The 72,089-nt window shown below is 34.6% G+C and overlaps 2 protein-coding genes across 2 annotated transcripts in view; both read left to right on the plus strand.

Annotated features, from left to right (window-relative positions):
- Window positions 1–201: 201 nt before the first annotated feature.
- LOC120626450 (doublesex- and mab-3-related transcription factor A2) lies at window positions 202–32,391 on the plus strand. Its single transcript, XM_039893979.1, has 4 exons — window positions 202–342; window positions 1,968–2,108; window positions 8,237–8,354; window positions 31,658–32,391. Exons 1-4 carry the CDS (start codon window positions 202–204, stop codon window positions 32,389–32,391), a joined length of 1,134 nt encoding a protein of 377 aa, XP_039749913.1.
- Window positions 32,392–67,378: 34,987 nt separating this feature from the next.
- Window positions 67,379–72,089, plus strand: part of LOC120623668 (hydroxylysine kinase) — an 8,451-nt gene continuing 3,740 nt past the window's right edge. Inside the window, exons 1-3 of the mRNA XM_039889838.1 lie at window positions 67,379–67,428; window positions 69,372–69,691; window positions 70,128–70,327. Of these exons, the coding sequence (XP_039745772.1) occupies window positions 69,400–69,691; window positions 70,128–70,327 (492 nt within the window). The 5' untranslated portion in view covers window positions 67,379–67,428; window positions 69,372–69,399. The remainder of the gene's footprint in view (window positions 67,429–69,371; window positions 69,692–70,127; window positions 70,328–72,089) is intronic.

Below are 72,089 nucleotides of genomic sequence, written 5' to 3' on the forward strand. Positions count from 1 at the left end.
GCACCGATCTCAGCAACTGTCAGCATTCTGCCAAAATTGAAGCAACAGTGTTGAAAGCAAACGCGTAACGGAACGTCGCCTTATCCGATACGTTTCGATTCAACGAACGACTTCTGAAAATTGTTTTCAAAGACTGTCGAATATTTTGTTTTTTGTGACTTTAGTGTTTTAAATTAAAAATGAAGTTTTTATAGCTTGTGTATGAATTCCTTGGAGTTTGGACAGTATTTTGAGAATTTGAAAATGTCTCTGCCGAACGGTGTTGATGTATCCCAACTAGTGCAGCACCCAGTTTTGGCGGCTTTGCCGCCGTTTTTTCTCAGAGCTTCCGAAAGATATCAGGTATGTTAATAAAATGTTAACACTTTTCAAAAATTACGAAAATAATTAATGATACCTATAGGATAAGTTTGAATAAATTGCACCTATAAGAAATGAATTAAAATATAAATAAGAAATAAATTTTATTATATTCTTATTTAGATATTTAATAATATATCAATAATATATACCTATGTTATACTTTCTATGAACTCTACATAATGATACGATGACTATTACATTTTATTTTACCATTGACTATTACATGTTATATTGGTCATTTGACTAAATTAAGTTTTTTAATACGTAACTTACTTAAATATGGTTAAAATTAATGAAAAAACATCACACTTGCCCCCGCAAGATTAGGCATTAGGTGACCGACGGCGTCGGCTGAAAAAAATATGCGTTAACTGAACATAAAGCTCCTTTGCTTGATTTTTTGCTTGCTCCTTTGAGATTTAAAAAGGAAAAACAATTGAATAAAAAATGAAAGTGTTCAACCCTACAGGTAAATTCATTAAGACGGTTACCTAATTATTAATTTTAATAAGCCCAGGAAATCACTACTTTGTTTCATTGTGTAGAAAGTTGTATTGCTTAAATAATATTGTATTCTTTAAAATGAATACATTAAATTAATAGTTGTTTAATTAAAATTAAATTATTTTTTATTAAATAATTAATTGACCAATCAGAATTAAATCTGTAGTTTGGATACTTTCAACTTAATAATATTTCCAAAATAACAAGGTGGAACACAAACGGCCTGATGTTATTAAAATCCATCTCTCACGAATAAGGACAAGAAACACGTTTCAAATATCACATCCTGGCAAAATAATATTCTAACAGTATTACAAAAATTGCCACTGTAATTATATACAATGTGTGAAATTTATACATTTATTACGGTGTCGTTTGTAACACGCACGACTTAATAAATGTACGTGAAGAGGTATAATGTTACACTCTTGTTGTTACTTTTGTGTGTTTATTGAATTATAGCAATTGTGTTGAATCGAATTATGATAATGGGGTGTTATGGAATATTATAATTATAGTATTACACTTACACAAAGTGATTACAAATATTTCTGAATGTAGCATGTGAAGCTTTTGAAAAGTAATATCTAATGTGAATTAACTACCTTTTTTGAGTAATGAAAATATACTGTAAGTAAGTCTATTTTTCACTATTGCAAGTCTATATCATTACTAGTCTATAAATAGAATCGGTTAATGAACTGAAAAAAAATATCAAGTACCTACCTAACTATTTATATTTTAAATATTGATAGGAGGATTAAATCTTTATTTTGTTTTGAGACATTGAGATAGATATTAAATTATTTACAGGTAGGTACACAAAAAAGTATTTTCTCGTACAACAGATAAACAATAGGCGAAAAATGGCCGTGTAGATGATATTATATTTATGGAGAAACTGAATTCCAAAACTTTGTATCCCTTATGCAGTTAAACGGAAAAGTACCCGAAAGTTGTTCCGTGCAACTGCTCCAAATAGCCTTAATGGTTGCTAATCTCTGATATGAGTCGGCACTGCAAGAAGAAAAGAAGAAGATGCAGTTAAAAGATATTTCATATGTATTATTATAACTAATTGAAGCTTTTCGCTTGCACAGAGAACACCAAAATGCGCACGGTGTCGCAACCACGGCGTGGTGTCCGCCCTCAAGGGTCACAAGAGGTATTGCCGCTGGCGTGACTGTGTCTGTGCGAAGTGTACACTCATAGCCGAGAGACAACGTGTTATGGCTGCACAGGTTAGTATTTCATTTCAATTTACTTTGCAAATAATAGTCATCGTAGCCGAAATAGGCGCAAGAACTGAAGAAGTCAAACGAGCTGCATGTATTGCAAGTTCAGAAGGTAAAATAAGTTTGCTTTAACAGTTCTTATGACTGCTACGGTTCTTGCGGCTTTTCCGACAGTGTAACATAAACTTTAGGAAATATCCTAAAGTTATTATAATATAAATCTTTAATGTGGCAAGGCTCTTATTATTAGAGGCCTATTATTTCATTATAAAAGCGTTTATATAAGCTAGCTATATTACGATAAACAACAATTACAAAATAACAATAACTGGTACATACAATTTAAAAAAAAGGTTTTTCGTTGATTAGTTTGTGTGTTCAAGAGGTTCGATTCCCAGGTTGGGCCCAAATTTCTAAGTGTTGGGTTTTTCTGATAGTCAATTCTCAGCACCAGTCTTAAGTTAGAAAATGGGCGCTGACCACTACAGTTGCTTAGAGTACGTTAAGCCGTTACATAATGATAAGAAAGTACATGTAATAATAATCACACGGGACCACCGTCCCGCATCGGCACCGTGTGGTGGGTATAAGTTCTAAATCCTTCTCTCCTTTGCGCAATAAAGCTTGTGGTCACCTTTGGAACTAAAGTAGCCCAAGTGTAATGACAATGCGGTAATACCTATTACAAATTGGAATAAATGTACCTAGAGCTTATTGGGTTGGCGTGTATTAAAGAACGTATTTTTTCTTTGTTTATTTTGCAAAGCTAATATTTCCTTAAGGTACTTTAACCAATTATTTTTAAAACTAACAATAAAGAAACTGTACCTTTATTTAAATATCGCGTGATTTATTATCATGATTATAATAAAGAATTGCTGAATTTTAAACTTGAGTAGCTTTTGCCAATAAAACTATGTAACAGTGATTTTTCTTGTTTAGAGGATTATTGAAAAGTAATTACATGACCGTACATATGAAACATACTTATAACACTTCACCTGACGCCATGCCATGACGATATGAAACCAAACACGTTAATAATATGAAATTAAAACGTTAATTTCACGTCCCCTGTGTATTTACTAGTCAGTAGATAGTACTTTTTTACTATTTATTTATTCAGAATATTGGTAAGGGTACAGAATTGACACAATAAACATAGTGCCACGATAACTGTTGCAGTAGTATAAACTGTGTCACAAAAATTAACGCCCACCTCCGACAATAAATGTATAGTACCAATAAAACAAAAGTAGAACATGTAAATGCCTATAAAAAATAGACCCTTTGTAATAGAAGGCACAGATACAGCTTATGATAAGTCCAGACTGTTTATTAAATCCCAACCGTATTAATAAGACCCTCTTTTATCAATAAATTGAACTGACCGCGCCTAGATAAATGAATGTTTAAAATTTTTCTCGATCTAAATTTTCTCTGGTCTGGTTTGATTGGAGGCTCGACCGTGGTTATTTACCGTCCTACCGACAAAGCAGTGCCACTTAGGAATTTAGCGTTGAAACTGATTGGGGGTTGGGTCTAATATAACTGCCATACCCCTACTAGGTTAGCCCACTACTTAAGAAGATAGAAGAATCATACGAGAGTCTTGAAGACTGATTTTATAGCGTTTCTAGTGATGCTAATTTGTGATTCTTGGGAAGTCGTATAGCCGCGTCATATTTTCAAAGCCAAAATAGCGTCAATCAATTCAGACAATTTCAACAAATTGAAAGCAGTCCAGTGTTTATAGTACAGGCCAGTAGGTCATAAATTGAGGTGAATTTGTTATCATAAAAGTCTAAATTATTAACTTAATAGAGCTTACATCGTAATAACCCAAATAGAGTTCTCGAGTCATGAAGGCTGTTTTCTTTATAATATGGAATATCAAATCAATATTTTGAAACATCAGAAAAAACATATTTCTGCATAAATCTGTCATTTTATTTAGCGTCAAAGTTTGTGAAGTTTATACAAACTTGAGAGATTTACTTTGCTCCAAAGGTAATTTTATTGACTTGATAAGTTACACTAGGTGTAGACAATGTTACGCAGGTATTACTTTAACTAGGAGAAAAATAAAACCGATCCCAATGTCTTAGTACTAATGTTAAATATATACAGGTTCTACTTTGCGGAAGTCCATGGCATTGAAATAAGAAACTAACTGTCTTAATTTGACAAATCTGTACGCCGCTGATTTTTTGTTTATTTCTCCTAAAAAGGCTCTGGTAGCGAATTTTAAATGATATGCGCGGTGTTTCCTATATCAAATTTAAAAAAGCTATAGATGACACCTAACAGTCTTGCCATGTTAGGTTAGGGCAAGGTTATGGTGGATTACAGCCAGTGGCGTGCATAGAGGGTATGCACAGGGTATGCAGATGATATAAAATGAAGAGAGTCTCCAGTACGAGTTTAAAAATACTTAAGGTTAGGCTTTTTATAACTCTTACAATGCCTATCCTTAAGTTTTTTATAACTCGTACTGGAGATTTTCTCCATTTTATATCTGCATATGCAATCTATGCACGCCACTGATTACAGCGAATGAAGCTGAATTTCATTGCGTGCTAATGTTTAAAAGTGAACTGCTAAGTCCTTCGGCTTTCTGTTCTTTATCACCGGAAATAGTCATCGTATCCTAATAAAATTTAACTAGACACGGGTAAATTACTGCCCCTTTTTTTAAATAGGTTAAAAATATTACAATTTCATATTATTGGCTTATAACACACGTCGCGTGGCGTGTGGTCGGGTGGGGTGTTATAAGTGTGCGGAGTTTTGAATCGTTAAATGGATTTCCGCAAGGTAACGCCTGCTCCTCCCAGCTATACGACTGCTATCAAGCAGTATTGGCGCTGGCGCGACTCAGTACCCTATATGCCATCACACTTTCACTCGCGAGATGGGCCATGGCTGCAGGTTAGTTAAAGTTGCCTATCTATCTGACATATTCCAAGATTACAGACAAATTTGAACTTAAACAAACGGACAGTAGCGACGAAAATTCCAAAGCTTCTAAAATTTTACTTTAAGTAAAACTTTGACATCACTTTGTTTCTAGCGTTGCAAAGCTTATTCTCCATCTTCGTGCCAATAAACATTTTGAGCTAGTCTATTTAATTCCTTAAGAACTATAATGACTTCAATTTTGCATTGTCTATTTTACCAATTGCTTTACAAGTTAGTTAAATTAGTCATTCGTTAAGCTAACTAAAAGCGGGTTAAGAGAGAGGAAGAAAGCAAGTCTAAGCGAGAAAATACAAATGAATGTTGTTAAAGAAAGGGAACAAGAGCGTGTATTACCTAATAGATATGAGTAATGGTCATGAGTAAACTTTGAAAGCTTTTGTTTGTGAGGTGGTTTACAATCGATGAAATAAAATATTCTAAAACTTACGACTTATATCTTCCTAACCCGTGTGAATTTTATTATTGGAATTAGATAGATACACATTTCAGTCTTTTTTTGAAATAAGCTATTGCATACTTTGGTATTTAGGCTGTGACTTAATCAGAACTGTTAATATTGGAAAAAAGCAACTACTGAGTTTCTTCTTCTCGATAAAATCTCCCTCCTGAACCAGTGGTAGAGAAATTATATACAGACAGACTTGAAATTTCATTTCGTTTAAAAGTATATATCAAGTCTACTTGAAATAAATGGATTTTGAATGATATTATTTTAGTGCTGGAAATAGCAACAGCACCCAGTCACACTCAAAGTTACTAAGAAATTAAAATATAACTTGCTTCAACGTTGACGGAAAAAATTGCGTCGTAACCTTTATGCATGAGAGTTCTACGTAATGTTCTCAAAGGCGTGTGGAGTCCACCAATCCGCACTGGGCCATCGTGGTGGTAAACCCCCCTCTTTGTTGAAGGAGACTCGAGCCCTGTAGTTGGCCGGTAGTGGGTTGATGTGATGATGATGATGAAGACAACATTGTGATTATATTAACATTATATTGTATTTGCACTGGGTGCCTTAATAGTCTATTTTTGGGTGCATAGAATTAGTCTTTTTACATATCGTTAAATCCCCTTTTTATAGTGGAATAAGTCTAAGTACGTTATCTTATTGTGTGCAGAGTGGCTATATTTGAACATAAATATGTTATGTGATTTTCATGTTTTCTGAATCGTTGGCACGACCGTTCGATATAATTTTTAGTGTAAAATAATCTCTGTTTATTTACATTCCTTACTAAGAAGCAACTTTTTACCCTTCTTCAGATTATGTGATATCTTTTAGTAACTTTTTCAGTCTGTAGGCAAACATTTTTATTGGCTTGGAAACCCGTGTAATTAATTAATAATAATAAATAAACATTAAATATACTACGACAATACACGCATCGTCATCTAAGCCCCAAATTAAGTACAGCAAGTTTATGTTATTGGTACTATGATAGCTGGAGAATATTTACTAATACACATAAACATCCTGGCACTGAAAAACATACATGTTCATAGCACAAACATTTTCCAGTTGTGGGAATCGAACCCACTGCCTTGGAGTCAGAAAGCAGGGTCGCTGCCCACTGCGCCAACCGGCTGTCCTTTGTTTAGTTTTTGAAAGTATTAAAATACCTACTCTGTTATTTACGACGAATGCGCAGTACCTAGACGCGTGGTGCGAAGAATTTATAAACTAAGGCATATTATTTTGAATCATTAAAAAGATAAATGAAATAAATACGTTGCCGTTTTGTGAGACGATACCTGTTTGTATGTACATTGTGTCAATATAAGAAATAAAACAAAAAAACTCACACAATTAAAAAGTAACTGAAATTATGAGAATACTTTCAAGTAAAAAATATCATCTCAGAAAACTACGGTATAACTTTGATTCTGTAGTAAAAAATAGTTTTTATTAAAAAATGCTCTAATATATTAAAAAAAACTTTTTCATATCGGCGGCCAAAGAAAACTAATAGGTAACGTAAAGTTGTTTTAATAGAAATAAACATATTCAAAGTGATCAGCTCCAATAATGACAGCATCAAAGTTTAAATGACATATATGAGCAGCTCCAGTTAAAAAAATTTTTAGAACTTCTTACGGGCTTACTTGTATCGTTTTAAGTATTATTATTTTAATATAGTTGACGATGAGTCCTTGTTCCAGTATCAATGTCCGTATTTTAGAGACATCAAGATATGTTATATAAAGCTGTCTTTTTAAATGGTTTTAAGCCCACACAGACAATAATTCGTTCCATCTATAACATATAACAGTCCACAAATGGAATAAAGGCCTGTGCACCAGACCAGGCAGGAGGGTCAGCTCATAATCACCACGTTGGATAAACGGAATGGTGATCGCAGTATATGGTAGGAGTAGAAGCTGCTGCCCGTTCTCCGTTATGTTCCCCTTGTAGCCTTGTTAATCACCCGCGGGACGAGGAGGGATTGGTGTTAGGAATATATACCATTTGAATTAATGTATAAATGAATGAATATACTTTTATTGCACACCACAAACAGTACATAAAATAAAAGAAAAGTGTAACAAAATAACGTACACAATTTGGCGGCCTTATTTGCGCTTCATTGCGATTCTTCCATGCAACCATTGGTGAAGATAAAAAATACAGAAAAATAACATATACCCATATAATAAATATTTAATCACTTAAATAAATATATATAAATCATTATTTATAACTAAAGACAAATAAATAAATTAGTAAGCATTTTAAATACTAGCGGACCCGCGCGTCTTGGTCCGCGAATGAGCCGACTTAAAAAAATATTCGTATTTTGTCGCGGACTGTTTTATAGAACTTTAAAGAAACAACGATTCCGACAATACTGATATACTTACAGCATACTTCCGTCGTTTGGCGTAACGTTTACCATTCACGCATCGCACGCATCCGAATCTCTCAAAAAGGATATTTTTTGCAATTTTTTATTTTTTGCCCGAGATTCCGATATAAATGAGCTAGCTAGATCAATATATCGCCCCCTATATTCCGTGATTTCTATTATATATATATATATATGCAATAATTGCTCGTTTATGGATATAAGATAATCATAATTAACCATTTCCAATGTAAGAGGAATTAGGACGTAGGGAACCAAATTAATAGCCTCGCTTTTGTGTTGTTCCAGGTTGCATTGCGCCGCCAACAAGCTCAAGAAGAGAACGAAGCTCGGGAACTGAACATGCTGTATGCGGGACAGCCATCCGCTGCACCGCACTTTCCTGAAATGCCCGATGATCAACCGAGTAAGTACTTAACTAGTGAACAGTTAAACGACTTTTATACATTTATTTATTTATTCACGTAGGTATTTTGTAGTCTTACGCCTGAAAGTAATAAATATAATCAATCCAATCCAGATTTTGGATGGTAGATTGATTGATTGAATTCGTAGTGTTATCTTTTCCACTATAGATGAGGAGTGCTCGAAAATTAAATTACCAAGTAAAGTAACCCAAACCCTAATTAGCATAAAAGGTCTTTAGGGGAGAGTACGACAATGTCCACTTCACCGAAGCATTTAAAAAAAAGCTGTTTGTAAAATCTATAATAAATTATACATTTTATTTTTTCAAATTAGTTTCCTAGAAATAAACAATAAAATTATAGCTCTAACATAGATAGAACCTTCTAAGATACCATTTCCAGAGATTAGTGTAGTTAAACAAAAAATAAAAGCTTCAGTTTCAATATAAAATTAGTAGTACGAGTATATGACTAAAATTCCTCGCTGGGAAAACATCCCATAACCCATAAACAGCTGAACATGATATGTTCTATATATATAGCTAAGAACAATAGCGAGTAAATACTCTTTGTAGTAAAAAACATATTCAAAATGATCCGTCCGTCTGAGCAGACATACCTACGGACAAAGCGTTCAAATTCATAAGAATTAACTACTTTCTTTTAGCTTAAGGAGCTTAACAATATCAACTGACAGAATCACGGTTATCATTTGTATATACGTCCCTCTAGTCTGTGTAACGGATCAAGTTATAACTTTAAAGTTAAGTTCAAATGGGTTGCCAATTTTGTCGTTTGGTCCTCCATATAAATCGAGAGATTTAGGCTAACGTGCAAGTAACATTCTTTATTTTAGGCTTCTAATATAACATTTAGATGAAATGTTAGTCGCGGACAAAAGGTTACGTATCCTTATTGTGTTTTAAAATTTATGAAATAGTTTACACTAACTAACTAACTAACGTTAACTTTAACTTTTTAAAACAATAAAATAAAATAGAATAGACTAGAAAAACTTCATTGCAACACAACACAATAGGAAAAATACAAGGAAAACTAGCACTTAGTGCTAGGGTGCAAAGGCGGCCTTATTACTAAAAGTGATCTTCTAAACGCAACCTGAGCGTACGAAGCCGATAAAAAAAAAACAATACGCTTAAAGCGATATGATTTTTATATAGTTGTCCTTCCGATTTCGAATTAGTTATAGGAGATTTTTTACATTTTATTATAGATACATATTATTATTAGGACATGAGGACTCAAATAAACAACTTTTAATATATAACAGTTCTTTAAGCGATGGGCAACATTAATGCAAGTCAGCAATTAGTTTTATTTTTTATATTCCACTACAAGTTAGCCCTTGACTGCAATCTCACCTGGTGGTAAGTGATGATGTAGTTTCATAAGGTAGCGGGCGAACCTGTTAAGAAGTACTACAGTTATATCAAACCCATAGCCCTACGCGGCATCCTGCCGGAACACTTAATAGTTTAGCGGCACATCTTTGGTTGTAGTGCGGTAACTGGCAACGACGGAAGCCTCCTATGAAGCCAAACCAGAATATGCCTCCACCAGGAATCGGGACCGATAACGGGACCTCTCACTCAAACCAGCTAGGTGCACCAGATAGGTCGTTATTAACTAGTTAGACACTTTGGCCGTACTTTGGAGTAGCTAATTTGGTCGTAACCTTTTTACCATGAGAGCACGTTAAGTCACGGTCATTATCACTTTAATATTATACATTATGTTCACAAGAATATATCAAAATTTAAGAAAAAATGTGATGGCAGTAATTTGAACGTTAGAAGCAGAAATAAACTTGCAGTGCAATACAGTAGACTACATAAAATAAGCGATCGTTTTCAGGATATTGTATACAATTTTACAATAAATGACCGGTTGATATCTTGGGGATGTTTCTAAAAAAGTTCAAAGTTTGTATTAAGCGAAAGCTTATAGGAAAGTCCTATTATAGTATAATTCAATACGTAAGCGCTAAAAAAGCTTGGTTGTGAACAATTGCTCTAACCTGGTTGCTTCTTAAATATTTTCAAATGACAATGTGAGATGGTGATAACCAAACCACACCCGGCTAAGTTTGTTGTGGGCTTCATCTTAGGTCAGGGCGCGTTTGGAACCCTCGCCAGTTATCGCCATCACTACTCACTGCTATGTACTCATTTTGTACTTTATCAACGCATCAAAAGTGACATCTTTGTGCCTATTTGAATAAAGAAATATTTGACTTTGACTTTATAAATATGTAACTGACTTTGTAATATGAGTCGTCCGTAATTATTTTCGTTCGTTATCATCGTTTATTTAAAGGGGCTTCATTAATAGACGTGGCATAACGTTGTAATAATTATGCAGTTATTTTATGCTAGTTGATGTGTTCCAAAACACAGAACTTTGAATTATAATTCTTCTCGGTTAAATCTCAGTAAATCTACGATAGAAGCGGTGATAGCGCATTGGGTAGCAGCTCGACTTCACTTTCCGAGCCTAGTTCGAATCCCAGCACGCACCTTATGTTATGTGCGTTATGTGCGTTTTAAGTTATTAAAATATCACTTGCTTTAACGGTGAAGGAATACATCGTGAGGAAACCTGCATGCCTGAGAGTTTTACATAATGTGCTCAAAGGTGTGTGGAGTCCGCCAATCCGCACTGGGGCAGAGAGGTGGACTACGACCTTAACCCCTCATTTCATTGTAGGGGGAACCCGTGCTCTTTAGTGGGCCGGCAATGGGTCGATGTGATGAAATCCAGACTAACCATAGCGAAGATCCTGTTATCATCTTCAGAATCTCTCATCAGATTACATATATCTTAGTCTTTTTGAAAATGAATTATTTATATCTTCCCAACTTACTACTCTCTAACTGCCACCTTGTGATTCTTTTTCAAACATTCTAACCACTGGTCAAGTACCTAGTAAGAATGTTTGATTACAAAAAGTTGCTGGAATTGAATTAAGATCATACACAATCTTCATTCAGCCATTATTGTATGCAGTTCATTGTGTCCTAAAACAGTGAAAACGCCCTGCGCACGTCTCACTTCACACCTGCGGAATGTTGCTAGCTCACAAACTTTCTTCCCATTTTCCCTTTCTATGGTGACCGTTTAGACTTTAGAACATTAGAGGTAAAATAATTACTGTGAACTGCTAAATGGTACGAAGTGACTAATCGTTTGTTCGAGAAACCTCGAGAAAGTGGAGTCGTTTTCTGTGGTTTAGTGGGATTCTGTGGTTCCTGGTTACGAATCCTGGGTCGAGCTTAAATAATAAATGTTCCTTATTGTCCCCAACAAAACTGCTAACTCGCGCTGGAGCAACATGCAAATGCTCTAACGAATGCTGCTCTCCTATGAGATAGAAAGCCTGTGCCCAACAGTGGGTCATTCAAAACCTGAGGTTGAAAATTATAATTTTGCTCCATGGCAACTTACTATTCATCTTAGTGCTGACTTATATTGGCGTCCGATTGGCGCAGTTGGCAGCGATACTGCTTTCTGAGTCCAATGCCGTGGTTTCGATTCCCACAACTCGAAAATGTTTGTGTGATGATCATGAATGTTTTTCAGTGTCATCCAGACACTGAAAAATATTCATGTTTATCTGTATTTATGTACATTATTCATAAAAATATTCATCAGTCATCTTAGTAACCATAGAACAAGCTACGCTTAATTTAGGGCTAGATGGTGATTTGTGTATTGTCATAGTATAATATTTAATAATTATTTGTTTATAGTGGTTGAAAAATGCATGCTTGGAAATACAGTCTTATAAACTTGCTTTTTATATACGGACGAAGCAAGTTAATAAAAGCTTGTAATAATGAGAAATGTTATTTTCAGGAATATCGAAAGTTCTTAAATTGGAATGCAAACGCCTAAGCCTTTTGAATCGAAACTTCTGGACCTTGTTAGTGTCGCTAGGCTCGGTTCGATTTCAATACGCAACTTTTAACAAGGTCTTATTTTCCATAAGAGTCCTAGCCAGGAAATTAACTGTTTTCAATATCACAGCGAGCACCTTCAATAGAATACGTACTGAATGTATTAAAATGTAATATTGTAAATGTAAATGTTATATTCTATATTTATAATATGCATATAAAAATTTACGGAATCGGCAGGAGTTGAAACACCAGGAACTCAGTCACACCAGCGACGCTGAAATGAGTATTTGCCTTTTTACAGCGACTGTAATGCATAAAATTATATTTTGACATAAGTATGGAAAGTAGCTAAGCTCCTAAGGTATCAAGCTTCGTTTTTTAATACATTTACGAAAATATACCAACGGCCCGTAAAGTTTTATGAATTACAGTTGGCTATAATAAATTGAGTCAGATCAGGCGGCCCCTGTTAATGCTCTTATAGCTTGCTGTTAACCGGTCATTAGTAATACTTATTCAACCAACTATTTTGGAGAATTTTAAATGTCTGATTGATTTAATAAAACCTTGACTAACATACATTGCATAGCTACTTGATGAAATTTATAATTTTAAATGATGCCATATTAAACAATATTTTTATGAATAATATACATAAATACTTATAATATACAGATAAACACCCAGGCACTGAAAAACATTCATGTTCATCACACAAACATGTTCCAGTTGTGGGAACACATGGCTATGGACTCAGAAAGTAGGGTCTCTACCCACTGCTCCAGTCGGCCGTCATAAAAGTATTAATAAGAAAAGTTGTGAATATATATCAAAGCTAAAGTATGGGAGTACACTTAAAAGAAAAACTATGCATAATTTTAAAATATTGTTATAACGCATGCAACGAGTAATCCTTCTTCCGTGCCTCTAGGAGAGCATAGCCCCGGTTATTAAAGTATCTCTAACTGCTTACGTCATAATAATGAAACCGAGTCAAAGCTCCACATCCTTTCCTTATTTGAAGAAGGAAGGCCTTTGCCGAGCAGTGTGTTATTAAAATTGACGATAAAGATGGCAATAGGATATGTTTAATCAGAATATGTAACAACTACACTATAATAAATATTGTCCTTACTCCAAGTTTAAATTTCATGCAGTAACCTTAGAACAATTAGACAATTTACTTTTAACCATATCTTGAATAATATACTTTACGTACATGCGTGGAAGTAGGTAAAGATTATTAATAATTTACGCACGGACTATTTACTGGTATACATTGAATCGTAGTAGTTTGTTACAAGTAGTGTAGATTAATCTTACTAACAATATTGGGATTGCGTATATATAAATTCCATCACCGATGTATTGATACAAAATGTAAATGAGCAATATGTGCTAACAAATATTTCCTTAAAAGCTATGCACTTTTAACATACATACATTTTACGTCGGGCTTGCTTGACAAAATATACTTACAGAATCTTTGTCCTAGTTCTCTACGGCATTGTAGTCATAATATGCAAAATTGACATCTATAAATAAAAAAAATATTTTTTAATATATGACAATTTAAAATGTTATTTATAAATATAACCTAAAATAAACTATTTCAAACTAAATCAAATCTAAAACGTCCTCGAAACCACCGTAGCGAGGCACAGTTCCTAAGATGCTGGCAGCATTGCCCCTTTGGATGGCCAAACTAATTCGTTGGCCAAGGTAACTGCCCGCTCTAGGATCACCGGTAGACTCGATAACCCTTTTCGATAATTCTTTGAAAAGGGCTCTTGCCCAAAGGAGCAAAAGCCCAAAGGCAAGAGCAAGTCTCTACTCGAAAAGGCACAAAAATGAAGCTGCTATCCAGGTTTTCATATTTACGCCTCTTGGCCTGCTCGGCACTGGTAGCAGCCGCACCTACCATTGACGAGGTGGCCTGGATGCAGCTAGGGTATCAACACAAGTTGCATCCCACAGAAGTGACCTTCCAAGCCACTGCGACCAAGGTATGAGCGTCATACCATCATACCATCATACCGTCATACCATCTCTAAATTAAAACCAATTTTACGAGATTACAGAGATTTAGTTCCTGCAAGTAAATACGAAGATTGTATCCAAAACTATGAGAAAGAACAGCGATTACTTATAGTAAAAATGAAATGCAAGTTTCAAGTCTGTGTGATATGAAATAGGTTTTTGTTATCCCGCAACTGTAGAGCTACGGGCATAACGCTTATTTGTTACGCGTGAACATTTTTACAAGTTAAATTAGCCAGCCCCGTTCAATTAATTCGTTCGTACCAAAAAAACAAAAGTTTTTCCTTTAATAAAAAATATCGTCAATTCTTAAGTTAAAAATTATGATAATTTATGACTTGAGAATTATTATGACAATAACATTTTAAAGAGTGCAACTCTCTTAATTGCATTACTTAAAATGTTATTGTCGTTCATCAGACTAGGAACTATTTCAAATACAATATACAATTTCCGACGCGAATAACAATTTTTCATAAAAGAGTCTAAGCCGGAGACTGTTTTAAAATGATACAAAGAATTGAAAATTGCTGGTTGGGACAGCTCTTCGTATAGTTTAGTTAGGAACTTTGAAGATAAATAACCAGTGCAAAACATTATCATAAATATATCCTATTGTATAAAAAAGTATGCGAATAAAACTATTTGAAGCTAGATGTTACCCACGTTCTAAGACGTCCACGCCGCGTTTACTACTAAATACGTTGTTTTCCTGGAATAAAAATTAGCCTAGCCGTCCTTTCAACTAGCCCTGTGCCAAGATTAAATGGATTGGTTGCTTAGTTAGGGCGTGAAGGAGGAAAAAAACAAACACACTTTCGCATTTGTAATATAAGTATGCATACCAACAGGTCAACAGAATTTTCAACGATGTTGAAGAACTAGCAGTCTGATTTGCCATTATTGTAATAGTTCGGGAACCAAGAAAGATTTGTAAAGCGACCCCTTCAAGTTTCCTACGTCCTCTAAGTCCAACAGTGAGCCTGTCAATTTCAATGCATCCGGTAGTTTTTATTTTTGTACGGTTTGCATATTTTTTTCCATTCACAAATACCGCTGAAACATGAAAAAGATCCCGTTGTCCCAAAACAAATACAAAACGCAGCAATGCAATTTTGTATCGCCATTTCGCTCCAGTGTTACACTGTTCATTTTTACTTTTGTTTTCCCCGTTTATTTCATTTCGTCCTGTGAAATGAACACATGAAAGCTCCTTTTAAAATTCTTTTCAATTCCAAAGGTTTATCCGCGCTTGGTACGCAACTTTATTGTCTGGCATCACTCATTGGTTTTACTGCTCTGTTCCCCTAACATTTTCCGTATTCGTTTATGTACTGTTTTAACATTTTAGAGGCACTACTTATAATGACCAACATTATCAACCTATTACCGGCCCACTAAAGGGCACGGACCTTCCTTCAGAATGAGGAGAATTTAGTCCCTATTCCAATTGGGAAACTTCACATGCCTTTGATAGCATTAGTCATGTGAAGGTAACTAACTCCGAAGCATGCAGGTTTCCTCACGATGTTTTCGTTCACTGTTAAAGCAAGTGATATTAAATTGCTGCACATGACTAAGTGCGCGTCAGTGATAAAAGTCGCTCTCCTGTAAGTAAGGCCGAAGTCTTAACCGTTAAAACTAACTAGCCAAACGTCTAGTTAGCTAGGCTATCACTGCGTCACAGGCTGGTAGAGCTAGATGGAAAGCTATTTGGAGTGACTTTTTATGAGTTAAGACTTGCATAAAATCTGTTCAAAGCCATTTAGATTTTGAGATTTCATAATTTTTTATGTTTACTCTATTTGCAATTAACTAGGAATATTTCAAATTTATAATCAAAGAATACTATTTATTTTAGTATTAAAGTAAAAGGTATTAAAGTAATCATATGATTAAAGCTATGAAGTTAAATTTTGTACTTATATAGTACAAGTTTTAACTTCAAGGCCTTGGCACAAATCACAATAACGGACGGGTGGAAAGGCTTCCGTTTGTCCATTAGAAGGAACTTATCAAAAAATTATGTTTATGACGACTTATTTGAAGCGTAATCTCGTATAAGTAACAGCTGTCACAAGTGAGCTATTAAAATCGCTATACTGCATAGGTAAACTTAAATGATGCTATATCAAACCAGTCTTTGTTAGTACGCGGGTGAAAAGTTTCACCAAGCAAACATTTTTGCGTTTTCTCACAAAAACTAGTATACCGTACTTTCGCTATGAAACATGAATAAAGCAATTCACCCTCTTTAAGCAGTCACTTAGCAGGCGTTAATCAAATATGTATATAGGTAGAAGTGCCCCCGTCCTTCCGCGCGTGTTTCGCCTCAAAAGCAAGAAGTCTGGGTTTAAAACAGTTTCTAAAACGTCGTACCATTTAGTTAATTGCGCCGTCGCCATTTATACAAATGTTTTTAACTTTTTAATTCATTTCTGAAACATCAAAAGAGTTTTTACTCTACTTACAAGCAATTTTGAGCGCAGTTTTCTTGGTGGTAGGTTCTGAATTGAATGTGTAAAGTCTTGAGTGTGTTTGGGGTTATTCGTGTTTAAAGAAATTAATTCGCTAGACTAATTTCATGGGTTCGCCTGTGGGTGTTGTGAATGACGCCTTTATATGTGTGAAAAAATAGGTTTGCTTTAAATGAATTGAATACCAAAACTCGGTCTTTGGCTTTTGTAACTTCATGTAAATTTACAAATACCCTCGCATATGACCTAAATTCTATCCGGCACAAAATTAAAACAAATTCCAATTAATGAAGTATCTAATATTAACTTTTAACGAAGTGTCTTTTTTAATTAAAGTATATTAATTAATGTCACGGATGTTAGACATCAAACACAGTGTCTTCACAAAGATCTAAGCAGCTTTCCTGACCTTTCACGACTTGAAGGAAGTTTCATTTTCATTTTCAGCTAGTTCGTTTTTAAATCGATTCTTATAGCGGAATGAGTGGTTAAAACTGTTTAAACGTGTACTTATGTTTCCCCAATCTTATAGCTGAATCCATTTTGCAGCTACAATGATGGTGGCAAGTTAATAGTGAGTATTAAAAGATATTATACGTTGAGCAAATTCCTTACATCGCATACCTCGATACACCCCGTATATTTAGAGTTTGGTGCAATGCAAAGGCGGTTACAAGAATATTATTTCTTAACAGCGTGATTTTGGTCCCATGACTAAAGCCGTCTCGATGCAAGGAATACCTGAATGAATTTTTGGACTATTGCACCTGAATTAATCGAATATAATCCAATCAACGTAGGATTGGATTACGTATATTTGATTATTTTAGAGATAAACAGTGGACTTTAAGCGTAATTTGCTATATTTCACGATGAGCAGGAAAATTTGTATGGTGTACTTAATAATTTCTTGAATCTTTACACTCCATCTACAGATCTTCCCTAAAACCCACTACGCGCGTTTCGGTCCGACACCGGAACATTCTCAGGAGATGTTTACTGTACAATGAACAATGAATTACTTTTCAACTCATTGTTTAACAAAGCTCCTATTTTTATCTAATACTTTAAAGCTATAGAAATGGTACATATTTCTACATCATTATGTTTTGAATGAGCTTAGCATCTACTCGTAGCAATGGAAACAATAAGATTGAGAGTCGCATTCACACTAATTTTATTAGTGATCGCTTAAGTTCTTATCTTATACTTGCAAGCGAGTTCCTTCACGCGTTGCTTTTATTGCGGCTACAGTATTGCTCACTGTACACTCCCCTATGGCATTCCTCAGTGTTCAGTCTTTATGAAACTTAATGTCTTTTGTTATGAGGGATACAGATATTTAATACTTGCTGATGACTTAACTAAATGTGAGGTTTTCAAATAGCCTTCGAAATAGTTTTCTTTTTGTATACAAGGAACATTTTATAGGTACCTATGGAGTAATTCAATATCCACATATCTGTAATCTTAAATTCAGCGTATATCTGTTTAAGTTCATACAGTCTATTCTTGTTAAATGAGGAACTTAACTGCTAATTGGGGTAATTCAAAGTTCATTGTGTTTCGATTGATTAATAACTGTGGAATCGCATCGTAAGGAGTAGTAAGGAGTATTTAATATATTTGATTTATAATTTGTTTAAAATATGCCATATTAAGGAAATAAAGGTTTCATCACGTAAAAAGAAAATGGAGAAATAAAATCCTTAACAAAGCGTTAATAGTACATTGCTCGAGGTTATTGAGTTTTATGAGTTACGTATAATGCGAGTTAAATTCGTTACGACTTAAATATTATTCGGAAGCTTGGGTGCTATGAAAACGTAGACACTTCTCGTTGCCTACACGCGAAACCGTGCGTTTCTGGTTGAGGCAACTTGAGACAATTTCCGATGGCAAAAATTGGGCAGTGAGGTTTTGAAATACGGTTAACCAGGTTAGGTATTCGATTCTCGGTTTAGGTCAAAACTTCCGTATTTTGGCGCACGTTAAGCATTAGATTCAGTTATTATCACAAACATAACCAGTTATTATGACAACAATAGTCGTTGAGGCATTCAAGCTTCTAAGAATAAGTCCTGTACGCATCAGATGAATGAATCTATGCTGAAAATGATAATGATGTGGATGTGTGATGATGGGTGTTGATGAATGATGATCATTAACAGCCAATTAACAAATCAATGAGGTAAACACGCGAAATTTTCCTGATATTGCACTTGAATCAATAGAAAGGCCTTTTTTTCTCTTTTATTCGCGTTGTTGGTTGTTATTTATAAAGTTAAATAAAAAACTTATCTGATACCGTATCAGCGAAATAAAAAAAATGCAAAAATAATAAGTTAGCTCTCTGATAGCTAGGTACTTGCGAATTCATTTTCTGTTAATAATACATTTCTCAAGTTCCGTGCTTCTTGACCGACCCCTGAGCGGCTCAGCCTGCACCAAAATTGAGCCTATTCATTATTGCATATGATACCCAAGAGGCCTGGCGATTGACGAAGAGTAATTAATCGCTGCAATACTCAGCATAATTATTTTCAACAGTGTGGTTATTTACTTTTGCAAGATCAGATTTTGAGATTTGCAAGAGAGATAGTTTTTGATCTTTTTAACAGGATAAAACGCTCAAGCCTCGACTCGTATCTTTGAAATATCGTTCTGTCCAACTAAACTACCACTTTGCCATTACCCATCTCTTTTACACATACCCTGCTCGTATTTGCTTCTCACTCCAGATGATTTCGATACCATTTATATTTCAAGTACCACTTCTAGTATATATCCATCCCGCTCACATCTACGCTCTACTCTATCTTCCATCTCGCGTCCACTTCAGGTCAGTCGTGGGATGCAACCTGAATTTTCATTGTATAAAATGCTATAATAAACCGCTTTCAATTCGAACGGGTTTGCGAAGGGTTGGTTTGCTTTTGATAAACTTTTGCAAGCGTTTTTTTCCCATTTTTAGAATGTGAAATAATATTTTTATTTCTATTTATGTTGCTTTGTATACGTAGCAGTTGATTGCGTTTTAAAACGCTTTAGGGTTCTCCAGTACATTAAAAAGAGCTTATATTTTTTATCTTATTTCACTTATGTCGTGGTTTTATTTTCCGTGCTTAGTGACTATCGAGTTTTTTAAATTTTTTATGTAACTAAATTATATTCATTTTATGATTCGTACCACTTTAACTAGCCTAGGTAGGTAGAAAGAAATACAGAGCTACGAGACAAAAAAAAATAGTTTAAATCACTAGTTTGATACCATTTATCATACAATATACCTGGAATACAACCATACCTACGAAATAGACAGTGCTACACATTGTCTATTTTCAGTCATGAATGTAATGGGTGAAGTAATACCTAGGTAGATATTTTTTCACGCTATATTCAATTAAATCACCCTTATAACTTCTATTGAAACCTGAATGGATAAATCAACCTGCGTATTCAAGATTTGATACAAGCAAAAAATATAAAAGTGAAGCCCACTCGATATCCAACAACGAATGTATTGAATTGCGTTCAAGAACTCCAAATAATGAGCTCTCCGTTGTATAACAACTTGTACTTTTCTAAAGGAGAACCATTATACCGCTGACCAACGATTATTGAAACCTTTTTGCTAAAAAACTCAATTGGTGTCCCTGTTAAGGAATTATCCTGCAAACATCTTTAAGCATTTAGCATCCAAAAATAAACTTTAGAAGTTACTAAACAAGATTCAAATTTACTCTTAATATTATGAATGATCTTTTAACAGAGAAACTGACAATTGATAATGAACTTAATGTATAAGACATTAGGGTGAATTCTTGTACATCAGATGATGCTTGTCTATTTGGATTGAGGGCTCTTTGGTTGCACTCCAATTTCGGGGTAAGGTTAATGGTTGAGTAATCGACAGAGGGCCGAAGGGCCCGCAGGATGTGTTTGATATGTTTGACATTGAATTGCAGTCTCTAGAACTGCTATTGACTATTGATTGCGATAGTTTGTATTGTATTTGGGACCGACAAAGAAATTGTGATTTAATTAAAATGTAGTATCTCTTTTATCACTCCGATATTTGACTCTATAGAAAGAATTTCCAATATTTGGGTATGATGTGCTCGACACTAGTATTAGTTTATTTGAAAAAGAATATGGACAGCTTTTTCAAAAGTCATCGTAGTAAAAACTACGAAGCCAAATTTATGGAGTCCGTAATAACCCGAAAGCAATGATAAAAAATGGCATGCTTAGTCTTGAATCTTTGTTTATGAAAAACCGATAGGTACGTTAAGCAAAAAATACAATATTAAAATGCAGAATATATAATATAATATTAGCAATTTTTTTCGCCTACAACTAACTGCTACTACGCTTTTGGTATACTTACCATTTCCACGAACTTTATTTCTGCATTTTTTTCCCTTTTTATTCGCGAGTGAAAGTGATACACGAAATTGATTTATACGGTGTGTCGGGTAACAGGATGCCGTGCTTTCGCGGGCTTCTTAAGTTTTTATTAAATTTTCCGGGCCTTTACTTTTTGTCTGATTTGATTAAACCTCTGTCGATATCGAGTTACGGCACTGTTACATGGCAATTGTTGTATGTTATCATCAAGCCCCATGGAAACGCCATTATGCTGGGTATTATTTTTATGCCTTTTGAATTTATAGATTAGCGCTTGATGAAATCTGATTGTATAAAGCGCGTTTGCCTAAAATATGCCTATTACCTTTGAAAGTCTCCACATTATGGGGGTTGGGGAAAACGTAAGCGGAAGGGCATTACAAAGCTTTTAAGTAAGTAAGTTAGTTAAGCTTTTCCTACTATTCCATGCAATATTCTTACAATGTGTTTGTGTGACTTATAACAATATTTTTACGTTATGTATGTAACAAATAAGTTGTAATGTTGATGTTCAAATAAACTTTTCATTTTCATTTTCAATGTCGCGGTTCGATGGTTAACAGGTACCAGTGCACACTCGTATCTATTCTACTGACGCTCCACACTCTTTTTTAGGTTGTAGTACGCGTTACAGAAGCGGTGACAGTCGTGGAAAGGATCGATTTAGCGCCCAACAACGCACCTCTAACCCAGAGTTTTGTGCGTTTAAAGTAATTTTATAAAACTTGCAATAACGGTAAAGCTAAATATTCTGAGGAATCTGCCCGCCAGAGAGTCTACAAATTCGCACTTGGCCTGCTCATTCTGACAGGAGACTGGAGCCCCGCAGTAGGCCGGTAATTGGATGATAAAATTATTCTGATTATGACGCGTTGAAGCTGTTATAAGGCTCGAAGAAATTTCTGTTGCGCTGGTCTTGTAGGATTCACTTCAATTAGGTAAAGATCACGAGGCTTCGATTTTTGAATCGGGTCAAAAATGTTACGTATGTTGTACCTACTGTTCAGAAATATGAAGTATCGCCTAGAGGGAAAAACTTGGAATCCGGCGGCCCCGGGGTTTGTTCGTAGGCTGGTAACAAACCACGACCAAAGCCTACCAGACTAGACCAGAGAAAATTCAGAAATTATAAAATTATTAAATTTACCGGGAATCAAACCCAGCACCTCCAACTAACAACTACAGTGCTTACCAATGCGTCAATATTTTTTTAGGTTTAAAACCTTCCAATATAAATACATTTTAAAATAGGTGCTCTACAAACTATAACCCTTCATACTGATCCTAATATACAAATTAATATCATTGTGCATTGAGAACATGGGGTTGTTCTGTTGGTATAGCGGGGATGTTTGATATTGTTTATCAACTGCAGACATTATATTTGTTTGTAGATTTACCCTTTTTTATTGTGAATAAATAATTATTAGTGTTTGGTTATAGGGGCTATAAGTGCAGACAGCCGACAGCATTTGATAAAAATTATCAGTAAAGCTATCTCATCATGCACCTGGGGTCCTTTTTTTAGTGCTGGAAACAGCCCGGAAACAGGGAAGAAATTATCTTAAAAGTTTCCGGAACGCTGTGTGAGACTCCCTTACAGGAGGCCGTTTAACCTACATCTGCGGCACCACGGTTAAAATGAGCCCTTCCTCCACTTTTATTATGGGCTACGTCACCTATTCCAACATATTCGTTTTAGGGCAGCCCAATCTTATAAATGGTACAAAAACACTCGAATACTATACCTACAATTTAGCAAGTGTATGTATGTTTTTTAGGATTTTGACAACGCATTTAAATACATACATACAAACTTGAAAGAGCATTCTTTTATACGTATTTGTTTTTATTATTTTCTTTATTGACGGCTGATTGGCGCAGTTTGCAGCGACCTTGCTTTCTGAGTCCAAGTTACGTTAGTGATAATAACCGGGATCGCCGGCCGCGACCGCGAACTTCCCACCTCTGGTAAAACTGGTACTTAGTAGTTGTTCTTTATTAGGAAAAACCCAATATTTCTGGACCCGAAATTTGAAACTAGAATCTCATTATCCGTTGTTGAATATTGCCACTAGAACAACAAGCCATACACGCCAAGCGGACGTAGCACTGCGTAGAAAGAAAAAGCTTTTAGATGTGCACTTTCGTAGCCCTCTATGATATTTGGCATTTAATCCTCCAACGCCATGTTTATTGCCATAGAAAAATTCAATAAACCGTACGAATTACGAATTCGACCTAACCCTTAATCGTGCCCCCGTCCATTCTCAAGTGATTAGCGATACTGACAATACCACCCTGCTTCTGCCGTGCAATTGTTCGCGACACCTATTATTTACTACTTGTACAAACGAACGACTATAAACCTTAAAGTCCAAAAGTCTGGGTTCAGATTAGAACGGCAAATTCTTGCTTAAACGAATTGTTTACTGTACCAGCAATAAAACAATTTAATGCTTTAAAACGTTCAGTTTAAAGTTTAAATTGGAATAACGGTTTAAAGGTAGTTCGAAACTTTGAATCAGCGGGTGGTAACAATAAAAGCAATTGTTGGGAGCTTCTATTATTCAAATAGATTTGCGAATTTCGATCTTATTGAGTGGGTGTAAAGCATAATTTGGTGCATAAAGGTAATTGCATTCGATTTTGGAATTAGTATTCTATTGCAATGCAATCATACGGTGGCTGGGTGTAGGGCTGTCACTAAAACATTTATATTTTTTACGTAGATAATTGCAATTATTTTTCATTTTGATTTTGATTTTACCATTTAATTATGAAAATTCATAATTGTTACTGTTTATTGAATTTTACGATCGCAATCATATCACATCACGAGTACAAGGAATTAGGTATTTTGTAAGGATATAAGTCTTGACTTTATAGACTCAATAAATTTTCAAAGGAGACTAATAACCATATTTATTTTCTAACCATTTTGAGGAAATTGTTTTAGATTAGTTTTTAAAATTCTAAAATAGTAATTAAGGTTTATACTATATCAGTGATACAACCGTGTGCAGTTAATTATCTGCCTTCCGAAGCGGTGGTAGAGTCACAACAAACAGACTGACTTGATGTTTAAAAAGTGCTCAAAACAAGGCCTTGAATTTTTAAACTTTTTAATTATATCTATTAATTTTAATTATAAAATCCCTTCTAATATTATAAATGTGAATGTAAGTTTGTTTGTTACGCTTTCAAGCAAAAACTACTAAACCGATCATCACGAAACTTTGTACACATATTCCTGAAGGTATTAGAAGTAATATAGAATTATTTCTATCCTGAAATTAAGCTCAGTTCTCTTGGGAGAGGGGACGAAAGTGTTTGACGATTTTACACTAGGCTTAGATATCCTAAATACATAAAGTGCTGCCACATTTATGAGGCACATGTCTTTCGAAAAACAAAAACAAAAGCGGACGAAGTTGCGGGCAACAGCTAGTATAATATATACTGAAAATGAATAAGTATGTGGACTGAACTCTAGTATTTTAGTTATGTTAGTCATACTTAAAAAGCCATTTTTTAAAAGTTCTATTATTGTTTGAAAATTAAACAGTAAAAAATTGGCAACCCTTGTATACCCTATAACTCGACGGCAGTAAATTAAATTAGGCGACTGTATTTAATATAGGAGGATCCATCGCGCCATGCCAGGCGGCAACAATGGACCTGAGCAAGAGTTATTTTAATATAGCCTATTGAAACTTATTAATTAATTGTCTTACAGGATTACAAGTACAACCAAAGGATTAAGGAATTGAATAATTGTATTTGATCTTTCTAAAATTAACTATGCAACAATTTATAGCGAATCTTAACGTAGCTTTCGGAAATACCCAGACCAAGCTGCCTGTCAGTCAGCTTTAGGGTATGATGAATATACTTCATGCTCTTATATTTTGTTACCACTAGTTGACTGCTGCTTTATGTCAACGTTTTTTAACGGGTTGACGGTACAAATAAGGAGTATCCGCTTGTTCTACAGAAATAAAAAGTAACCTATGTTACTCTCCATTCTTTCAAATAACTCTATGCCAAAAATCAAGTTGATTTGTTGCTTAGATAGAGCCTTAAGAAAGGACAAAAAACCGACACTTTCGAATGTATAATATTAGTAAGCGTAATTAAGATAACATATTATTCCTTGACTGCAACTTAAAGTAGTATGCTTTTACGCAGTCTAAGATGGTAGCGACCTAGCCTTTTAGAGGTATTGCAGTTATATTATAATATAAAAAATAAAATAAATATACTACGACATTACACACATCGCCACCTAGCCCCAAAGTAAGCATAGCTTGTGTTATGTGTACTAAGATGACTGATGAATATTTTAATTAATAATATACATAAATACTTAGAATATACATATAAACACCCAGACACTGAAAAACATTCATGCTCATCACACAAAAAATTTTCCAGTTGTGGGAATCGAACCCACGGCCTTGGACTCAGAATGCAAGGTCGCTGCAAACTGCTCCAATCGGCAGTCAATATTAAATACTCGTAATCATTTTCCACACAGCATCATACCGGAAATCCATCATGCAATCGTTAGGTTTTTCGCAGTAATTCTTAAGGCAACCTCTTTGTAGGTACGGCCAAATCCTCTCTACACCATGAAAAAATCCTACTATATTATAAATGTGAAAGTGTGGAAGTTTGTTACTCAGTTTGTTACTCAACACGCAAAACAGGTGAACGAATTTGGCTTACAATTTGGCATGCATGTAGCCTTTGACATGGAAAAGAAAATAGGTTACTTTTTATCCCGATTCCTTAAGTAGTTCCCGAGGAAAAATTGAAAATTGTTTACGAGCTAAGCCGCGGGCAGACAGCTTTGAAATTTGGTATGGATATCACCTATTCTGCTATGCTATGGAATAGGACATCTACTTTCTATACCGATCTCTCAAATAGTTCTCGTGGTAGGATTAAAAATTGTTAACGAGCGAAGCCGTAGACAAAATTCAGAAGTCCACGGAGACGAAGTCGCGGGCAGAAGCTAGCCAGAAAAAAAAACTCAAATTGTGCACTCAAAATATCGCAAACGCTTCACCACTGCGCTATACCAGGGAGGTTGTCAAAAAGTCACGTTATTTGAAGTGATCGAGTAGATTTCCGAAATTTCGGTGCTGACTCCCAACCTTTCCTAAAAATCTACAAAAAAGACGTTTCTACCGTCCAGTGGAACAATAAACAAAAAATGCTTTCACTCAAAGTTGACTAGCCCGGGCGCTCAAATTTTTGTCCTTTTTATTTCTTTTTGCTCCTTTTAGTTTCTGGCCGGCCCCTTTGCGCTACGCCGTGTGTGTTTGCTTTTCAAATGCTTTATTAGTTGACCTCTTAGATACGAACTATTTCGTTTTAGATGTTTTTTTAAATGTTAATTTTGGGCGCTTACCTAATTTGTTTTTATATCGGGATTTAATGTTCAACAGTCATGTCTGTCTGTTTTAAATAGAAAATATTGTAATTCAATGGTGAAGCAGATTAGTACGAAAGTCTAATTTTTGCGAAAAAGTAAACGATTGCTAAGTATAAGATTAATTGGAAACTAATACAACTTTCTGGATTCGCAATTACTGAATTAGGAATAGGTATTAGTTATCCAGTGAAACCTTAGTGCCCGGCTGGCATAAATTAGATAATAATCTAATGTAATGTAACCTACCTACTTTAAAGAAAGTAATTAAAAACACTATGCTATTAAGTCGAAGTCAAAGTCAACAACAAATATTCCTTACTCTCAAAATTTAATGCTCTAAGTTAAATAAAGTCTTTGTTGACCTGATATGGTGTGCGAAGGGTACAAAAGGTTAATTTAAATCAGTCTTGCATTGCGGATGTCATTATTTTCAGCCGCATTAAATCTAAGATGATACGAGGTAGATTTTATAAAGATAATGGCGTTACTTTGTGGAATTGTATAAGGATTGAAGATATTATAAATTACACCGAACAGATTCTCGTAAGTACATTGTACGTTGTACATTGTACGTTGTACATTGTATAAGATATGAGGTAGCCTCGTGCTTCAGTAAGACTGTCTCAAGATGCTACGGAATACGACAATCCTTGATAATATGAAAGTCGCAAGCTAACCATCTTCAGTCGTCATTACTTATTGAGTTGTTAAGGCTTCAAAACAAAACAAAAATACATACAAGCTCCCCCTTTCAACAAAACGTCGTTTGTAACTACTAACTGCCCACTAATTAGTCGGAGCCAAGTCCATTCAGCAATTATAACTTAATTAAGAGCCAGTTTTCAGTTTCCCCTGTTTTCACAAATACTTTTTGTTTTTCTTTACTTTTTGCTCGTATCCAATTTTCGAGTGCCGTCGCGTGCAATGTGGATATTCGAGAACTTTTTAAATATACTCTATATTTGATGGAAGAAGGCTTTTTTTTTAATTTAGCAGTACAATTTAATATATATACAAATGAATTAATAATAAGATCCTAAGTGACCAATGGAATTGTTTTATAAAAGCGTATTTAAGCGTTTTTGCTGCAAATAGGCATTTTATTTGGAGTTCCAAGTTCACGGTTTTGGGACACTTGTTTGTAACGGCTCTCAGCAACTCGATTGATATAGTCTTTCTACCTCCTCAAAGGCCGACCAACGGTTCCTTTACCGGTGCGAGGTCACCCCATTCTAGCGCCTTGGACCCCAACATCCATCGGCTCTCCGAACTATTTTGCCACCTTAGCATCGCGACTCTTTAGGCTATGTCGGTAACTTTAGTTATTAAACGGATTCCACATTTTTGATTTGGTTAGGTACAGATATTCCAAGCACAGCTTATTCCACCGCCCCTTATATGACACTTCAAGCCCTTCTGATGAGGTCCATAAAAAGCGATTTCCTTTCAGGGCTGTAAGTCATTACCTCCTGTCATCACGCACGCAGTTTATGTTCTTGAGGCACTAAGGGATTTTGTACTTCATCCAAAATCTGTTGTGTTAAATATGCCACGAAGTAACCTGAACTATCAAGTAACTTCGTGGCATATTTTCAAATTCGAAGTTTCCTGAATGCTGCCCATCCGAGTCTGATTCAATAATCACCTCTTACTCGAAATAAGATCCACCTAAGTTGTGTCGTGTGTCTTAGGTATGTATCATCATCAATAGCCTGTAACAGTCGCCTGCTGGAGTAAAGGCATCTCCCAACGGGAGGGTTTACCCATAATCACCACGTTGCGCAGACGGGTTGGTGCTGGCAAATCATAATACTGATAGTAGTAGATCACAGAGGACTCTGGTGTCGTCTGGCGCCCGTCCTTCATTATATTCCATAAGAAGAAGAGTGGTGACAAATTTGTATTCTGAGCTGCGGTCATATGGCAAAGGTTGGTATACTCAAGTGCAAGACTCCCAACGATTACTGGGTGGAGCGACTTAATTCCGTAAATTTACTCTTCAAATCGCATAATATGCAAAGTAAGGCCGAATACACACGCGTGAATGCGTGTCCGCCCCAGCCGTGGCGGACAATGCCGCGGTGGCGTTTCGCCAACGTTATTGTCTCATGTCGCTTTGTTCCGTTATTTATTGCCCACCATTGCTGTGTCTCGACATATCTGTACTGCGTCGCGAGTTTACATTGCGTTTGGCTTTACGCCGAGCAATAATGTTATGCGGGAGCTGACTTATATCTTAATAATTGTTGTTTCGTGGTAAAGTTGTCAACTAAATAATGGTTCAAATCGTTTATGAATAGTTGAGCCGCATACAAGAGTATAAATGTGTTAGCACCTGACACTGCTTTACAATTAAAATCCCGTGGTCTCAAGTCTAAGGTCAACAATTGTGCGACTTATAGTTCGGATTCTCAAATATAGCTACATTGTTTAATGTAGCTATATTTGAGAATCAATATTTTTATAAATATTTTTTTTTTGCTAGGTATAGGTCATTGTGCGAGAACGCACAATCATCACATAAATTTGCGTCTGCGTATGATTTTAGATTCGGCAGTCGTTATTATGTTAAATTAAAACATTATCATTGTTTTTTTGCTACTACAAGAGTTGCCTTGTGCTGAAAAATACCTTAGTCACATTATTATTACATCAGTTGGAAGTTTTGGGAACACACGAGATTTTGTAATCAAGAACATTAAAGCAATTATAGATATTCGCTCTTTACAAAATCATCGTTGCTATTACTGGCAATTCATACCGCCTATTGTACCGCACACCTCGCACGACGTTTTATTAAAGAAAAATCAAAAGTGCACGTCAAATTTTTAACAATCATGAAATAACGTTGATGTGTACATGCTGAAAACGTCAACGAGCGAATAAATTGCTATGTATTGACACTTTAGTGGTTTAAAGCCCATTGAAATGGCTATTAACGTACTCGTATACTGACATTGCGCGAAAATGATAAGCGAACGTTTTAATATTAAATAGTTGGTGACAATTTTTATTATGATGATAAAACATTTTTATTACGTCGACGGTATATATTGATGTCACCTATATAGTCATTTTCAAACATGTATTTGAATCAGATTTGTGCAAACAGTCACAGGTTTTTAAAGTTAACATCTAGGTAACTAACCAATAACGGTCATATAATGTAACCAAAAATGAAATATAACTATCCACAACAATACAACTGAGTACCCACTTATTATATATAAAAGTGCAAATTCATGTGTTGTAATTGAGGCCATACTGCGGGCATAATAGTAGGTAAGCAAAATAAAACAAATTAAATACACAATACAAAATTACATAAAACCCCATACGTATTCAACGAAATACAAAATCGAATAAAGCATCAATGAAACATAAAACCCAATGAAAAAGCAGTTTGAATAAAACACGAATCTCGGACAAAAAACGCCCTCGCACTAAAGTATTTCATTAAATGTATACGCGATTATTCTTCTATAGAAACACATTCATACTACATACTGGCCATTTTGAATCTTATTATATTCAAGAGTGGGATAGAAATAATTTATTATACAGATTATTAAGAGAAACGATTACGTTCTACAAAAGTATTTTCATTTTAAAGTATAATCACACATACTGAGGATTAAGTTTGCAATCATTAAACAATTAATTAAACAAAATCCACACGTTCAAAATATAATAAAACAATGAAAAGGCTCTGCGATTCCACACAAATTAATATTCCGCACTTATGTAAAACTTGCTTGGCACGATCAAATTGTAATCGAATGAAACCTCCTCCTCCCCATACTCTCTCGCGTTTAAAAAAACAATAACATAGACCATTAAATTCGCACACATCACTGAAAACGCCTCCTACTCTAATTGCACGTTCACAATGACTTGTTCGAGCGACTGTACTTAGTTTACACTTAAAAATAACTCACAGAAATATATCCTGTAATTATTGATACATAAGAACGTTTCTTCTTTGCATGCATTTTCATAGTGAACTCATTGTACACCCTCGACGTGCCCATAGCAGTGGTGCGTAGGTCGTTTTGTGACAACATTGTTTTAGTGTTTTTTCAAACGCTTTGTTAATGTTGAACTTCCCTAACAACAAAGGCTTAATTTCGAACGCTTTCAGCTTTTTGTGGGAACATTAATTTAGATATTTCGGTTAATAGTTTTTTTATTTTATTTATTTACAATTTATAATAACTCGCCATACTTTAAAGTAAATAATTGTTTTCAAGGAAATAAACGTCACAAATGCGTTAGCGTAAACCAATAATTTTATATCAATGAGCAACGTTTATATATCCAATTTGAACGTGTATAAATATTTAGCAGAAAGTACTTTTGTAAAATACTAGTGTACCTTTGTAAATACTAATATAATATTTGTGCGCTATTAAACATAATTTTACAAAAGCTTAACATTTTTGGATACTGCTGCATCATTAACTTTATATTTAAAGGAAAAGTTATAAGTAATATCTCCGTTAAAAATTAAAAATATGATCTTAACAAATTATAGCAAAACTTAATATGAAAATATAGTAAACATAAAAGCTCGCTTTACTTTGAAAGCAACGATTCATATTTTTCTTGTTGACACACTCAAGTTGTGTGACTGTATAACTCCAGCGTACATTATTCCATAGTTCTTTTGCGTTTTTGCACGTGACTGTATTTTATTTGTTTCCATTACCGTGTATGCTTAAAGAATGAACTTTTGATGTATTTTCGAGTTTTTGAGAAATAATTCAAGGAAATATGACTTTGCTTTCAAAGCAAACGACTTCAACAGAGCAAGAATTCATACTGCAAGCATAAGATTTATGTTATTTATATTATTGAAAACCATTTATCACGGTAAAGTAAAATTTAAGAAATATTAGCGATAATAATTATCAATGCAATTTTTTCAATGAGTCAATGTCATAAAAACCCTTTGTGCATTTCGTCTTTTAAAATTTGGATGTTTTAATAATATTAATTTTGTTTGTTAACAGTTCACAAACGTGCTCGTATCACGGAAGTCTGCTCGAGTCCATCGCCACCAGAGGTACCTTCAGAATCAAAAACACCCGTACAAACACCACCGCTCTCCACCCCACCACCACGCTCACCTTCCGACCACGAACTAAATGTTGAAGAGGAACTAGACCATTCTGAACCCTCACTTACACCAGAAAACCTTTCTATGAAAGAGCGACAAGACGATGTCAAAAAAGAAGACGAGGAGAAATGGGAAAATCAAAATTTCAAATATCGACGCGGAAAACCAGAAGGACATATGCCAGAACCCATAGATGATCCAGCTCCCTTCCAGAAATCTCCAGTCGATGTTCTCATTAAAGTTTTTCCTAGACGCAGCCGTCAAGAAATCGAGGCCATACTCACGAGATGCAAAGGAGATGTTGTAGCAGCCATGGAAATGATGATAAATGGACCCGAGCAATCCTACAATTTAACTCCCGATTCTCCGTATCTGCAGAATTATCAATCGAAATCCGCCTTTTCTCCATTATCCAATCAAAGTTTTAAATTTTCACCATCCAGGAGATTTCTTACGCCTCCCTACAGTGGGACAGGTTACTTACCAACTGTGATACGCCCTCCTCCAGAATATTTATCGAACTTTCTGCCTCCTTCTGAACTCATGTACGGTCGGCAACTGCAGGTCCCTTCACCTGGAACCTCTCCTACATCTGACAATACAAATAATGAAGGGTTTTCTGATTAGGGGTATCTGAAATATTGGACAGTGCTTTAAGATTTCCTGCTGTCCAAATAATTACAAAATAAGTACCTACAGCATCACATTTTGCTGAATTAATTGAAAACATTCAAGATGCATTAAGGTGAAATACCCCAGTGAGTAGACTAACGAAAATGTCATAAAAATGTAAATAAGTACAAGTTCTAAAATAAATGTGTGAGGAGAAAGCATTATGATAATAATAAAGTTAATATTTGAATATTTTCATTCCAATAGCATCGGTTTATAAATTTAAAATAACTATTAGTCTTAATTATAACTAGTAAAATGTATTGTAATGAAGATAACTGAACAAACCAATTCCTTGACATGATTTACAAAAAATAATGGGAAAAATCTGAATATTTGGCTTTTATGGGTCGGGCGCTTGCCAACTCCTTCTTCGTTCTCTTAATCATTATATTTATTCTTTACTTTACTAAGATTATCGAGTAATTTTACAAATATTATTTTATAGTGAGAGAGATATTTGACAAGTACCTAACTACTCTTAACATGTCGAGGATTGTGTCATTCAATGTCTAGACAGTATTTTTAGAAAGCTACAGAGCTAAAAGATTCGCTTTTTAATGTAAATAATAATCATATAATGTATTTCACTTCACAAATACTTTAGCAATAATCAAGTACATTATTATTAAAATTATTGGATCATCATTATATCTCTGTATTAGCGTTAAAATATGGCCACAGATCTTTAATTCGACATCACACCATGGCACGGCTGTTAGTCAAATAAAACCTTGGTATTTTATACAATGAAATTTAAGCGTAATTTGCTATACTCCGCGAAAAGCAGGAATCCAGAAAAAATATATTTACATCCGATATGATGTTTTAGGGTATTTAAAAAATTATATGGTTTTATTTGATTAACATGCATTGTTGCCGTTGTTTAAGGTTTTTAAAATGTGCTTGTGTCATCGTTGTTTAATTTAAAAATGAAGATTACACGTATTATAATGTAATAGTGAATTTTATCAATGTAAAAATTGTTCTTTACTTTAAAGACCCTTTTTCATTGTAATTTATATATTATATTGTAGGTATTCGAGGACAAAACATAAAATAATATGTAGACGTTTGACGTCCTATTGTAAATATAAAAATCAAGTACCTATTGCATTCGTAAAAAACTTACCTAACTAATAAAAATAAAAATTTACATTCCTTATTTAAGTCACTGTTTATACTCACATCAGTAATAAACTAAGTATAGATGGTAATTCTTAGTTCAAAATAAATACAGCTAGTAATCGAGTAAAAAAATCATAATATTATAATCGATGTTATTACTATTACAATCTTTGCTGTCAAACATTAATTTTGTATTTTTTTGGATACAAAAGTGACGTTTGACAGTAAATATTGCGATATTAACGCTTGTCGCAAGCCAGTCGTGCGATGAGTCTCACCTTCCTTAAACTAAGGTAGATTCTCGTGTAGCTGTATATGATTAAATTTTAACCGTCGATGACTACCCATCGTACCATTTCTAAAACAGATCTAACAACATGATTTACAAACTGCGTTGGTAAGTTGACATCCGATAATTATTGCCATTGCTCCAGTACGGGTTATCTGTGGAAAACTCCAAATGAACACGTCCTTATATCAATAGCATTATGGATAACCTTATAATTTTTTTACAGATTAACGTAGATAATATAAACATAAGGTTTGTTAACTTGGTTAACTTATACTAGCCCAGATATTTTTTTTTAATTATTACGAATTCAGATCTGTTAAATGATTTTCTTAGACTTCTTTTCCTGTATTTCACAACCTATGATTTTAACGTATTTTATAAAAATAGTTTATTGATACAAACAAAAAATTCTGATTATTTGTAAAAGCGAAATAAATGAAATGTGTTTGGAGCTATGCTAAATTAGTATTATGAATATTTAATTTCAATATGCAGAAAATATCATTACAATTATATAAAAAAATATTTCTATAATATTACCTATGTGTTTTTAATGCTCGTTAAAATTAGTGTTCAATAGTTTATATATTAGACGTAATATTATATATTACATTTTATTAAATACTTAATTACCTATTGCAATTGTAAATATTAGAAAGGAAATGTTTAGTCGGTTAGTACTTAGACGATTGTAAATGTACCGTACAATAAACAAACTCAATACACTTAAAACATCTATTTTATTTACTATCCTCTTTTACATATATATAAGTAAGTATGTATGTAATACATATTATTAAGCCTGGAAGGCTGATTTGATGGAGGGTTCGATTGCGGCTTTCTTGCCATTATACGTTCTGCTATCACCGGTCAATAGATTTCCCTTTCCCTAGATTTCGTTCTCAAATGTTAACCTGTTGTTCGAACTTGTTGCGAATGTAGCTATGTGTAAGTGGTTATTACGTTGACTGGGTTGATTGACCGTTCGTAGTCGATCTCGGTAGGAAGCCGGACGAGACGCCGGTAGAGCGGGCTCGCATCCATAATTTCATAAGTCAAACCTCAATAACGCTAACGTACAAGAAATGGTTAAAGAGTAGTTTGATGTATCGTTCTTAACTACAGTGGTTCAAACGAGCCCCTAATGACCAAAAGCAGAACTTAAATATACATCAGCTATTTCGAAATCAGCTGTAAGGTTCTGGCAGAAACTTACCTTAACGCCGAGTGATCTCCGACTCGACGTCATTCTCTCATTTTCTATCAGCAACAATCCAGGGATATGTGTTTAATTAGCTGCCAAATCCTAATCAAGTTGCACCTTTTTCGCTTCTTTACACATACATTAGGTACATACATGTAAATGAAATTAACGACGTCTATTTTACAGCTAGATACTAACTGACTTAGATAAAATTTGTGTCACGAAATCTTTTTAGTAAAACCTATAAAATAATCTAAACAAGTTGTTTACTACTTAACTAACTGTACAACTTATGTCATTGTAATCGTCCTGCGTTGAACAGCTATGGCGAAAAACATAACTAGCATTGATGAGGCAATTTACGCAATGAATCTCTTATGAGAAACGCATCTCATATGGACCGAAACAGATTTAGAGAAGCCTATCTGCTCCTGCTATGGGTGAACTCTTAAGTTATCGACCTTCCACACGCATATCTATGCTCGAGCCAGACGAAAACTAACGTTAACCAGAGAGGATATATTGTGATGGTGAGGCCCTAAACAAAATGCCTGGCTCAATCTCGATCACGATAAAGGATTTAAACTGTATAAGAGTCTGCACCGTCACTTATAAGATATACCATCAAGTGATTTGCTTCATCCTTTCTAATACGCACAGCAAAGTTCTGGAATGCCCTTCTAACTTCCGTCTTCTCCGATACCTATAATTAGGGTACCTTCAACTCAAAAGTGATTCTTCTAGGCGCCATTGTAGGCTGCAGCATCACTTACAATCAGGTGTGACTGAAGTCAAGCGCTAGTCTCTATATTTAAAAAATAATAATAATATATATATGAAATAAGTTTTTTTTTTCAAACATGGAGTCTACCATCAGCCTTCTAGGTTGGTTTGGCAAAAGTTAAACCTGTATTAAAAAAATCATTTTTGAATTCTTGATAGATTGATAAAATCTACACTTAGCGAAAGAAGTTATTGTAAAACTTTAAAGTATGCTGAGAATTTGCATGATAGTTAACCTTTTCAGGTAGGTACAAATCTACCAAAGGAAAAATAATTTGTTGGATAAAAAAAAACGTACTTTAAAAAGTTAGGAACTTATACAATAGCGTTTTTCTTGTCTACATTGACGTGCTAAATTTTATATTCTGTCTACCTAGAGTTTTTATGTTAGTATCTAAGTGCTACAGGAGAGTAGCGAAGCACAATAGCCCTGAAAAGAAAACCATAAAACACCATCTGTCCTTTCTAGCTGACATCGAGCCGATATCAAACTGTGGATATCGACAATAGAACGTCACTTGACGTCGAATATGTCAGCGTATACAGCCTAAGTTTACCAATTGCTCTAAATTTGAAAGCTGTGAGCGAACTTCAGAGATAAATATTTTGGATAGACGGACCTGAGCCAAGTTGGTATCGTAACCTTATATACCTAAAGGCCCAGGCCCAGTGTACATAGTTACTGTGTGTTCTTAATTCCGTGGTTTTTCATTTCATTTACATTATCAATAGATCGTCATAACTGTGTTTATGAAATTGAGAAATTGTTATCTACCTATTTTCCAAAAACAAAAGAGGAACTGAATTGGCGATCTAAAATCCAAGCATAGACCGCTTGTCCAATCTAACGGATTTCAACTCGACATAACGGCTTAGCGTCCAAGTTTACAAAGGACCGTCACTCGAATATCACACATTGATGACTTTAGTGGTGAGAGGCTCTACGAGGATTGACAATGTTCATGCACGGGACGCACTAAAGAGAACTGTTTACTGTGCGTACTTAATTAGGAGGGTGAATTTTTGATAAAACAGACCTTTTTTGTAATGCATGCAGGTGATTAGAAAGGCGGGCAGGCAGGTGGGCATTCAGGTGGGCAGGCAGGCAGGTAGAAAGGCGGGCAGCCAGGCGGGCAGACAGTCGTGCAGGCAGGCGGGTAAACAGGCGCGCAGGCAGGCCGATAGAAAAGCGGGCAGGCAGGCGGGTAGACAGGCGGGCAGGCAGGCGGGCATTCGGGTGGGCAGGCAGGCAGGTAGGCAGGCGGGCAGGCAGGTGGTTAGAAAGGCAGGCAGGCAGGTGGGTAGACAGGCGGTCAGGCAGGCGGGCATTCCGGTGGGCAGGCAGGCAGGTAGACAGGCGGGCAGACAGGCAGGTGGGCAGACAGAGTCGTAGTGAAAGGGTCCCGTTTTATCCTTGGAGTATGGAATGTTAAAAAGGACCAGTCGGTGTCATTTAACTTCTACAATATTCATCAGATCATTTTTTTACATGTGCAATCAATCTTGGCTAAATCGCAATTGCCTTACTAGACATCAATTAGATCCGGACTCCTGGGTTGATAGATCAGTCTGTCAGCACTCAGCTCTGCCTTTATAGATATACCAAGTTTAATTAACATTTCTTAAGCATAGATCAACGGGTACATACCACGATTATATTTTGAATTTGTCGACATTTCGACCCAGTTGCATGGATCGTGGTCACGACGGGACTGCGTAGGCACGAGTTGACAAGTTGGATGAAATTCGATTGAAATTCGGAAGCACAAAAATTTCAATTAGCAAGTGTGTGGAACCCAGTGTTAGAATTATGCAAACCAAGAAAGCATCGTACAGCTTCTCGATTTAAAAGTTAAGTTGTCAGTGTAGTGTGTCGAAATGTTCGGGAAATACCGACAAAAAGAACACGAAAGCGGGTAGTCAGATTCTGCCCGTGACATCCAACTTGACATCTCGTGCCTACGCAGTTCCGTCGTGACCACGATCCATGAAACTGGGTCGAAATATCGACAAATTCAAAACATTATCGTGGTATGTACCCGTTGATCTATGCTTAAGAAATGTTGATTAACCACGAAAATCTTAGTTTAAAATCTTTAATTAACATTACTTAAAAAATCAGAAACTTTCATATAAATTTTCATCCCCTGTTATGGGGTTGAATTTTTAAACACATATTTCTTGAAAATTGAAAAATAAATTGATAAATGAAGGATTTTATACAAACATTATGCCCCTTTTACCCTCTTAGGGTTGGATTTTTCAGAAATACTTTCTTAGCGGATTCCTACGTTGTATACTTTATTTTTTATTGTAACTATCTGTGTGCAAAACTAAAGCCCGAGCCATCAAGTGGTTAGAGCTGTGCGTTAATCAGTAAGTAGATCAGTAAGTCAGTTAGTCAGTCACCTTTGCCTTTTATATATATATAGATATAGAATAAACAGGTAATCTCTATATAAAACAGTGTACCAAGTGCTTCTGAATGAACCCCTCATTTATTGCGGGGGTAGATTTGACCCACTTTGTCACCCGTCCGCGATCGAACACTGGACGATTGTGTTTCGATTAATTCGCTATACTTGTGCCATGACGATATTTTATATTTATTGGTTCGTTAACATTGAACCAGCTTCTTTTGCTACTATATTTAAGTATTTAACAATTTATTAAACGTATAACATACAGGAAAAGAAACAGTAAGGAGTATAAAGTAAACAATGTAGACATGCAAAGGCGGCCTTATTGTTGCAAGCAATCTCTTACAGGTAACCTTTGAAGACAGGACTTACAGCAAGAGAATGGAATAGTGCAAAGAGTAATTATACTTATAAAAAAAAACACACGGCTAAGTTTGTTGTGGGCTTCTTCTTAGACTAGGACTCGTTTGGAACCCTCGTAGCTTTAGTTTTAAGTTAACGAATGTGGTTAGCGCCATCATCTCACTACCGTGTAATTCTTATGTACGCATCAAAAGTGCCACCTATGGGCCTACTTGAATAAAGATATTTTTGACTTTGACTTTGAACATTTTCGATTGTATTATTAACATTGCCATGTTATAATATGGCAATGGATGATGAAACATGCTCTGCATGAAAAATATAAATCCAATTAGGATCCTTATGAACTTGTAATGTGACTTCCAAATAAAAGAGTGACATAAGCTTTTGACAGCATATTATATCATATTCTGTCCAGGTCAAAGTCAAAGTCAAAAATATCTTTATCAAGTAGGCCCATAGGTGGCACTTTTGATGCGTACATAATAATTACACAGTAGTGAGATCTAGGGTAGGCTCTTATGCTTGTGTGTGAAATATACGATTCTCTGCAAAAGTTTGATTCTTAAGTATTTGCCAGATTTGATGAATTAAATATAAATTTAATATTAATAACCAATTAATAGGCAATATGAATAATCAATAAATAGGCCAATTTTCAAGCTAATTATTTGAGTTATGTAATATTAGTTCTAGACGATTAAAAACAGGAAGTTACTATGTTAAATCGTGATAATAATTTTGTAAGAAAAAATCGCGGGTATAGCCTCTGAATGATAGTAGGTATGCCGCATCCTAGCTAGATTTCACTTAAGTACCTATTTGACGTGCGACGCCTGAGTAAAAACTAGTTAACAACAAAGCCTTGTCCACAGTGACCGTGCCGCAAAGCTGTCACAGACACTCTCAGTAATTATTTTTATTATTGAGCGCCGCTAAGCTCGCGGTTTGTATATTTCGCTTTTCGTTTTTGTTTCGCTGCGTGTTATTTAGCAAACGACCGACGGGTTAATTATTTTTACACAGTGCGTGTTGGAGGGTAAAATAATATAAATCTTACCTGAGAACAAATATTGGTCTGTATTTTGACTTTTACTTCGTATCTGCTTATTCGATTGAAATATTTTTGCGGGAAAATCTTAGTACCTAATATAAGACGCAGCCAAATAGTAAAGAATACTTTCACTTCACATTAAATACAATTCATATAATTTATTTATATATTAACATTCCACGTTTTACTTTCACATAACATTTGAAAGACTATAATTATATAAACTAGCTACCCACATCAGCTTCCTATTGGTGCAAGTAGATTTATTAATAATACAAGTGCGGTTAATAATACAAACCCGCAATACCTACCTACTCTATCTTCGTTAGGTTTAGCCAGCGGAAAAAGATATATTTGTTAAAACATAACGTTACAAATCTATGAATTTGTTGACTTTTCTTTGCTCTACGTAATATGCATGTTTCCAACATAAAAACCTTCCTCTAATGACTTTATCTATTAATGAAAACTGCATTAAAATCCGTAGCGAACTTTAAAAAATCTACGACAATTAGTTAGTAAATCTATTTTTTTTTTAAATATTTTAATACCTATCAAAAACGATATTCAATAGAATCTAGTGCAGTGGCAGTTAAATTTACTTTTACTCCAAGTTTCTAGCTATTAGCGAGAACTTCTGAGAAATTTTACAATTTGCGATCTGAAAGCTGAAACTTACACAAAGCGAGGTTCCGTCTCTTTTTTCCGTGGCTGAATAATAATGCCATCCCTCTCTGGAAACTTATTGTAATAGTGGTAGCTAAGTTAGAAGAAAGTATTGAATTATGGCGTTCAGGATAGTTTTATGCATGAGTGAAATAATTTATTTGACATTTTATATAGAAACATAATTTTTACATAGGAACAATTATAGATTTATGCGACTGACTAATATTCAAACTCTTTCTTTGATTCTATGAAGCCAGCGTTAGTCCACGACAGTCGATGATCTGCCTACATCATCATCATATCAACCGATGCGTGTCCACTGCTCGACATAGGAATTTTCACAGGATTTCAAAATTCCACGGGTTTCTACCGGCTTTGTTCAGCGGCTCCCTGTGTTTCGTTTGGCGTCATCTGTCTACCTAGTTGTGAGACTATTACCTTTACCTTTCACTAATAAACGAGACTAAGAAACAAATATCATATACAGATTCACAACATACTATCGGAATGATAATTTGCAATTATTTGTATTGTGGAGTCAAAATCTAAGGATTGCAAATTGCATGATAGAAGTGTGACGTAACCAAACATATCGTCATAAGTTCATTGTATATCCTAATATCCTTCCGAATATAACAAAGATCTCGTTCTTAGTTTTCCCGATTTCATTTGTATACCATTCATACCAATGATTGTTATAAATACGTGTATGTGCATGATGTTCGAGTGTTTATTTAAACCTTTTTGGCTCAACTATTGCACACATCTTGAGCCAACTTTTTAAATAGGTAGTTTAGTTTGTCCCTTGGTCATCCTTTTATTCCAGGGAATCAAAAGATTACTACGTGATTAACTAAAACATGTATTAAACTAATTGGGTGAGATGTCAGAAAAACTTTCTGGGTCCAAGGTCGTGGGTTCGATTTCCACAACTGAAAAATGTTTGTGTGATGAACATGAGTTTTCAGTATATGGGTGTTTATATGTATATTATAAGTATTATGTATATTATTCATACAATTATTCACCAGTTATCTTAGTACCCATAACACAAGCTACGCTTACTTTGGGGACTAGATCAAAGTCAAAGTCAAATATTTCTTTTTTCAAATAAGCACATAGATAGCAATTTTGATGCGTACATTACATGTAAAATATGACATAGGAGTGAGTTTGTGGCGATAAATAAATTCGTCAACGTAAAACTAAAGCTACGAGGGTCCAAACGCGCCCTGATCTAAGAAGAAGCCCACAACGAACTTAGCCTGCTATTATTTTTTTTTTTGTTATCTCCATCTCACATTGTCATTTCAAAACTATTAAAGAAGCAACATGGTTAGGGCAATAATTTTGTATGATGGCGATGTGTCGAACTGTATTTATTTACTCTCTTTTATCAGTTTAAAATATGATAGATTACACAAGGATAATCCTGGGAGATACCGAAGGCACAAATAGTATTTTCTGATAGAAATACTTGCATAAGCCCATCTCGATGAGCGCGAACCGGGTATAGAATGTAAAATCCGTTGGCGAGTGTTTGAGTTATATATAAAGTTGCCCAATAACCCGCAGTCGCCTTTTGTTCCCTCCCTTTGTGTTAAAAATTTATACTGTGCACCTATCCGTGAAAGAACACACAGTATAATAAATTCAACCATATAACAATCGAGGTCAATGCTTGATTAATTTTTGTTTTTTGTTGGACGAATTTGGCCTAATAATAAATATAAAGCCTATTCACACCCGTATTCCGGATAAATATGAGAGACTCACTGCTTCTGAAAGCTGTGGATTTGTAAGTTTAAATAGCAATTAAAACTAAGTTATTCAATTGAATCGTTATTTTTTGGGTATATAAAATACAACTATCTTAATAATATTTACTTTATTGCACTCCGTCTTTTGCAGCTTGTTTTAGCCAAAATATGTGTCTGAACCCCTGTTCTTTTGAAAATCGAACGCGACTATCTATGTGATCTCTTTTTAGCCTTGCCCCACATGTCCGACCTCCTTTTACAAGTGTACCGATATGTGAACTCTGAAACAAATATTAAAAAACAAAGGTTATTTAGTACAGTATAAATAACTATTATGTAAAGTGTCTATAGAATACCCTTACAATTGCAAGCAAGCTAACAAAATATGATATTTTGATGTGAACTGCATTGTTGGTAAGTATAATGGTTTTACATGTTCCACTTCAAATAGGTTAATGTCTGGTCTAAAACATTGGGGTTTTCATAAGAAATTATCTGTACCGGCATACCTACCTAGAATCTGAAAGCATGCGGTCCATATCATGTACTAATAAGTATTATATTCGATAAAACGATGTACAGCAACGTTGATGGGTCTATTCTATAGAACGGCCCTCTGTCATAGAGCCTGTGCCCAGCTTACGGATTCATTAATAGGCATAAGATGGTGATATTAACAAATAATTAAGGTTTTTGCAGTATTACGGCTTAAAGAGTGTCGAATTAATTATCTCGTACATCCTTGATCAGTTGGCTTTTGTGTGGTACGTTTAATAAAATAAAAAAAATTGAATACTGTAGGGCTTAGCCGGTCAGAGTTCAGCATAACCACGCCTTCTTATAGCAAGTCCTTGCGGTTTCCCCCCTTAAAAAAATGAATGAAAGGAAATAGTATGTTATGTTACGTTATGAAAATGTAGCGATTCTTTTGGTTGGTTTCACACACAGACACCGCGCATAATAATTTTGGTACAAAGATAGAATTATAGTCTCTTATAATTACTCGTCCTGTGGATTCACGCCATCGTCCTATAATGACCTGGACTCAATCTTCGCTGATGTCCGTTAGAGGGTATTAGAGATACTCTTTCGGTAAAGTCTCTCAAGGAAGTATCATCTCTTAAGTTATTGAGATAATACTTCCTTGAGAGACTTTTTATTATTTTACAAGGTGTTGTTACAGAAGATTTTTTTTAAACAATTAATTTGCTTTTCTCTCACGATTCTAAATCCCTGAATTTTAATTCACTCTTTATGTTAAGTATTTAAAAACCACCAACAAATAAAGCGGTCAAATTTAAATAAAGAACGAACGCCATCTTGTTGGAGTCACGTGTCTGGCGCGTGTTCCTAATTCGAATCCCGCGATTAACTGAATTTAAATCTTTTTAAAACTGTCAATGGGAGGTTATAGCTCGGTTTAATTCTTAAAAGTATTACAGAGCTTATGTTTATGCTGCATAAGTTCTATTTTTCGTTGTCTTAAAATATTAATTTACTGTTACTTGAAAGTGCTTCAGTACGATATGAAAAATTAGAGTCCGTAACATACAAACAATACTATTTCTTATTTGGTATGCTTTAAGGTAACATTTCGTAGTAATAGTATTTTATTAGTAGGAGCTTACAATAGTGTTTAATACAATTCTATAATTCCAGCCGACATACGTCTCGGTTGACCAAATAGTTATCGAATGAGTTATTTCATTGTTGTCATTTGCACTGATGAGATCAAAGAGCATAAATTGCGTACCTATTTAATTTTATTGTGCAAAATTACTTATTGATTTTTGATAAGAAAAAAAAGAGTTAACTAACTAGCTATTGCGGGTTAGGTACTTGGTATGCGTTTATTTATAAACGAATAATAGGTACCTTGGTAGCTAATAGGTAACCTAAAACAAATCCCGCAGGTAATTTTTACCATCAGCTTTTCGGGAAAAATAAATATTATCCTGTTTGAGCTACATGCGTGCAAAATTTCAGCAAGATCGAGCCGAACATAATACATAAGTATTTATAAAACTAAGGATAAGTATTTACATACGCCGAGAAAGGAAAAAAAAGAAAGAGGAATGAAACCACCTTATCACATCAACCCATTAACGGCCCACTACAGAGCACTGGTCTCCTCCCACAATGAGAAAGGGTTAAGGCCGTAGTCCACCACGCTGGCCTAGTGCGGAATGTTGGACTCCACCCACCTTTGAGAACATTATGTAGAACTCTCAGGCATGCAGGTTTCCTCACGATGTTTTAAACCGTGATGAATTGATGTGACCAATTAGATGCAAATTTTTTCTTTTCTTTCTTTTTTTTTTTTTATTAGTAATCTAACACTACAGTACGTACTGTTATCATATTCCAGCAAACAATACAATTTATTATTATTATTTATTTCGTTTAAAATATAACATAACCTAAAAATCTTTACCCTACCCTAGTTGACCATGCTTACCACTAGACTAACGGGACAGCTAATTGAGTTATAGTAAAGTCTAGAATCAATAGGTATAGCCGAACTGTTCATGGCACGAATCATCTCCATCAGTAGCCGCAGTCGACTGTTGAGACGAGGCCAATTGATAATATCATAGAGACAATAGAGCATCCCCCTACGTATGGGGGTGATTGTTAGACATGTGACTCAGCTAAGCTCCGATGGATTTATCGTGATGTATTTGTACTTTGTTTGGTTGTATATGCATGCAAGTCTATCGTCTATCCATACTAATGCGAAACTGTGTTTGTTTATTTTCACACCCTAGCTTCCATAATGTTGCAAGCTACCAATCATGTTGATTTTTGGCATAGAGTTAGTTGGACGGAGAGTAACATTGGCTACTGCATATGGTCCAGGAAAACATCAAATCCCCAAGGATGACTAACAGGAACATTTTTTGAAGAAGAAGAAACACTTTATTGCACGAAAACACACAGGAAAAGAAACATAAGGGAGTATACAGTAAACAACGTAGACATGCAAAGGCGGCCTTATTGCTGTTAGCAATCTCTTACAGGCAACCTTTGTAGAGAGACTCACAGCAAGAAATTCTAAAATCGCTATCTCTAAATATCGTTGTCCCATCAAAGCTTAATAAAGCAACGAACTTATTCCAAGACAAAGCCTTATTCAACGCGGGGCGTAGCTATTTTTTTAATAATAAAATAAAAATAGTGTTAATTTCGGTAAGTACTGTAGTAATTGTAGTTCTATATATCGCTATTGTATTTTATAGTGTCAAAAAATAAGACATAGTTTTCAATTTAGTGTCAAAAAGTGTAAATTTTATTTAATGTGTAAAATAATAGAGTTTGTAGATGTTTTCGTGTATGTGTTTTCATGATGTAGATGTAAGATAGTATGTGTGATTTTAATAGTAGTAGAGACATAGCTCGTCCGGGGAAGTACCTTCTTTCGCTTTATTTCTGCCGCTAAGTAGATTTGCTGTTCGATTATTTGCTTCTTCCATTAAGGGTTGTCTCGAGGAGATCGCTTAAAGCGATAAGACCGCCTTCGCATATTTTAATTAAGTTTTTCTTTTCAATTGTGTGCATTAGAAAATTTATCTATCTATCTATCTTTTCGATCTGTTGCTGTATAATCTCAGGAAAACGAAGATTATCAGGTGTTAATTCATAATAATGCCCCAGGTTGATTCAAAAAATTCAAATTTAAATTTCAAATGTATTTATTCATGTAGGCCTATCACGGGCACTTATGAAGCGTTCATATAATATGTTTACATAATTGTAAGGGGATGGTGATAAGTTAGTGTCGCCAACTTAAGCCTAAAGCTACGAGGGTTCCAAACGCGCCTTGGTCTAAGAAGGGCCCACAACAAACTTAGCCGGGTAATTTTTTTATTATCACCATCTCACAGTAAATTTATATTAAGCTTATGAAGTTAGAGCAATTCACACCCAAGATTTTTTATCGTTTAAGTAATTTACGTTTTATACAAACTTTGAACTTATTGAGATGAGATTGACAGACAGGACTTTGAAGAAGGTCATCCTTATATGCCCTGTAAAGTGTTTTATAGGCAATGATTCTCTGCTTAGATGGACCATTATAACTATTAAAAAACACTATGATACCTTTAAATTTATAGGTAGGTAACGTCATGCCGCCATGGTTAAGATTACAGATATCTTTCTGGTCGTATAGGTCGTTTATCGATTTTTTCCCGTCATCCCTTAATCCTTTGGGAATACAAAATATAGGTAACTGATACTTGTGATGTATTTTTTTACACATATTATGTCAGATCACAGATTATCTTTTGTATTTGGTTTCAAAACCAAGAAGATCAAATCAGGGCGATCAGTAGCTACCACAATTGTTACAAAACCACTTGTAAAAGCACTTGCAGCTTTGTTGTTTGCGTGGGAGAGATTTTTCTGATATGCCCTTTCAAGGGGAAAAAATATTGTAGCAAAATTATTTCTGTCTCTTTTGTTAATGCCGTGATAAAAAGAGATGTAGTACTGTTTGTTATCTTGATTTTTTTATGCGATTTGAGGTCGTTCTTTGTGACGGATGTTGGTAACTCGTTTTCGCACAATTGATTTTGGTTTTAAACTATTATCATCTGGATCAAAGAACATTCCTTAAAAACTCGGCATTGTAAAACTAAAATAAATTAAATATATGTGTTATGGGTACTAAGGTTAATATTTTTATGAATAATATACATAAATAGTTATAATATAGATATTCACACCCAGACACTGAAAAACATTCATGTCCATCACACAAACATTTTCCAGCTGTGGGAATCGAACCCACGGCCTTGAACTCAGAAAGCAGGGTCGCTTGTACTCGCGGCCGGAGTCATTGCAGGCACATGAAGCTTAACACCTACGCCTCAGGTTAATGGACACAGGGCGGCACTTTGTTGGACCTGTTTCTTGTATGCCCTGAAAAGGGGTGGTCCGTTTATAGACAATGTTATTCTCCTTAACATCAGGAGGGACATCTGTTTAGTCCACAATTATTAATACAAAAAAAAAAACAAAAAAAAACTCATCATCATCAATCAACCGATGCAGGTCCATGACTGTAAATCTCTTGTAGCGATTTCTACAACTCAAAGTATTTTTGTCTGTTCCTATTCATCGATTCCCAGCGACTGTCTTGATGTTCTGTTCTGACTGTCGTCTGTCTACGTTGGTTGTCTATCCTCGCACATCGCCACTTCACATCGAAACTTGTACGTATGTCGATTACTGTGTTTTCTTTTAAGAGATCCATTATTTTACGGTTTTATTCAATAAAAATTATTATAATTAATTATTTTTGTTTGTTCTCTATATGGCTTAGCAATTCTTAGCTTTAATATCAAGCATTTAGTTAGTGACCATGTTCTGGAGCTATTAGTAACATATACCGTTTGACTTTGGTCATAAGGCATTTAAGAATGTTAGACGAAAATGTATCAAGATATTTCCAAACGCGGCTCACTCCACGTATCCTGAGTACTTAACTCAAAGCTTTTACAAGCCCATATTTCCTTCTCAGCCATAAGAGAGTTGACACTTAAAGTGCTGCTACTTTCTATTGCTTTAAAAGTTAAAACTCACTTAGAACACAACGAACAATTATTAATGAACAATACGAACAAAACAGTTCGATTACAAGTAATCGTTTAGAGACCACGAACAATGATATTACAAAGAAAACAATAACGCCACACGACGCCATTGACTCGAAAGCGCAATTACTTTTTCCTCCCGTTTATTGCATTATTCTTTTATTAAAACTATTATAAAACTCCCCTTGATAATTGTTATTCAATAACCCTCTATATCTCATAACCTTTATTTAATAACCTTACGTAGTATGTATGGTACTTAATTTTGGGGTAATTGCTAGGATTCCCAGAAACCAGTAAGATTTTTTGGGACATTTAAATTGTTTTAGAATCATAGGGATATTGTTATGATCGAAAGGATTGACTAGTAAAAAGTTAATTAATATCTAGTGATTTCTTAAATGTTCAAATTTTGTAATAGACTCTTTGTCTAAGTTAAAAGATTTCGATTGAGCGTAAATTGAGCATTAACATTAGAACTAACTAGATGTGTGATTTAAAGTACATTGTTGCAGTTATAAGACTCCTAATGGGCATAAGTGTGTCACTCGAGATGGTACTTTTATGTTATTGTGATCTTTTTTGTTCTTTTATATTATGTTTACTGATGATTATGTTTTAAAAGAGGAGATCGCTTCGTGTTAGACATTATTAAGTATTTAATATGAGTAAAATTAACAAGTAAGAACGCCTGTCCAATGTCACTTCCGAGTCGTAGTGTGGAGGGCAAATAGATCAAGCCTCTCCTTCTCTCTTGGAGATGGTCCCGAAAATTTCAGCCTCGTGGTTACCTTCGTACTACAAAATTGCTAGGGTAAATGTGAACAAAAAGTTGTGTTAAAAATATTTAAGCAATGAGTTCATTGTTCTCTTTTGTTTTGGGCGTGGCTACGGTAACCGTTTGCGATAATTGGAGGGCGGGACAGTTTATTGTTATCAAGTTATATGTATGTGGTTTTATAGGGAATATTGATTACTTAGTGGCTTTCATCATATTTGTATTCCTCTATTAGTGTAGTGGTCGCTATTGGCTTTAAGATAAGGTAAGCAATCATTATTATAAATATCAGCATAATTACCAATCTAATACTAGATATACGTCTCCCGTTTCATAAAAGAAAGGGATATACATTATACCTGTATAATGTATGAGGAAAAATACAGAACATACCTTGTAAGGGGTTAAAGTAAAGACAATTGGCAGCTAAGTTTGCCACATAATTACTAAACATATGCTCTACTTAACCCCGTCACAATGTAGAGTTTATATTCACTATACACCTCTAAATTAGCCTTGCCTATATCTTAGGTAAGGAGTATTTTTGTCAAACTTTAATCTCAGGTATTCAAACGAATTATGAATATCCGAAATTAATATCGCGAAAGTAAACTTTAAGCGGTTTAATGGAATCAAATGATATCCTGTGATGACGGTTTTCAATAATCATTTACTGTAAAAAAATGTGTTTGCAATTACGCTTAAGTGTTTGAGGATGTTCTGCATATTTAAAATACACTTTGTTATTTCTAATAGTATTACAACGTTAATTTCAGAGGACATGAAAATTTATGACTGACGATCGGGGTTCGTAGTTTAAAACATTTTCCATAATTAATATTGCCATAACTGCATTTCCTTACATTGTCTGCCAAGAAAATACCTAGATTTGCTACTCGCAAAACTTTTTCTGTGAACATCGAGAATGATGGCTCTCTAAAACCAGTTGTCCACCAGCACCCATCATATAACTGTCGAAAAATACGAATAGAGATAATTATCTCAAAGCACATTATTTTTGTTAGTTAGATGAAACATCTAATTTTAAACATTGCCAAGCTTTCTTATTTCTTTTTGCCAAAAGCTATAGGAACTGAAGAAGAAATTGAATAATATAGCTAACCATTTCCTTCCGTCGATTTACTTTCATTTATTTCAAATGCTCTTTTCCGCTTCCTATGAACAAAATTAAATCTACAATTTTATCTTCCAAACAATCCAAAAACTACTATAGGTACAACGGGTTGAATTTTATCCACAAACAAAGATACTGTCATTCAATACTCTAAACGCTCAGCTGTGGTTTATTCAAACCGCAATATATTAATTGTACAGAAGCAGAAAAAAAAAAACACTTAAAAACTCAATGAAAATTTCAACATAATAGCAGGTAAATTCTTTTTTCATTGCCCAGTTTAAACAGATCCTACAAATTGCGTATACTTAATATTATTAGGATCTCTACAGACGCTGTGCGTAGTTTTACATCGATTAACGATAGTATTACAGCCTAATTTAAAAAAAAAAACTTATTTTTTGTACGCTAGGTTTTAGTTTGCAAAATCATATCAAGTAAAAACTAACTAAAATTTTCTTTAATGTATGTACATACATTTTTTAATTAATCGTGATGTTAATCTGTCAAAGTCAAAGTGTTTGTCATAAATTGGAGTTACAAAATTTAGTGATGTGAATACGTTTTATCGTTTTTTTGGGGGTTTACAGGCTAATTATAGATAATTGAATCAACTGCATCGTTGCTTTTTAGTCATACAAATGCTTGCAGCCGCTCTGTATTTTGGTCGTACATAATTGGTGCAAAGATGCTGCCGTGCCGCAGTTGCTCTGCCGTGCCGCTCATTTGAATGCGCCCTTACACTACAAACCCTGCGGGTGCCAACCAAAACTGGTTGGTTGTTATTCGAAACCACCGAAGACATATCAATTACTTATTGTATAGGAATAATCGCGGAATCGGGCGGAATCATTTTTATTATAACCTTTGTCCCGTATTAAACATTATATTTACTGTCCCGATATAACTTTTGCTAGATAATCAATCTGTATTGTAAGGCAATAGGGTTCATTTTAGATTTTTTAATAGTATTTTTATTGCGTTTGCGTGGGAGATAGTTGACGGTTGAAACTTGAAAAGCATTTTGTTTGTTATTAAAATTTTCGTTTTTTCTTGCGATCTATTGAAATGTTAAAAGGTTTGACATGTGACTAGCAATTTGGTGTTTTGATTTGATTTGAATAGAGTATTTTGTGTTTGATGAACTAGAATAGGATAATTTAGTTTAAGTAGTGTACAATGAGGGTTTTGTAACATACCCTCACGACTTTTTTGGATCGGGTTGAACTTTGGGTTGAATATTTTATACGATGCTATGAACAAGTTTTGATGCCAGAAGACAAAACGCGACTTGCACCTAGATATCTGCTTGAAGCTAACAGTGTCATTCACAGGGTATGAGCTCTACGGCACTCACAAGACCCTGGAGTAAAAGGAAAGCTCTACAAAGACGGATGTGTAGAAGTAAAAGTCCTTGGGTTCAAATAATGATATTTTGGGGTTTAATTTTATTTAAATTTTATTTTGGTACCTACGTATGCTTAATTTCTGCTTTAATGCTTTAACATTCACGTCATAATATTTCGTGTTATACGATTTCGTCGAATTGCTGCGCCATTCATAATGGATTCTTTTCTGCAAAAAAGTCTCAAATCCTCTAATACCAACACTTGATATTTAACGTAACAATAAGGGTGTTTGCACAATTTGCGATTTCACGCGTCGACGGGCGACCTTAATGATACAATGTATTTTTTGTTGCTAATAGGGTACTTACTTTTAATAATGTAAATATTTACGCTTTCATAAATAAAACCATTATTGGAGTAACCATTGGAGTAATCATAAAATTTTATTTTTCAATCGATTTATTCAATAACAATAATCAGACATAAAATAGTTTAAACCAAGATTTAGAGAGTGGGTATATATACGATGTATGTATGTGAGAGTATGAATATTATTAAATGACACTAAGTACGATTATTAACGTTAATTATTTAAAAAAAAAAGTTGTAAAGTAATAAGGTATTATTTATCAAACATCGCAATAAAGTAAGTACCTAATGGATAACATTTCTTTCTTCTCAATTTTAAAAGACATTTTTATCAGAGTTAACAAATCTTACTCACGGACTATCTCTGGCAACATAAGTGCGTTCGTACAACAATAAGTAAGTTCATGGTAAATAAATACTTTTTTTTACACTTCAGTATGCTTTGGAATACCTTTATAAGATTCACACAACACTATTAAAAGAAACACCTTATAATAAAACGACCACGGTTCATTTGCGTGATATCGCATTTGCTAAACAACCAGTGCAAAAACCATATGATTATAATAGTATCAATTTCCTATTTATGGATATCTGGTTTCTTGCTACTGCTTTGAATTTCTTTACATCGTAGCTTCAAAGAAACGCACCAAAAAAATTAGGTCTAATCTTACTTAAATGATTCTTTGAATGTCCGAAAACTCGCATGGCAGAAACAAAAGCCTTTGTAAGTCTATACTCTAACTCCATTGGTTTAGTAATGATTCATGCTAAAACTAAACAATATATTTTATAGACAAAATAAAAATAAATAAACTAAGTTTAGGTACTATAACGTTAACTAATATAGTTTCTAAAATTATTATTTATTTATTCAAAAGAAATGAGTTTTCAAAACAAATATCATTTTTAAAACAGTTTGGTTAAGATTGACTTTAATATGAGAAAAAATTAAATATCATAAACTATATGAAATATATACAGTTTGATTTTACAAATGCAAGATTTAAAGAATGGAATTATTAATTATCGATTTTACCAGTGACTAACAACGGTAAAGTGATTACCGGACTCAGTTTATATGTATGTTCAGACCTTAGAAAAGAGGCTACTGCTCGTGTTAATTCGAAATGTACCGGATTTTTAGTAGGACACTCGACTTTGAAGATTATTCAAATTGGGATTTTAATTATTATTATATATAATAGCAGTTCGCTAACTACAGAGAATATCTCAATAAATACTTTATTTGGCTCTCCATAGTTTCCTCGAACAACAGTCATCATTAACAGTATTAAATCTACTTCTTAAAAGTCAGTAAATGTTGAAACTTATGTTCACACTCAAACAGTTAATCTGTCTTCTGAATTATCACTCTTATAACAAAATCTTAAAGATCATAATCCGTTTTTAATTTTATATTTGTCTATTTAAAAATTGACATATTTTTTCCTTAACATCTGAGCATTAACTTTAAGACAGTATTTGTGATACAAATAGAGTCGAATGTCGCATGAGTGGGAATTTATTGACTCACAAAAATTAATGTGGTTGTTGCTGGAATGTGAAGGTACGTACAAAATGGAAATTCAAGTTTCTAAAATGATCAAATATTGTGTATATGTTAGAATCCAAGCGCTGGTGGCTGGTGAACAAACAGCAGAGACAAATATTCGAGGTGATCAACCAGAGAGTTGATCGTGTTACGTTACAGTACTATTGTGAACAAAGTTGTTGGTTCAACAATAATGCTTACCCATTTTAGAATCAAGTAAAGTTCATAAAAAAATATAAGTAATATTATAAAGTGTGTCTGTTTATTGGTTTGTTTATTTCTTACCTATTTTCAGCTAAACCGTTGAATGGACCTAATGAAATTTGGCACAAATGTAGCTTGGCATCCTGGAACTGGCTGGCAGGATACTTTTAGTAAAAATCAATTATGCGTAAAAAAGGTGGGCGTGAAATCGCAAAAATTTACCTCACTTACATAAATAAATATACTATGACAATACACACATCGCCATCTAGCCCCAAAGTAAGCGTAGCTTGTGTAATGGGTACTCAGATGCCTGATGTCTATATTTTTGAATAATATACATAAATAAATACTTTTAAAATACAAATAAACACCCAGACACTGGAAAACATTAATGCTCATCACACTCATCACATTTTCCAGTAGTGGGAATCGAATCCACGGCCTTGGGCTCAGAAAGCAGGGTCGCTGCAAATTGCGCCAATCGGCCGTCAAAGTGGTAGATACGAAAAAAAATCTTAGCCAATAAGTAAATGGTTAAGATTTTATTAGAGTCTTTTTTTGTGGATAAAAAGTATCCTATCTCCTCACTCCTCTATTTAGAACTATCAATTATCAGTGTGGAAGAGTGAATAAAGAATTCTCCCAACGGGAGGGTAGATACACATAGTTTGAGCGATTGGGTTGGTGATCGTATTAGACGATAGTAGTTAAACATAGGACGCTGCTGCCCGCTCTTCTTTATATGCCCTTAGGGCCTTATTCGCCTCGAACTACACCCGCGGGAAGTGAAGGGGTGGTGTGAACTGTATTCTGGTCTACCGTCGCAACACGACACACGTTACACAGGCTATATATATATCAACCATTTTCTAGAATTTGGGTTAATACCGAAAAGAAAAAATGTTTCAAATTCGGTGGTTCCTGAGATTAGTGTATTCGAACAAAAAACAAAGAAACTCTACAAGTTCATTAAACTTATTAGTAAAGATTAAGAAGGTATATCTAAAAATTATAATTATTTAGAACATGCATTTTCTACACAACTGTACTGAAATTGTGTCTCCTAAAATGAGACAGAATTAAGCAAAGACCAGATTATAGTTGCGTCACTCGCTAGAATAACAATTATATACGTGTGTTTATATACGCGACACATTATCTCGGTAATGCGTTTTCTAGTTTTTCGACTGGCTAATGTTTTTGTAAGTTCTGTAAGGTCAACAAAAAAAAGCATAAAATTTCCATGATTATATATATCATAAATCAAAAGAAACTTTTATTTTTGAATATTTTAACCCATAACAACATTAACTGGTAAAACTAATTTAAATATTAAAAATATATATATTAATCATTATCATCCGCAGCCTATTATTAACGTCTCACTGCTGGGCATAGGCCTCGTCTCCTCCACGCAGAACTTATGCGGGATGGTGGGCTATATTAATAATAACTTTAATTATAGAAAGGAGATTTAGTTTCAAACGAATTTATTAAATATTCAAGAAAACTAAAGCAAATCATAACAAATATTTACGAGTGTACAATTTACAAGCAAAATAAAGATTTAACTATCGTTTGTATTCTTCGGATATCGGTTAATATAGTATCTCTAGGTTATCTATTAATATATTATCATAACATTTTTTTCTTTACAGCTTTAATGTATATGCTTTGTCTTTTTTGCAGACTCTATCGCGCGTAGCGTTTGTCAAACAGTTGCCCAACCTTTAAAAGCGATTTCATATATTCGTAGACTTTTGTTTAATTAATTGAAAGCCTTCATTGTTCTACTAATCGCACTGAACAACTGAATTTATATAAAGACGTGTTTAAAACGAAGCTAGTTCTGAGAACATTCGAATTTATACTTTAGAGCAGTTCGTTAAATGCTGTTATTATATGAAATCATATTGTGAAAGGTTATTTACAATGTAATTATTTATTATTATATCACCAATAATCCTCAGCCTATTAGGCACAGCTAGACAATTCTTCTCTTATAGGAGATCTCTCATAAAATATGACCAACCACGCTGCTCTAACACGGGTCGGCAAGCTTTTTCGATTATTATCAAATATAAGTGATATCCTGATAGCCTAACGTCTACCCCGAGGTAAAGCGCAAACCGCAGTTTTGTGTCCCTTGGACTTTTAACTTTGCGGATCCTGAGTTTGACTACAGGTTTTTGAATTTATGATTTCTCAATAAGATCTGTTTAAGTCTGGGGAGGCTTCAACCACGATTAGTGTGCATGTGTGCTTTCACAGACAGTAGATACTTACGCACACTGGCTGACTCAAACTCGATCTTATTGTCACCGAAAATTAATATCGTAATATCTTTTACTTAATTTTATATATACAATACTTATAACAGGTGAGCATATAAAAAAGTAACCTACTATTATTTCATTATGTATAGATCTTTATTTTTAACTTAGTTAGCTGATTGCTTGATTGTTATTGATGATCTACAATCAACATAACGATTGTTTATTCATGAAGAGGTACCAAGTTTCTACACATATCAAGGTTAAAAAAATATGGTAGTAAAAATATAAAAATAGTAATACTAATTCTAAACACCTAATTGTTATTTCATTGTCAGTAGCTACTAGGCCTACTAGCTACTTACTAAGTTTCGAGCAAAACAGTATTTCCAAACAATTCAGCGTTCCAGTAAGCTTTGTGCCATATTCATTGTGGTTTAACACACTGTTATCTTAGATTGGGACATCTAAAATTTCCTTCCGGCTTCACCTTTGCCTAATTTATAGGTGTCTTCAAATCAAAGTTGAAATTTGGCATTTACAGCCGTTGAACCTTGCATAACTAAACAAGCTTTAAACTCCAAAAGATTCTACTGATCTCAATAGTTTGCTTTTGTTTTCAAAATTTGTGAACTGATACGTTTTACGTATTGGTTACGTCAATCCATCGGAATTTTGACCTACTGATTCTTTTCAGACTAGTGCGATGTCTTTCAAATAAAAACGCAAAAAAGATGCATATCACATTTTTATCATTCTAGAATATAAATGATTTTGCCTAACGTTGTATTAAAATTTTGCAGGAATATTAAATAACAAGGATACAGAATCCTTCAGGATTCACATGTTCGGATGCGGATGTTTCTTTATTTTTTTAAAATTACAAATTATTTTAAAACCGCCTAATTTTCATTGCATGAAATTTTGAGCCCGTAACATAAAACCGTCGGTCGACCGATCCGATGTAGCTTTTAAAAAACCTCTAAGCTAAAAAATGTGGGACAGTCAATAAAGTAAAAATATCACAAATTCAAGAGTACAAATAGTTTTTGACCACTCAGCCCGTTCTATTGTAACCAATAAGTGACTAAATATTGTTCTAAGCAAGACAAGTGGTACGTGGCTGTCTCACTCAGTTGCATAGAGTTAGAGAGGGAAGGGTGGTGATAGTGAAGTGCGCTAGTCGGAGACAAAGCTGCCGACTAACAAAATACTATCATGGTGGCAATACAGAGTCGGAGTCGGGACGAAATTTAAATAAAAAAGTTCAGGAGCCAAAATATGCAAACCGGTTAAGATCTAGGTTGTAGGCAATCACAGGGTAACTAGGTAAAACCTTGATTAATTTAAATATCGATGGTTTAGTGATAGCTGGCTGGTACAATAAATTTAATATACAGCTCTTTTTTTTGTACCACGGTAAGAAAATCACCGATTTGTTAATGAGGATGCATATTGAGGCTGGAAGTGTAGTCTAGAAACATTATATGATGTTTTAATTTAAAACGTATACCAGGATAATAAAAAACCAACTTATAATAAGCTTCATTTGGTGTAGCTCAGAATTTTATAGCTTAAAAATTAACCGGTAAAGCACACGACACGACAGTAGTGTTTCACAATCTTGCTTTCTCTTTTCTGTTTTCTGTACTTTTATGTCGGATATTTAATTTAATTTAAATAATGATAATTAATTTTTTCACAGTGATGAAGTTGAATAATAATTAATTAATATGAGTTCTCGGCACTTGCTTTTGTTGTTCTTTTAATTTGTGAGGCGTATTTTATCATTAATCATCATTAATGGGCACTACAGGGCACGGGTCTCCTCTCAGAATGAGGAATGTTCGTAGTCCACCACGCTGGACTCTTGTGGATTGATTTTACACGCGTTTGAGAACGTAATGGAGAACTCTTAGGCATGCAGGTTTCCCTTTATCGTTAAATGTAGTGATATTTTCTTCCTTAAATGAATAAAGTGCGGTGTTTCTTATAAGTAGTATTAAATAGTTTGTATATAATTTTACCGTCTTTGAACGAATTGTTATTATCACAGGGTAAGTATTACTAAGGCGCACTCGGTCCGTCCCTGGCTACTCAAGCGCTCTGCTCTCCGCGCCTGTGATCGCACCGACCACTGTTTTAGCTTTCTTTTGCTCATAACTTGACCGTGGTAAGCTTTCTGCTAAGTTTACTGATTCATCATAGCATATATGTTGCATATATGTAGCTGCTGATTGCCTTGGCATGTAGGTAATAAATTATGACATTTTCTTCAACAATATTTAAGAATATTCACGATAGCAAATTGCAAAAAAAAAAAACGAATGCAACAATTATACCATCATTTCTTTAATAATTTATATTTCTTTACAGCAAAATACTTACACATTTAGATAGGCATGATACTAGTCCTTATTCGGTAACGGCTTATAGGTCAAAACAACTTTCTCAATATTAAAAACTTTTAATTTCCTTAGTCTTAAAATACAATAGTACCTATTACAATTATCTCCCTCCGTTCGCTTAGCACATATCTCTTCTAAAATAGCAATTGCCAGTTTGTTCCCAAATCTATAATTGGCCCAATCTTATCTTTTTGTTCTCCTAGTGGTTTTTTTTTCACGTGAAACGGGACAAAGAAGATTCAAACTCGCAATTCATATTCGAGCAAATAGTTATAACTTTATAGTTATTGTAACTATTTAAATCATCGTCATCATCAATTCAACCGATTGATGTCCACTGCTGGACAAAGTTCTTTTTTAGGGAGTTCCGAAATACACGGTCCTGGGCCGGTTCCTTGTCTGATGTCGTCTGTCCACCTCGTTGCTGTAGCACCGACCTACGCTGTGCTTACAGGTGTGAGGTCGCCATTCCAGCACCTTAGGACCCCAACGTCCATCGATTCTTCGAGCTATTGCCACTTCAGCTTCACAACTCACTGAGCTATATCGGTAACTCTAGCTCTTCTACGGGTCTCCTCATTTCTGATTTTAAATATTTATTAAAATAATTATTGTATGAATTACTTTTAAATCTTATTAAAATAGTTTTTTTTAACATATACATTAATACATTTAAAATTATCATCTGTAAATTACAGTTCAAACGTCATCCTCCAGTCTTTTGTAACCCCAATTTACCATTTCAAATATGATTATGAAAGTAAATAATCTTAATATGTACGTTAAATAACGCTCACACACGTATAATAAAGTATGATACATAACTAAAACTCCGATAGCTTATCTATATATTATAATAAGTAATAGCCCGTGTCGCATGGTATAGTACTTATGATAAAAAGCCACACAAAAAATAAAAATAAATGTTGTGCCAATTATGCAAATAGTATCACTTTCTCAAAATATTCTTACAGTGGTTAGAAGAGGTTAGATGGGGGTAGAACCCTTCTTGTGGTTTTTATTGTGCCTTGCGTTTTATTACTTTTTTATTTCTTTTTAACAGCCCCTGGGGTCAGTTATTGATATACGACTAGGGGTGTTGCTCAGGAAATTTTAATGCAACTTCGCACTTTGAACTCAGAGTTTTCTGTTGAGATAATACGCTACTGATAAAAAACATAATAAGGCATAGAAACAGCGATTATTTATTAATATTAAAACTCTTCATTTCGTGCCAAAGAATATAAACAACAAACTAGGTTTAAGGACTTTATCCAAAGAATATACCTCCTATTCACTTACAAGAGAACTTTAACTAATAACATCCATTTTTTGACTCAAATATAAAGACAAATAATTAATTAGCTACACAGTTACAAATGTGGAAAATGTATTTTTAATTTTTTTACCTATCAATTTTATTTAAATATCAACTTATATCATTTGCTTAGTCGTTCAGCTTGGACCAGAATGCAAATCATTTCATATGGAGTACAGCTTTTGTACAGTGAGTCAGTTACTAACTGACTTTACAAAATTCTGTGTTATTTATCACGCTCTGACATTTGAAAGCTTTGGCTCGAAGGCTCACAAAACACTGAATAACTATTCGGATAGTAAATTATTAGGGATTCAACAATCAAAGAAAGAAACATTCACTTATTCTTTAATTTTTTACCATAAGATTTATATATTTATCGTCAAAATTGGATCAATTTTAGCAAGCTTATAAGCTAATATTATAACAATAATTATCTGCTTTCTACGGCTACTACATACATTCTACGGCTGATACAACCCTACTGTTCAAAATATTGTAAGCATCTATCATTCGCATTGCGAGGGGAATATCTTTTATTATACGTATCTCACTAACTGATACTTAATTCACCGACACGTACGAGTGAAATTAAAAATTATATAAAATATTTCATTGTTGTAAAATTATTCAATACTTTGTCTCAATACGTGTAGGTATTATTTGCAAGCCTACTATTTATGTTTATTATCTCTCACGTATATAGCTTCTGTTTACAAAGGAAGGAATAATTAAAAAAGAAAACCTCGAAATAACAGTCGTCGGCGGAAATCTTAAATTGGATCCGCAAGCCGTATCCGAAATGAGACGCAGCCATGAGCAATACCGTATGTCAGAACGAGAGAGGCGTATGTTTCGAAGTACAAAGCAAGTAATTGTAGACAATGGAAGCTGAAAAAGACGTTTCCTTTAACAAGATTTCTATCTCCAAGTGTTTTGCCTCAGGACTTACATACAAAGTTAACAGTTTACTCTTTAAGCTTGTAGATAGATCTTATTTCCCAAAAAATAAAGCTCAAATTATAATGAGAGCCTTATCGTAAGTACGCAAAATACATTTTGTAAAGTGGAAGAGACTTTGTGAACGTATGCGAAGCGTAAAACAAGGTTTGTCAAAGTATAATTAAGGTCCAGTTACAGTTGACCCCCCGTTCGAGGAGCATATGTAATAAAATTAGATCTGCGATCTGGTTTTCAGCGAAAACGTATTTGATGTCAAGTTGGACGAGTGTTGATCAAAGCAATGCTACGAAGTAAAATGACTAAGTAATCTTATTGTAATAACTAGTTCAAGTAGGCACATAAAAAAACGCTATTTATTTCTGTCTACTCACTAAATTTACATCATCATCTTCACGTCAACCGATTGATGTCCACTGCTGGACATAGTTCCAAAATCTACAGTCCTGGGCCGCCCGTTTCCAGTGGCTCCCAGCGTCCGACCGACCAAGGCTGTATTTACCGGTGCGGGTTCGCCATTCCAGCACCTGGGGATCTCAACGTGCATCGCTTCTTCGAGCTGTGTGCTCGCCCATTGCCACATCAGCTTCGCGACTCGAGCTATGTTGGAAACTCCAGTTCTTTTACAGATCTATTTATATCTGATTTTATCACGTAGAGAAACTCCTAACATAGCTCTCTCTATCGCCTACTGAGTAACTCTAAGCCTTCTTATGAGGCAATAGTAAGCGACCACATTTCAGATCCGTTGGTCAACACGCACTGTTCCGAAGACTTTGGTTTTCATTCACTGAGGGTTTTTAGACGAAAAAACTTTTATGGGAACTACAAAAAAATATATCTACGTAGAAGGACATGAATAGGCATAAAACACCCTTTCTTTTGGCATAGAGGATAAATATACGATGATGACCGCTGGCTCAACTTCAGATAATAATAATTGATTAGGTACCGACCATTTTCTGGTCAGAAATCGAACCCCTTATTTTATTCAGTTACTTTATAAAGCAAGGGGTCAATAATATCCCTCTGTCACGAGCACACCTCTCGACGCTAAAAACAAATTAAAAATCGCTTTTCACCCCACGCGTTTTGAATCCCAGCAATAAGGTAGCTTCAGATGGAATGGATTTTATTTCATGACCGTATTCGTCTTTTATTGTAGTTAAGTAATTTGAAGGCTGTGCTAATAACAAAATACTCCTTGCTTCATATTTTTGTATTATTATTAGTTTAAATAGGTATGGTATATAGATATTAATTCGTGGGAACCAATAATATTAAGCATACATGGTTTTTCGACGCCCTAATCCCGAAAACAATGTTGATAAAGCACAAATAACTTCACTCTTACTCTTCACAGTTACCTATGTAATAATAAAAAAAATGTGAAAGAGATAAACATAGGATTTCATGAAATTTGTTTCACGACGATTTTCTATCTTGAAGCCATTTAAAAATAATGCTACGTAATAAAAAAGTAAAAAGAATGCATCCGATAAATTTTGTTTTTATTCAGTAGAGAAATAAAGGAACAATTCGATTACCAACACCACGATAACGTTACTGATTTAATAGTAACAATCCATAAATCTTAATATCCAAATGTTAACCAGACATGCTCTTGAGGCGTTCTGACGCGTTAAGTTTTTACACGCCGCATTCAACCGCTTCCAGTCTGTAAATGCCTTATATTACATCTTCAGGCTGACGCGTGTACAGGATTATCGCAGCTCGGTCTGTAAGCTAATTACTAACAGTAATTAAACCATCACCCGAGCAGGGGCGAATGCATGATTGGGTTAATTGTACGGGTAGAAATTATTGAAGAAAATTTATTGAACAGTAAGGTAAGTAAGGTAAGGTTATTACCTTACCTTACTTACCTTTATTTGTAATTTATATCGCGATCAATTAAAAGAGTTCGAAGACTCAGGACTCCGTTTAGATTAAAAAAGTATGTGTACTTGTATTAAATTACAAAATTACCATCTTAAATATTTTGAAAGTATTTTGGATCCCAAAAATATAATTTAAAGCTTTGAAGTTTACCATTCTGACATTACTTGTAAAGTTATATGTTAGCGCTTAAAGCTGAAGTGCGTAAACACAATCTTCGTCATCATATCAACAAACAATTGTCATGTAACACGTTTAGACATAGGTGTTTTGCAGGGAGTTCCAAATTTCATATGTACCGCTAGATGTCGTTCCACCTTTAGGGCTAGCATACGCCGAGAGAGCTATGACTACAGTCTACCTATTATCTCGTCCCTCTACATCGAAAAAATATGAGTAACGAGTAGAGATAATTATCTTGCGAAGCGCATGCTAGGCCTACTTGTTTGGTGGGAAGTCTGCCAATGCCGCGCTGCATATACCGGCTATGGGTCGCTATTCCAGCACCTTGGAACACTTAATAGGATACCTTACTACCTCCTAGGACTCGAGTCAAAAATAATATTTAGAAAATATTTCCGAACAGTATTTGTTGGTGGAATTTTAACAGTTGTATAATTAATTAATTAATGATAGGTATTATTAATAATTAATTTTTTTTTTTCTACGGGTAGATAAATAACGGCAATGATGATATATTTTGTCTAAACGCAAAAAAAATGGAAAATACATAATGGGTTTTTACCTATATAAATAAACAAAAAAAAACAATAATAAAGTAAATACCTATAATCTCGTATTTAAACCATAAATTATTGTGATAAATAGATAAAATTTTATTTACATCATGTTATGGAGTTACAATGTTAACGCTTCTAAACATTTTGGATGGTATTAATAAATCTATTACGTGTAATAACATTAATTTCGTCACATTTCGCCGATATGCTACTTTGGCTTTACACTGCTGCCACCAATTGATGAATAGCTATATAAAAATAATATTAGACGTTTCGCCATCTCTTGATGAATGGTGTAAATAAAAAAAAAAACATGTTACCGCCACCTGTTGACGAGTAGTAAGAGTGCTACGTCCAAGCTTCCAAGGGATGAAATGAAAACTCTTGATGCTATATAGCAGTGTGATTTGGCTATCAAGTTAATCATAGTTGCGGTAGATGGCGTTATCACATTTAAAGTTCATGCTTTTGCGATAGATGGCGTATAAATTCGAATAAATTTCTCAATATTTTAAGAACTCTATAATTATTTACCTAAAGATAGGAAATTTTTTGACAACTCATGCATAATAATATATTTTTCAGAGGACTAAATTTTGCATATCTAATTTATAAGCTCACTCTAACATTCATTGGTAGGGGGCTTCGGCCATGATAGCAACTAGCACGTTAAAACTGACCAAAAATGACTTGGCGTGGGTTATGATACAGGTCGAAAACGGGATCATAGAATCTATTACATACCTACATGTTCCTGTGAAAAACATATTATTCAATGTGCTATTTAGAGCGCTAAGCAGTTCGTCGACCTGCTTATCTTTACATCACTCGTGATAGATCACACATTTCCCTCCATATTATGTTGATTGTAAACACAACTAGGTAAGTATAAGATTAGTAAAGAAAGTAGCTACCTAACATACCAACATACTACATACTTGAACATCTTGATAATATTATAAACATAAGTTCAGTACCTACCTAGGTATTTTTTTTTTTTTATTATAGCCTCTTTATTTCTGTAATACATTTTTATCAATTATTAATACATTATAATATGTGCATGCATAAAAATGATATATATATATATATATATATATATATTAAATTCTTAGTAATAAATAATAAAATCAAGTTTCACTATGGACCCCTATACGGGTGAAGGCCTCCTCCATTTTTCCCCACGACTGTCTGTCCTTTGCTTTGATTAACCAATATTCACCGGCTTTTCTTATTATTTCGTCAACCCATCTTTCTTTCGGTCTACCTCTTTTCCTTTTGTTTGTTGGACCTTGCCAGGTAGTTAGTTATATTTAGGTATCATCAGTAGGTATATTTAGGTATAAAATGGAGCATTGATTTAGTCAAAGAATCGATAGGTAATAGGTGCATCGTCGCAAGGTTGCCTTTCTACCGGTGTTTCAAATGAGAGTCTGAGAGTGTGCTCAAGAACTATGCAATCTAGCTTCTTATTCAACTGTTCAACGCTGAGAAATCATCTGCACCGATACTTGATATCCCAAAAGCACGCAAAAATAAGTAGTTCCTAGTTTCTGATACATAGGTATGCGCCGCAAAGATCTGGAAGGATCTGTTTCTATGATTATTCTTATATCCCGCCGTCATAAATAATTTCAAACCCATTCTTAATAAGGATATTTAAGGCAAGCGCGCTCCACCTTATATTTTGGCTTTGCATGCTCGCAATCGTACCGCACCTCTTGCCTATCGAAACATACTGCCAACGCAATATACCTAATATGACTTTTACCTTCTAAAGTTGCAAATTCCGTACTTCATCATTATTTACTTATAACTGACCCCTTAAAGGGAGGCCTCCTCCCAGAATGAGGAGAGTTTAGGCCAGGCATCCACCACGCTAGCCAAGTAAGGATTGAAGACTTACCAGACCTTAAAACTCTCAGGTACGCAGGTTTCCCACGATGTTTTTTCTGTTACCGTTGAAACAAGAGCTTTTTGTCTTGCTTAAATTAAAAAACGCATATAGGTAACTCAGAAGAGTTAAAGATGCGTGCGCGAAGTCAACCCCCCGGAAAGGTAGTTAAATTCTTACCCACTCGGTTATCACCGCTTGAGTGATTCAATACTACAGATTTTTATTTCACTAACAATCTCCCAAAAGCACTAGCTGTAGCAGTTCGTCTCAATCGATCATGATCGTCGTCATGTTTGGAGATCATGTGATCAGTTAAGATATTGAGAATGCGTCATTTTTATTTATTGTTTACAGAAAGAGATCAATCTCGAAATCGGTTCTATCTTATCTGTGGATCTCTTATCAAACGACTGTCCTTTTGGAATAAAATAATGTGTGAGAATATTCGGTGCTGTTACCTGTCATACCTACCCTTCTAACTAAGTTTGACCATTCTTGTCATTCCTTGTGTCTGTTGTGTAGCCGTGACCATTAAACGTAGGACCTATTTGGATAGAGTTTTTTTTGGTAGTAGTACGTATACACATTGGATCACAAATACACAATGGGACGCTGTAACATTGTTTTTAATATTTTTACCGTGTTTAGTACACAAAAATGCTAAATTGACGCTACTTGAAAAACTATACTTACTTGATGATTTAGATGATAATTGATCAGACTCAGGCATACCAACAGAAATAGGTGCATAATAGATTTTTCTTTGGAAAGACACTATAATAAATCAACAACATATTTTGTATAGTATATCTACCTACTTGAAAAGCCTGTCTGCTTGTAGGCACGGGTGGACGTAGGCCTATCTCTAGAATCCATATTCTAGAGTTGGCGTAGCCCGACATATTAACATGGTATCTAAGCTCTATCCTTGCTTATTGATATAAAAAAAGGATATAACAAATGTGTAAGTTGTGGACGTGAGTATTTGCAAAGAGACTGTTTATAGGCTGAAGAGCGATATTTATTTATTTACTTCCTTAGCATACTTAGGTACAGCTCGCCAAAACGTATACTAAGTCAGTTACAGATAGATGTACATGACAAAAAATATTAGTTAATTTGTCTGAATATAATTTATGAACTTAGCTAAACTTATATTAAATATAAGTCAATTTGTTGGTGCTGAGCAGTCAGATATAAAGTAGGTGCTAACTAAAACTTTTTATGCCAGAAAAATGCAAGGTTCCTTTCATAGGATTGAATAGCACGAAAGCCTTATTCTGCTTAAGAGCCTCTTTATGTACGCTTTTGTATTTACAATATTTGGAGATTTATACGTTTGTGCAGACTCCTGGGACATTACAAGGTCTATATTTTCGAAAATGTTTTATATACCTGACTTCATTTTTGTTTTAGTTGTATTTGTAGTTACGATAGTATCATTGTAAGTCAATGGTTGCAGTACTTTAAATGTGCTTTTATTACATGATAATTATGTCCAATTTGTTAATAAAAAATTCTTACAGCCAAAAAATTGCGCCATCACGTCATGTCGCGACGTTTGGTAACTGACTCGTTAACCACGATATCACGAATACAATAGTCAACTAGCACAGCAATTTATAAAAATATGCTGCTAAATTACGTGTGGCAATAGCGATCAATTTTTATCAAGGCAACTGTGAATTGCGATACTACGTCTAATAGCAATAACATATACAATACTATACTAGCAATAACCTATATTATAATATAATAGGCAATCGGATTTTAAGTGGGAAACAATATTTTATTACAAACTATAATTTTCCTGGGTATAGTCACGGCCGAAGCTCCCACCAAATAATTCTGCACTTTAGAAATTACAACGTGTCACACTGAACATTTGTTTTGTTGCGATCAAATATAACTGTTTATCTTTACCTAAGATAAACTTAGGTTAACTGATATTCAACAACTTCAACAAAAGGAAACTTCAGCTTCAGCAGAAATCTTTTAGCTTATATCTAACGTATCTAACACTTGATGTTTCAAAAGTGCTTATGAATTAGGCCTACTTGAACAAAATGAACTTAAATTTTGAATTTGAATTTAATAGGTGTTGTTAGGTCTGATGTTTGAGTACAAGACTCGCTTTGGTAAGTCAGCAATGTTGTTCTGGATACCTTCTAATTTAGGCATCATCATATAATCAGTAGGCATCTAGACAGATATAAATTTACTCTTTATGGCAGGCTAAGTCAAAAAATTTAGTTTGACTGTTATTTGTGACTCTACCACCGCACCGGGATGTAAATTCTACTGAGAAAAGCCTGCAAGAAACTCTACACTCGCTATTTTTAGACAGACATATTAATGGAATGAATTTACGTTGAGACTTTCGTTTGACACTGGGTCCATGGTCATCACATATAAGTTTATAAAGCATTTTATTATTGTCATGTAAAAAAAAATCACGCGTCTTATGATCTAAAAGCCGACGCCCAATGCTTGCTCTTTCCATACATAGAAATATTAAACCATCGTTTTGGGTATAATGCCCAGAAGTGATAATTTAGATGATGATAAGACGACATATATTTTCCATAATAGCTAAATTGTTCTGGTTTGTAATCATTTTATTTTAATTGTAAATAGGTTATAGGTGGTGTGTTAAAATAAGCAAACATGTATCTGCTACCTACGTACGGTAGGTGTTTTCCTTCGTTATTCTTAGATCTTATCATCACACGTTATCAGTGCTCTTGTTTATCATCTTTGCGTTGCGTTTCGTTACGTATATTTGTTGTCTGTATGGATAGTTCATCTCTGGACGCGCTAGTAAGCGGTGCACGGTGAGATCCTTTATTTATTTTTGAAGTTAAGACTGGATTACTTTTGGTTACTAACTAAAACAGTTTTAACAACTCAAGAACTTCAATAAAGTAACTATTTATCTAGGTACCCTAGTATTATTTAAAATATAGTAAAACTAATTTAGTGCTGAAAATTATAATTTTAACAGTAAACGGAAAGTTATGTTTACTTATTTAGCATCTAAGTATTTGTTAAAGTGTTGTTAGTACATTTGCAACGGATCTAAGCAGGAACTTAATGATAATATTATATGAACACCTAAGTTTAACTTTATCAGAGAGTGCCAGTTTATTTAAAGCTGAAAAATATTTATATCTAACGAAGTGATAAAGAAGTTAGTATGCATAAGGATATAAGCTACAAGCTTTTTGCCTGCGTTCTTCGACTGCGTTTATTACCGTTTTCTTCGGTTCCCGTGGGAAAAAGTAGCCTATGTTAATCTTCATCCGTTCTAATAACCCTATGCCAAAAATTAAGTTGATTAGTTTTTTAGTTAAGGCAGGAGAATCATACAAACAAACACACATTCGCATCTATAATATTAGTAAGGATACTATTATTATCCTAATGCGTACGTCCGATCTAAATAGGAATAGACATTTCAATACTGACTGCCTTGTGCTTCACGCGTACAATAGGATTAATTTAGCAAACCGGTGGCGGTGAACCGAATCATGTGACGATAGTTTGAAAATTATCCGCCAGAGGGCCGGCAACAACTAGCGTAACCGATGTAACCTTATTTGTTTTGTGGTTTATTTAACATACTCATGGCTATCTCTTCGCATACAAGCATTGATAAATGAATCAACATGGGTTCGGTTTTTTTTAACAAAAATGTCTTAATCAATTCATATCTTACTTAAATCAATAAAGCAGCTTTTTATAAACAAAATATAGATTTGGCAACCTCTCCAGACACAGAAGGTCCCGGTTTCGATCTTTCGGGATTCTTTTTTTCAGGTGAGATTAAAAGGCTAACTGGTAATGGAACTGGTGTGCAATAAAAAATTAATGAAAACCTGACGACTCGATTAAACTCAGCCAAGCGAAAGACCGTCAACATTTTCTTCTGATCTAAAACCTATATAACTAACTACTTTGTAAATAAATGCATTGAATGAGAGCTTTCATTTTTACCTGAGATTTTTACCAACTTTATTTTGCCTTTTTTTTACTGTCATATTCCCCATGTTGCGACATTTGACGACATGGAGCAAAGTTTTTTGAAAGCTATCCTAAGACTGTTAATATAAAGCTAATTACTTAAAATTATTGTATTTATTATTTATAGATTAGAACCGGATTTTTATAGTATTAACTAGCGTACCCAGCCCGCTTCGCCTAAACTTACATCATTAAATTTTTAATTTAAGTCTCATAATATATTAAATCATTTATTTCTCTCCGTATTCATTCTCTTCTATTCTCTTCTCGAGTGGGTGAAGATCTATCTACACAACAATATAATATCATCATAGTAAATAAAAGCTGTATTTGACAGTTCAAAAATAAGAGTGGTCTTATCGTCACTAAACTTTACAGGATTACTCGCCAGGTCAATCCGGAGATTCCCTGAAAGTTTCATTGAAATCGGTCCAGCCGTTTCGGAGCCTATACGGAACATACCCACACACTTTCTCTTTTATATATATAGATTGACGGACCAATCAGATGGTCCACCTGATGGTGAGTGGAAAACCATCGCCTGTAAACAGGGCAATACTAAGCAGGGCATGCAAAAAACACGTCCTGCAACGTGTCCTCTATGTCGATCATCCTGAGGAGTTGGTGTTAAGCCTCATGTGCCGGTAATTATAACGGTAACTATGCCGTTCAGACCGGAATAAGCATGGCAGTGGTACTTTCCCGGAAAAGAGTCTGGCATATAAAGCTTTTATTAAAAAATCGTATTCCACAGATAAAACAGCGAAACTTTGTAATCGAAAATGAAGGAAGACGGAAGCCAAGTCTTAGAACCTGCAACTGTTTATCGACCCGTTATCGACCACGATGGGGTCAAACTGCTGGCCGAAAGGCTATACGGCATATCAGTGCTTGAGTTAATTGAACTTAATGGCTACGATGATAAGAACTACAAAATTATTGAAGATCCTAACGTCAAGAATCCTTTGATAACTCACCATAGCCCTCACGGATACGTCTTGAAAATCATGAATTCCATGGACTCTCAGAACCTTGACGTCGTGGAAGCACAGAATGAGATCATGAATTTTTTGAGTAAGTTTTATTTAAAGTACTAGCAACGAAGCTTTTTAATCTTTTTTTGGGATGTGGAATTAACAAAAAAGGAAAAGTGAAACAAGCGAAACTGATCGGCACCTTTTTGTCATGAATACAAGGCAAGTTAATCAGCTAAAATAAAATAATTAAGCCATTGAAATTGACCTAAAGTTTTATCACCGCAGAAAAATGATTATGTGTATTTAATGTAATTAGCCTAATTTCGTATATTATTTAACTTTGTAGGCGGTTTTCGATATTTTGTGCATAGCCCACTGGCTAGGAGCGTCTTGATTATGGGCAAACCCTCCCGTTGGGAGAGACCTTCAGTCCAGCAGTTGACTGTTATAAACTATTGATGCTTAATTATTTACGTATTGATATATATTTTCATTTAGCACTCGCCTTTAACATGTTTTTTCTTGAATTTCAGTCACTCGGTCTGTAACATGCCCGAAACCAGTCCGTAATATTTTCGGCCACCTCCACTCGGTTGAGAGTATCAGTGGCAAGAACCATGTCGTGCGACTGCTGGAGTATGTGCCCGGTGAACTGCTGAAAGACGTGCCACTATCTGAGTCTGTGTTCTATCAGCTTGGAGAATTTGTGGCCAATTTGGACAATAAATTGCAGGTTCGTTGAAGCAGATTAGTCCGTATTGCTACTAACATAATTGTTCTTTTATGCATCACTAGCACCAAAATCAAACCACACTACAGGGCACGATTCTCTTCTCAAAATGAGAAGGGCATAGGCCGTAGTTCACCACGCTGGCCAAATGCAGATTGGTAGACTTCACATCTCCTTGAGAACATTATGGGAAATTCTCGGTTTCGGAATTCGGAATACAGCAACTTATATTTAATTGCTTAAATTCAAAATGAACATAACTCCGAGAAATAAGAGGTGCGTGCCGGGATAATTTAACTTTATACATAAATGTACCTACTTATTTATTAAAAAAAAACAACAATATTGGTCTTTGGAAATAATTATGTTGCATTGTAGCCAAAAAACTGTGCAATAAAAAATATGTTCCCCGCGAACAGAGTTACTACTGTTTCCCAGAATTGTAACTAGATAGTGCTCTTCTTACTATTAACTTTCACATGATAGAATAAGTAAACGTTGGTAGAAATTTGACTTAAGGCACTCTGTAGACGCACTTGAAGCTGCAGGAAATTATAGTAAATGAACTTGTCTTATATTTTGACCCTGAGAAAAGTACCTACCAGGTAGAAGGTACATATTCATATGTTTACCTGTAACCAATTATTATCAAGTTATAGAGACCTAGAATTATGTCTAGGTTATGTCAACTCATACAATTTCCCTTGACTGTTATCGTATTCGATACAGTCAAGGGAAATTGTATGAGTTGACATAACTATTATGTTTTGCAGTTACACTGTAATATTGCATTGTCACCATCAGTTAACCTAGTTTATTTCCATATGCTACGTTTTCTCGGGGATTAGGGCTGTCAGAGGCTTAATAATCTATAAACATAAAACGTGATTTTCGTCATGCTAAATCTAAAGTTATCGCTTAGTTTTTGATTATACTAAAGAAGTTCTTTTATAAAGTTACGCAACTGTATCAAATTTGCTGCCCTTTTTGTTGTGAGAATGTGAATAACGACAAGGCTGCTTGCAAGCAAGCCGCTCCGCTCTCATCTCTCACAAGATAGAAAAATTCTAAAGACTGTGAAAGTGTCAAATAATGTTGAAATAGAGCAATCTGCTGAGTTTCTTGCCGGCTCTTCTCGGGAGAATCTGCCGTCTGAACCGGTAGTAGAGTCACTATAAACAGACTAACTTGACGTTTTAAAAGTGCTTTAAATAAATTAGGCAAACTTTAAATAAATGAATTTTGAATTCAAATTTTGTATTTGGAATTATATGATACATTGGTAGCCCTATGCTACTTACTCAGTACAGACAGGTAATACGTTCGTTACACATGATAATGGTGTACCAGTCTCATGTCAAATTCAAGGTTGTTTGCTATTGTGATTTTCCTAGAGTATAAATTGTATCTACTCTCAGTTACCTAGATTTAATAAGTGGTAAATCTATACTGTGCAAATAGCTCTATAATTAACATGACAATAATACACCTGCAGGTCAGGATCCAGTGACTGGTATAGTTTATTAATGAAGTGTGATACTGACGGTGCAAGTGGAAGTGATAACAGCTCAGTGGGTATAACTTCACTTTGATTTCGGGTGCGGCAATGAAAATATTACTTTCTTTAACGGTGAAGGAAAATATCGTGAAAATAGCTGCATGCCTGAGAGTTCTCACTAAAGTTCTCAAAGGCGTGTGAAATATACCAATACGCAATTGTGCAGCGTGGCACCCATAACATTCTGAGCGGACACCCATGCCCTGC

This window comes from Pararge aegeria, chromosome 1, assembly GCF_905163445.1.
Source record: "Pararge aegeria chromosome 1, ilParAegt1.1, whole genome shotgun sequence".
Classification (NCBI taxonomy): domain Eukaryota; kingdom Metazoa; phylum Arthropoda; class Insecta; order Lepidoptera; family Nymphalidae; genus Pararge; species Pararge aegeria.

What these genes read in the sequence shown, in the direction of transcription:
- LOC120626450 (XM_039893979.1), top strand. Translation starts at nt 202, where the DNA reads ATGAATTCCTTGGAGTTTGGACAGTATTTTGAGAATTTGAAAATGTCT. An exon ending in GAGCTTCCGAAAGATATCAG is followed by an intron (nt 343 to 1,967) that starts GTATGTTAATAA and finishes TCGCTTGCACAG; the next exon opens with AGAACACCAAAATGCGCACG. An exon ending in AATGCCCGATGATCAACCGA is followed by an intron (nt 8,355 to 31,657) that starts GTAAGTACTTAA and finishes GTTTGTTAACAG; the next exon opens with TTCACAAACGTGCTCGTATC.